We start from the raw sequence: 70,300 nt of genomic DNA, 5'->3' as shown, positions 1-70,300 counted from the left end.
GGTTTTGGAACCTGCTCAGTCTGATCCATCTGGTGCCAGCTGAATTCTAGGCATGGAAAACACTAGTTTAAGGTGGCAGAATTTTATACCCTCCCTGGGATTTTGTCCCGTAGAATCACTGGGGACATTAGGGTTTGTCCTTTTCGTTTTACCTTTTCCTCCATCCCTCCTTCCTTTCTCTTCATCTCTTACTTCTTTTGTCCTTTCTCCTGTTCCCCTCCCACCACCAGGAGGTGTGAGTGAGTGTGTGTGTTGCGTGTTGCGGGGGGTGCTCTGCATCTCCCATTGTGGGGGGTCCACCCAAGAAAGTGGGGCTGAAATAGTCCTCGGACAGTGATCCCTACTGGTGACCTGGGCCTTCCTTTGGGCTCTCTGGTGAGAACTCTCAGCCTCCCGCCCCCTCATTCTCTACCCTGATTGGTTGAGCAGGGGGTTATTGACAGGGAGGAGACTCAGGTCCTTTTTGTTCTCTTTTAAGAACAAGTAAATAAGTCATAACCAGTCATCTGTTTGACGAATTTTGCTGCTTCTCTACATGAATTGTCTCTGCGCAGTTCATGAACTGTTGTTGGTCGGGAGCTCATTTGAGAGCACTTTATTCAGGCTCTGGCTTCGGCAGGGATGGGGAGGGACCAAAAAGGCTGGTTAGTGAGAGGCTGCCTTGACCCCAGACTCACGCCTGCTCCCCGCTCGGTTCCAGGCTGTCCAGGCTCCTGAGGAGGTTCAGGAAGAAGGCTCTGCAGGTGGCCCCAGAGCCTGAGGGAAGCAGCTGCCATCTTCCCCAGGAGCAAAGCGGCTTCTCCGTCCCTGCTGGCAGGGAAGGAGCTCCCGGCCGAGCGAGGAGGTGGAAGTGCCCAGCCTTCTGGCAGAGGAAAGCCGCTCCTGGCGCAGGCGCTGAGGTGAGAGAGCCACCAGCCAGGCCGAAATGGAGCTGGCCCAGGATGCGGCTGGGCAGGCAGGACCCAGCCCAGAAGGGGAGCCGGGCAGGGTGGCTCTGGGGCTTGTTGTGTGGGAAGCACCGGCCCCAAGAGCCCAGCCCTGATTCTCAGCAGGAGGCATCGCCCTGCCTAGTCCCTGAGGACCTTCCAGCCTCCCCAGGGCAGGAGGTGGAGGATCCCTGTCGCAGCACCAGCAGCTCGGCCCACTCCCCAGGGGACAGCAGCAGCACCTGGGACTCAGGCAGCAGTGAGGCCGATGGGCGTTGCTGCTTTGTTCCAGGTGAGGAGCCAGGCTGGGCTCAGGGAGGGGTGAGGAGGGGGCTGTGAACACCCTGGGCCACGCACTCGACCAGTACTATGGGGGCGGGTCCCCAGCCCAGGTGTCTGGTCTGAGCCACGTGAACCCCACTGACACTAGATGCTGCCATCCTGTGGCTTAGCATTAGTGTCTGGGATGACTTGGGGCAAGATCTCAACCTCCCCGCAACCCACTTCACTGCTGCCAGAATCCCTCCTGCCCCCCCTGCTAGAGCCGCCTCCCTGCCCAACCTGGGTGGGGGTGGAGAAGAGGGTTCTGAGAACTTGAGCTGTGGTTTGGAGGTGGAACAGCTGTCAAGGGCACTGAGGGGGAGGTAGCAGGAGCTCACCCTACAAGGAGGGGGGTTGGCACTGGAGGTTACTAGAAAGGACAAGAAGACTCCATTCTGGGGTTCAGGAGGTGAATTCATCCCTCAGTGGTGGGCAGGTGCTGGGTGGAAATACTGCTGGTTCCAGGTGCCCTTAATTCCCCCTGATTCCTCGGGGCGTTTGAGTCTCTGACAGGTTCTCGTTCCCTTGCAGCAGGAGGACGTCACGGCCAAAGTGATGCACCAGCTCCACATCATCCGACACTTGCGCCAGGTGCCTGAGACACTGCAGGGGCTGTGCCTCTGAGGCCATCAGCAACTCCCGCTCCCTGCTGCAGGTACTGCTTTGGCTCACTGTAAATAGGGAGCTAGTGGAAGGGGAAATGGAGCCCCCTAGCACTCACTAAAAGGGAAAGTGGTGGATTCTCCATCTCTTGATGTCATTGAATGAAGACTAGATGCCTTTCTGGAATGTGTTTCCAAAAAAGTAACTGTTGTGCTATACAGGAAGCCCATGATATGCAGGGGGTTAGATGAGATGCTCTAAAGGTCTCTTCTGGCCATAAAGTCTACTAATTTTGGAAAAACTGAGTGTAGCATTGGGAGCAGCCTCTGATGTTTTACTGTCTAGCCGGCTTGCTTCCTAGAATGAACACGCATTGAGTGGGGTGATCCACAGAGAGTAGCTCAAACCTTCAAAGTGTCAGGCCAGCAGCAGGACATTAGCACTTCAGGGGATGGGTGGGTGTGGCAGTGACATCACAAAGGCCTTTTGCAGGACCTCAGCCTATTGGTCAAAGGTGTTAGGGAGGTGGTGACCTGACAGAGAGATGCTGACATCAGCCAGGCAGGACAGGGGCGCAGGGCCAGGGAAACCTCAGAGACCCCTGTGGCTTTGCTTCAGCAAGTCTCCTTCTCGAGGTCTCTCTTTGAGGACTGAGAGAGTATTAGGGTTCACGTATGTGAGTGCGAGCAGGCGCCTCTTTCGAGTTTTCTCCTTTCCTTTTACTGATTTTACTAGAAAACAGACTTCCCTGTTTAGAAGGTAAGAGCCTCCAAGAGGTTTTGGAACCTGCTCAGTCTGATCCATCTGGTGCCAGCTGAATTCTAGGCATGGAAAACACTAGTTTAAGGTGGCAGAATTTTATACCCTCCCTGGGATTTTGTCCCGTAGAATCACTGGGGACATTAGGGTTTGTCCTTTTCGTTTTACCTTTTCCTCCATCCCTCCTTCCTTTCTCTTCATCTCTTACTTCTTTTGTCCTTTCTCCTTTTCCCCTCCCACCACCAGGAGGTGTGAGTGTGTGTGTGTGAGTGTGTGTGTTGCGTGTTGCGGAGGGTGCTCTGTATCTCCCATTGTGGGGGGTCCACCCAAGAAAGTGGGGCTGAAATAGTCCTCGGACAGTGATCCCTACTGGTGACCTGGGCCTTCCTTTGGGCTCTCTGGTGAGAACTCTCAGCCTCCCGCCCCTCATTCTCTACCCTGATTGGTTGAGCAGGGGGTTATTGACAGGGAGGAGACTCAGGTCCTTTTTGTTCTCTTTTAAGAACAAGTAAATAAGTCATAACCAGTCATCTGTTTGACGAATTTTGCTGCTTCTCTACATGAATTGTCTCTGCGCAGTTCATGAACTGTTGTTGGTCTGGAGCTCATTTGAGAGCACTTTATTCAGGCTCTGGCTTCGGCAGGGATGGGGAGGGACCAAAAAGGCTGGTTAGTGAGAGGCTGCCTTGACCCCAGACTCACGCCTGCTCCCCGCTCGGTTCCAGGCTGTCCAGGCTCCTGAGGAGGTTCAGGAAGAAGGCTCTGCAGGTGGCCCCAGAGCCTGAGGGAAGCAGCTGCCATCTTCCCCAGGAGCAAAGCGGCTTCCCCGTCCCTGCTGGCAGGGAAGGAGCTCCCGGCCGAGCGAGGAGGTGGAAGTGCCCAGCCTTCTGGCAGAGGAAAGCCGCTCCTGGCGCAGGCGCTGAGGTGAGAGAGCCACCAGCCAGGCCGAAATGGAGCTGGCCCAGGATGCGGCTGGGCAGGCAGGACCCAGCCCAGAAGGGGAGCCGGGCAGGGTGGCTCTGGGGCTTGTTGTGTGGGAAGCACCGGCCCCAAGAGCCCAGCCCTGATTCTCAGCAGGAGGCATCGCCCTGCCTAGTCCCTGAGGACCTTCCAGCCTCCCCAGGGCAGGAGGTGGAGGATCCCTGTCGCAGCACCAGCAGCTCGGCCCACTCCCCAGGGGACAGCAGCAGCACCTGGGACTCAGGCAGCAGTGAGGCCGATGGGCGTTGCTGCTTTGTTCCAGGTGAGGAGCCAGGCTGGGCTCAGGGAGGGGTGAGGAGGGGGCTGTGAACACCCTGGGCCACGCACTCGACCAGTACTATGGGGGCGGGTCCCCAGCCCAGGTGTCTGGTCTGAGCCACGTGAACCCCACTGACACTAGATGCTGCCATCCTGTGGCTTAGCATTAGTGTCTGGGATGACTTGGGGCAAGATCTCAACCTCCCCGCAACCCACTTCACTGCTGCCAGAATCCCTCCTGCCCCCCCTGCTAGAGCCGCCTCCCTGCCCAACCTGGGTGGGGGTGGAGAAGAGGGTTCTGAGAACTTGAGCTGTGGTTTGGAGGTGGAACAGCTGTCAAGGGCACTGAGGGGGAGGTAGCAGGAGCTCACCCTACAAGGAGGGGGGTTGGCACTGGAGGTTACTAGAAAGGACAAGAAGACTCCATTCTGGGGTTCAGGAGGTGAATTCATCCCTCAGTGGTGGGCAGGTGCTGGGTGGAAATACTGCTGGTTCCAGGTGCCCTTAATTCCCTCTGATTCCTCGGGGCGTTTGAGTCTCTGACAGGTTCTCGTTCCCTTGCAGCAGGAGAACGTCACGGCCAAAGTGATGCACCAGCTCCACATCATCCGGCACTTGCGCCAGGTGCCTGAGACACTGCAGGGGCTGTGCCTCTGAGGCCATCAGCAACTCCCGCTCCCTGCTGCAGGTACTGCTCTGGCTCACTGTAAATGGGGAGCTAGTGGAAGGGGAAATGGAGCCCCCTGGCACTCACTGAAAGGGAAAGTGGTGGATTCTCCATCTCTTGATGTCATTTAATGAAGACTAGATGCGTTTCTGGAATGTGTTTTCCAAAAAAATAACTGTTGTGCTATACAGGAAGCCCATGATATGCAGGGGGTTAGATGAGATGCTCTAAAGGTCTCTTCTGGCCATAAAGTCTACTAATTTTGTTAAAACTGAGTGTAGCGTTGGGAGCAGCCTCTGATGTTTTACTGTCTAGCCGGCTTGCTTCCTAGAATGAACAGGCATTGAGTGGGGTGATCCACAGGGAGTAGCTCAAACCTTCAAAGTGTCAGGCCAGCAGCAGGACATTAGCACTTCAGGGGATGGGTGGGTGTGGCAGTGACATCACAAAGGCCTTTTGCAGGACCTCAGCCTATTGGTCAAAGGTGTTAGGGAGGTGGTGACCTCACAGAGAGATGCTGACATCAGCCAGGCAGGACAGGGGCGCAGGGCCAGGGAAACCTCAGAGACCCCTGTGGCTTTGCTTCAGCAAGTCTCCTTCTCGAGGTCTCTCTTTGAGGACTGAGAGAGTATTAGGGTTCACGTATGTGAGTGCGAGCAGGCGCCTCTTTCGAGTTTTCTCCTTTCCTTTTACTGATTTTACTAGAAAACAGACTTCCCTGTTTAGAAGGTAAGAGCCTCCAAGAGGTTTTGGAACCTGCTCAGTCTGATCCATCTGGTGCCAGCTGAATTCTAGGCATGGAAAACACTAGTTTAAGGTGGCAGAATTTTATTTATCCTCCCTGGGATTTTGTCCCGTAGAATCACTGGGGACATTAGGGTTTGTCCTTTTCGTTTTACCTTTTCCTCCATCCCTCCTTCCTTTCTCTTCATCTCTTACTTCTTTTGTCCTTTCTCCTGTTCCCCTCCCACCACCAGGAGGTGTGAGTGTGTGTGTGATGCTCTAAAGCAGGCCTGCACAACTCGTAAAGCGGTGAGGGCCATATTACTCCAAAGAAAACAGCTGAGGGCCGAAACCCTCTGACCGCCGACAACCCCCCCCAGCGCCACCCACCCCCCCGAAACACAACACCCCCCCCCCAGCGCCACCCGCCCCACGGAAACAACCCCCCCAGCGCCACCAAAACACCCCCCCTCCCGCGCCACCTGCCCCACGGATAAAAAGCCTCCTTCCCCAGTGCCGCCCCACCGAAACAGAAGTATTGAACCTTGGTAATATGTTATAGCGGGCCCCTAAGGTAGTATAATTAAGGTAAAAGAAAAATGTCTTTTTGCTAGAAGTAGAATAAGATCTTCCCCGGTACTTTGTAATCAATTGCCCTGTTGAATGAACGAGGTGTGAATGAGGAAGGCATGGAAAGCAGGCACCTCCAGACCGCTGCAACCCTTGGAGAGGGCAGGGCTGGCTCTAGGATTTTTGCCGCCACAAGCAAAAAAAATTTTGGCCGCCTCCCTTTTCTTTTTCATGTCCCTCTGCCCCCAGCCCCACCCCAACTCTACCCCTTCCGAACCCCTTCCCCAAATCCCCAGCACCGCCTCCGCCCCCGGCGTGCCACATTTCTCCCCCCCATTGCTTCCTGCGGGGCCCCCGTGACCTCCCGCCCTAACTCACCTTCGCTCCGCCTGCTCCCCCGGGCGTGCCGCCGCTCCGCTTCTCCCCCCTCCCTCTCAGGTGAGGGAGGGCGGAGAAGCGGAGCAGCGGCACGTTCAGGGGAGCAGGCGGAGCAGAGGTGAGCTGGGGGGGGGGACGCAGGAAGTAACGGGGGGGTAGAGGAACCGCTCTCCGCTCCAGCTCACCTCCGCTCCAGCACCACCACCTCCCCCGAGCGCCCGCCGCTCCGCTTCTCCTCCCTCCCAGCCTTGCTGCGCGAAATAGCGGTTTTGCACGTGGCAAGCCTAGGAGGGAGGGGGGAGAAGCGGAGCGGCGGCGCGTTCAGGGGCGCAGGCGGAGCAGAGGTGAGCTAGGGTGGGGGGGCGCAGGAAGTAACGGGGGGGTAGAGGAACCACTCCCTGCTCCAGCTCACCTCCACCGCCTCCCCCGAGCGCCCCGCCGCTTGGCTTCTCCTCCCTCTGGGAGGGAGGGGGGAGAAGCGGAGCGGCGGCGCGTTCAGGGGCGCAGGCGGAGCAGAGGTGAGCTAGGGTGGGGGGGCGCAGGAAGTAACGGGGGGGTAGAGGAACCACTCCCTGCTCCAGCTCACCTCCACCGCCTCCCCCGAGCGCCCCGCCGCTTGGCTTCTCCTCCCTCTGGGAGGGAGGGGGGAGAAGCGGAGCGGCGGCGGCGCACTCAGGGGAGCAGGCAGAGGCAGAGCGGAGGCGAGCTGGGGCGACGAGGGCACTTTTTCCCCATGCCCCGGAGTCGGCACCTATGATGGCCGGCACCTGAATGCCGCCCCTAGAAATGTGCCACCCCAAGCACCTGCTTGTTTTGCTGGTGCCTGGAGCCGGCCCTGGGAGAGGGGATGGGAGCCAGACCAGATCAGTAGAACAGGTCAGCCACCGATTCGCCACTCGCCTCCTCAGCCCCCGTCTCCCGGCTCGCCTACTCACCCCCTGCCACTGCCTGCTCGCTCGCCTCCTCAGCCCCCCACCCCTCCGGCTCGCTGGCTCACCTGCCCCCCCGCCACTGCCCACCCGCTTGCCGCCTCAGCCTCCCCCTCCCCCGGCTCGCCTACTTACCCCCCGCCACTGCCCGCCCACTCGCCTCCTCAGCCCCCCCTCCCCCGCCACCGGCTCACCTGCCACTGCCCGCCCACTCGCCTCCTCAGCCCTCCACCCACCCGGCTCGCCTACTCACACCCCCGCGGGCCGCACAGTGAGCCCACGCGGGCCACATGTTGTGCAGGCCTGCTCTACATAGTGCCAACCTGTGCTCAGCACCCAAAGGTCGTCAAGGCAGCACTAGCCATCTTATTAGGACAGGGGTACTCGGTGCTTTTTCCATCTTCTCTTGTCTCCTGTAACCTCACCACATATGGTACAAAACCCCTTCATAGCCTCTGCCATCTAAAAACGTCTCTCTCTGTCATTCTGCCTTCTCACGTCTACTGATCTGCTCTTCCTTGTGCCTCTCAATCCTTTGTTTAAATGGCCTTATACCTGAAAGCTATAGAGTATCCATACAATGCCTATACAACAGTGCACCAGGTACTCATCACTATCCTACATGGTTCTGAGCATGCTTTGGGATAGTTTGTCCCTTGAACAAGCCAGTGGGTGCTCATTCTGCTGAGAAAAAATTAAGTGGTTCTGTTGACTCTCCAAGGCCGGTGGCTCATTACCCCGCTTGGACATGAGAGAGGTGGGAGTGGCTCTCTTGGGGACAAAGGACCTAGGGTGTGGGCTGGGCAGTCCTAAGAGAAGAACCCTAGGAACAGACAAGCCTAGGAAGAAAATCTGAGCAGATATTATGGCTTTACTAACACAAATCAGCAACCTCCCAGGAGGGGGCAAGTTTGGACTTTACAGGCTGCTTTACATGTCTGTAGAGGAAGTTGGAAAAGATGCCTGCTCAAAGATCCCATCCCACATCAGGTTGCATTGTACTCCACACAATGAGAGAGACCAAGGCTAGCATATGAAATATTTAGTTACATTTGTAATCAGACACACACAAGTTCCCACAAGGAAAATGCTTCACACACAAAACAGATTTTTTTTTTTTTGCCATATAGCCATTAGTCATAATTAAGATAAATAATGTACAAGAGGAATTGACCTCTATCAGAAAGGCCCGTGTAGATTGATGACCACCTCTCCTCTCTCTCTCCTCCATGCTGGGGATAGGTACAAACACCCCTATGACTGAGGGCTGCATACACAAGGAAGAAACTAAGTCTTCAAGAGAGAGACAAGGCTCCTCTCGAAACCCTATGGGCCCAATCCTCCAATCAGATTGCATTTAGCAGGGAGACCCATTGAAGTCAAGGGCATTCTGCATTGGTGCATGGATTGGATTGCAAGATCGGGCCTTAAGGCGTAAGAAAAGTGATTAAAACTGGCACCTCACTTCATGTATCTGCTCCTTGGAGCTGTGCACGTGCTGGGACAAATGGACCCTCTATTCACACCCACTGCAGCCCAGCAGAAGCTGCAGCATGGAAAGAGCTCATGACTCTTAGTCTCGGATCTGAACAGCACTAGACCACAGGGCAGCAGAAGTCCTGGCTACACGGCTACTGCTACCGCTGCTGGAGTATTGCATGTACTATTTTTGCCAGAGTAGACAAGATGCAGATCTGTTGACACAGCCCAGCTTGTACTTTTTACGCTAGCTGAGCCAACGCAGCTCTGGAAGGTGGCTTCTAGTGTTAGCTAAACTCCAATTATTCACAGGGATAATGGAAGGGGGAGAAGGACTCCGCTTCATTTGCAGCTTCTGAACCAAGGGCTCAATCCTGCCTGCTGTTGCATGCCCTCCACTCCCACCAAAGCCACCAGGATACACCACCCTGTATATCGGACCTTCCCAGCACCCAGTGCCATGGCATCAGGTCAGGAGTGGGCAGCAGCTGCTAGATAAAAGCCTTTGGACTTGTAAGGTCAATTAATTGGACTGGGAGCCATTACATGAAAGGGTGAATGGAAAGGACATGCTGGGCTCCACAGCCACTTTCCAGCATACACCTCCCTACAAAGGAGGGCCCTGGCTCAGCAGATGTAGGGCGGTACAGTCTGGTTCCATCAGCAGGCAGGAGGACTTCCTGTTCCCAAGGATACAGGTAACACCAAGATTCGCCGGGAACAGGACGCCATAGCCAGGAACTGGAATTCCAACCTGGGCGAGGAAGGTGGAGTTCTCCCCTACACCAGGCTAGCCATGTGCTAACATTCATGGTAACAGACACAACCAGGCATGATGAAGGGTCCCTCCCAGTGGCATGCTGGAAAGGAGACCAGCAGCAGTCCCTCCCCAGTGGTGGGAGGAATGGCTTGCAGGGGAGATGCCTGAACATTGCCCCGGCACCCAGAGAGCAGCGAGGATTGGTCTAGCTAGCTTGGTGTCTGTACTATGCCCACCACAGGGGCATGGCTCAGCTATGCTGCGCTCTATGGTCATGTCTATCAGTCCCCAGCGGCCTCCCCAGAACACCGTTAGGGCAAAGGGGAGTTCAGTCTCCATGGCCCATTCATACAGAGCTGGGGACCCAGAGATAGGAAACCACGTGCAGCCTTGTGCTGGTTCAGTCTACTTCATCCATCTCCCACCGGTGCTCCCGACAGAGCCGAGCAGTCTGGGAATAGGGATGCACCTGGGCTAAGAGCATGGCCTCGAACTGAGAGAGAGACAGAAAAGGGGACACACTCCTCCAGGGGAGATGCAGAGACACCCCAGTGAGTCTCACTCCTGTCTGTTCGCCGACTCCTGCGCTGGAGGGGTCACTGGAGGGGAGAGATCTTCAGGGGGATCATGATCCGAGACTCCATGTTCCGAACCAGGGGGACTGCAAATCAAAAGGAACAAACATCACTGTGCATGGGAGCCCTGGGCAGAGGGGGCTGTAAACTCTGCCCCAGCTTTGGCTCCTGAGGCGCTCACAGCTACGCCACTCTACCAGCAGGAGGCACTGCAGCGCACTGATTATAGGAGAAGCAACAGAGGGTCCTGTGGCATCTTTGAGACTAACAGAAGTATTGGAGCGTAAGCTTTCGTGGGTGAATGGCCACTTCATCAGACGAAAGTAATGGAAATTTCCAGAGGCAGGTATAAGTCAGTGAGGAGATAACGAGGTTAGTTCAATCAGGGAGGGTGAGGGCTCTGCTAGCAGTTGAGGTGTGAACACCAAGGGAGGAGAAACTGCTTCTGTAGTTGGATAGCCATTCACAGTCTTTGTTTAATCCTGATCTGAGGGTGTCAAATTTGCAAATGAACTGGAGCTCAGCAGTTTCTCTTTGGAGTCTGGTCCTGAAGTTTTTTTGCTGTAAGATGGCTATCTTTACATCTGCTATTGTATGGCCAGGGAGGTTGAAGTGTTCTCCTACAGGTTTTTGTATATTGCCATTCCTGATATCTGACTTGTGTCCATTTATCCTCTTGCGTAGTGACTGTCCAGTTTGGCCAATGTACATAGCAGAGGGGCATTGCTGGCACATGATGGCATATATAACATTGGTGGACGTGCAGGTGAATGAGCCGGTGATGATGTAGCTGATCTGGTTAGGTCCTGTGATGGTGTTGCTGGTGTAGATATGTGGGCAGAGTTGGCATCGAGGTTTGTTGCATGGGTTGGTTCCTGAGTTAGAGTTGTTATGGTGCGGTGCGTGGTTGCTGGTGAGAATATGCTTAAGGTTGGCGGGTTGTCTGTGGGCGAGGACTGGCCTGCCTCCCAAGGTCTGTGAAAGTGAGGGATCATTGTCCAGGATGGGTTGTAGATCACTGATGATGCGTTGGAGAGGTTTAAGCTGAGGACTGTAGGTGATGGCCAGTGGAGTTCTGTTGGTTTCTTTTTTGGGCCTGTCTTGTAGCAGGAGGCTTCTAGGTACACGTCTGGCTCTGTTTATTTGTTTCTTTATTTCCTTGTGTGGGTATCGTAGTTTAGAGAATGCTTGGTGAAGATCTTGTAGGTGTTGGTCTCTGTCTGAGGGATTGGAGCAGATGCGGTTGTACCTCAGCGCTTGGCTGTAGACGATGGATCGTGTGGTGTGTCTGGGGTGGAAGCTGGAGGCATGAAGGTAGGCGTAGCGGTCGGTGGGTTTTCGGTATAGGGTGGTGTTAATGTGGCCATCACTTATTTGTACTGTGGTGTCTAGGAAGTGGACCTCCCGTGTAGATTGGTCCAGGCTGAGGTTGATGGTGGGGTGGAAGCTGTTGAAATCATGGTGGAATGCATGCAACAAACCTCGATGCCAACTCTGCCCACATATCTACACCAGCAACACCATCACAGGACCTAACCAGATCAGCTACATCATCACCGGCTCATTCACCTGCACGTCCACCAATGTTATATATGCCATCATGTGCCAGCAATGCCCCTCTGCTATGTACATTGGCCAAACTGGACAGTCACTACGCAAGAGGATAAATGGACACAAGTCAGATATCAGGAATGGCAATACACAAAAACCTGTAGGAGAACACTTCAACCTCCCTGGCCATACAATAGCAGATGTAAAGGTAACCATCTTACAGCAAAAAAACTTCAGGACCAGACTCCAAAGAGAAACTGCTGAGCTCCAGTTCATTTGCAAATTTGACACCCTCAGATCAGGATTAAACAAAGACTGTGAATGGCTATCCAACTACAGAAGCAGTTTCTCCTCCCTTGGTGTTCACACCTCAACTGCTAGCAGAGCACCTCACCCTCCCTGATTGAACTAACCTCGTTATCTCCTCACTGACTTATACCTGCCTCTGGAAATTTCCATTACTTTCGTCTGATGAAGTGGCCATTCACCCACGAAAGCTTACGCTCCAATACTTCTGTTAGTCTCAAAGGTGCCACAGGACCCTCTGTTGCTTTTTACAGATTCAGACTAACACGGCTACCCCTCTGATACTGATTATAGGAGAGTTCTCATTTACACTGATTCCAGCCCCTTGACTGGAGGCACACTGAAAAGGAGTAAAGGTGGAGTGCTGGCTATGGAGGATGTGCCACAACAGAACGGACATAGTCCAGCTGCTCCACTATCCTCTTTCTGGCTGTGAGCAGCCAATACTATTTCATAGGAAAGCATATAATCCCCACAATATACCTCACTGGGCAACACTGTATCATAGGGGGCTTTTCTTCCTGACCACAGCTGACAACTAGCTTCGGCCCTGGAGCATGAGGATTAGAGCTCACAGCAGCAGCCACTCCAGAGAAGCACTCACCTGTATAGTACACATTCTCATCCCAGCCTCGCTTCCTCCAGGCCGCGTTCCTTGTCTCCTCTCGGGACTGTAGGTCCTTGTAGGCTGAAAGAAGAAAATGCCAGGTGTGGAGGCGGGGGCATCCCCCCCATTTGCTGAGGTCTCTAGTGTTTGCTGCCAGCAGCAGCTTAGCTAGAAATCCAGGCAAAAGGGAGCATTGCTATGGGGGACAGCCCAGACTAAGTCTTGGTGTGTCTCCATGGTATGCTTTAATGCTGTGGGTGGGGGGCTGGGAGGAGGGTCTCTGATAGGAGGGTTGCATACACAAAAGCAGTGGAAGGTTCACTCTCCAGGACCAATTCAATCCTACCAAGGGTGCCAATGGGTGCCAGTGTTAATGGTGGGTTTTGTGATGAGGATAACTGTCCACTTCAAACTGGGCTGAGACCCACCGAACTCATTGCACATGGGTGCTCTTCCACTGGAGAAGGGATGCAGCAGTGGCAGGGCTGGCCACAGACACTTTGTAGGATGCTCAGAAGTGGTTCGTGGCCATCTCAGCTGATTGCTTTTTGCAGGAGCTAGGGGTTCTCCCCAGTGTCTTTCCATCAGATTTCAGTGCGAGTAACAACACTCTACCTCCCTAAACTTTCAACTGGATACCGAGTTATTTTCACTCCTTGTCCTAAAGTGTTGTGTATGCTGCCAAGCATCATTAAACCAAGCTACCATGTTTCACCCCAGAGTTGGCTGCATTTTGTTGGCCCTTCCTTTGGAAGCAGTTTGCAAAACACATACGGATCCTTCCTGATGACAGGCACAAAGGAAATGTACAATGTTCCTATTTTAAAAATCACATGCATCTGCCCTAGTCAATTGGGCTGTGGCTGCCAAGCAGCAGCGGTAACTAGGCCTAGTAGGAAAATTGTGGATGAAACATTTTTTCCTTAGAATCTGGACATGTTTTGCGGGACTGTGTTGATTTTGGTGGAATTCCACCAGAAACCAGCATGAACCTGATGGAACCCTGCCTGCCATTGCAAACCTGTCTGCTTTCCTGCCAGCCTGGAGGACTGATAGAAAGCCCAGAGTCTGGGGGTAGGTAGGTCTACACTGCAGTTAACAACCCCCGGGTGGCCCGTGTCAGCTGACTCAGGCTACGGGGCTGTAAAATTGCGGTGTAGCCATTCAGGCTCGAGAAGGAGCCTGGGACGAGGATCTCAGAGTCTGGGCTCCAGTCCAAGCCTGAATGTTTACACTGCAGTTTTTGCAGCCCTGCAAGTCAGCTGACACAAGCCAGCCGGAGGGGGGTGTGTGTGTGAATTGCAATGTAGACATACCCAGAGAGTTCAGATTCCCAGTCCCTGGCTCCCCATCAGCCCACCAGGTGGACTGCCCCAGAGCTGGGGCTCCCAGTAGAGCTGGGTGGAGAATTTGTCTTTTTGTTCTGCATTTGTACAATGCCTAGCACAAGGGATTCCTGCTCCTATGTGCTCCAGTAATACAATACCAGAACTGAGAAATACTGCAGGGTGTTCTGAACCGGAATAAAACCGAACTTTGAAATCTCAAACCCCGCCCTGAAATGGAATCGCTGCTCTCTGCCCAGCTCGCAGTGCCATGTACAAAATGTAACCAATGGGGCAGGAGCTGCTTTAAAGGCACTTGGTGATAATAAACCGTCTTACAATGCTTTCAGCACTGCAATAAGGACCAGCCTCTGAAAGCAGCCGAGAGCGTGAAAACAGAGGCATGAAGGTAAAGGGGAGATCATAGACTATCAGGGTTGGAAGGGACCTCAGGAGGTCATCTAGTCCAACCCCCTGCTCAAAGCAGGACCACTTCCCAACTAAATCATCCCAGCCAGGGCTTTGTCAAGCCTGACCTTAAAAACCTCTAAGGAAGGAGATTCCACCACCTCCCTAGGTAACCCATTCCAGTGCTAATGGCGTGTATGTGTTAGGAGGATGTCGGGGGAGGGGATAAGGGAACAAATGTAGGGCCCAGCAATCAAACTAAATCTCCCTTTTGGAACGGCCAGGGTCTGACATTGATTAAGTGGCGAGAGAGGGCACATGGGAGTTTCATGCTCTAGGATGCATCCTCGCAAAAGTGGGACCCTTGTGCTGCGGTGCTGGCAGAGCAAAGTTACCCACCAGCTGAAGCTCAGGCCGGACAATGGCTAATAAATACTCAAGGAAAAAGAAAGCCACCTACCCCAGAGGTGATGAACCACGTAGAGCTCTCCAATCTGGGAGAAGAACCCGCCCACAGCTTCCTGGTTTTTCTGACGGTATTTAATGGCTCGAGCCCTAGCAAAGACATAGGAGGAGAGAATCGATCAGGTGGCATTGCTCTGGGATGCAACCGGCATTGCCAGAGGCGTTTTAAAGTTTCCACAGAATCCTAATTATCCAACCTCCTGCTATGCAAGTCTCCTTTAATGACCCCAGGCTACTGGCTAGCCAAACATACCCAACATCACCCATGTGCAATAAGAAGTGGTCACATGGATATTACCATGGTCAGCAGCAGGGCTTGAACTAGGAGACGTCAGCACAAGACACACAGGCCTCGACCCTTAGAGCTACAGGGAGAAACAACATCAACAGGGAAGAAGTGGCGGGCTGTTCTTGTCGCCGACGCCAGGCACTAAAGGGCACCATTCTCACATATGTAGTGTGTTATACATGCAGTCAGAACAGGCCAGGCTTCTACCTGGTTCCTCCAGCTAAGAGGAAGAAATTAACAGCAAGAGAGTGAGAAAACAGAGCAAAGAAATCAGAGTGAAAGTTCAACTGGAGATTCGATAGTTAGCCCCTTAAAGGCGGAAGGATGGCCTAATGGACAGGGGACTTGCCTGCACTAGGTCTCAGCAGACCTGAGTTCAATGCCTGGCTCCATCATAGACTTTGGGCAAGTCACATCTTCTAGCCTGCACCTCAGATCCTGTATGTGGGGCTAATACCCCCTACCTGGGGGCGGGGATAAAATCCATTAATGATTGGGTGGTGCTCAGATGCTATAGGGATGACAAGAACAACATAAGCACCTAGCAAGAGCCTTACACATGCCATAACTTTGATACAATAGCAGCCCCCACCTTGATATAAGAGATGCTTGTATCTTATTTTGGATACATGTAACTAAGACATGGCCAACGCTGGCATGAAAAGATCAGACTACTTTTGCCCAATGCAGACCCCCTTTATACGCTACTACAGTCCATTTCTGCATTGCACAATAGTTCAGACTACAATACAGCTACTCACCTCCCACTATAGGCCCAATCCTCAGGGCTTCCCTGTTTAGAAGGTAAGAGCCTCCAAGAGGTTTTGGAACCTGCTCAGTCTGATCCATCTGGTGCCAGCTGAATTCTAGGCATGGAAAACACTAGTTTAAGGTGGCAGAATTTTATACCCTCCCTGGGATTTTGTCCCGTAGAATCACTGGGGACATTAGGGTTTGTCCTTTTCGTTTTACCTTTTCCTCCATCCCTCCTTCCTTTCTCTTCATCTCTTACTTCTTTTGTCCTTTCTCCTGTTCCCCTCCCACCACCAGGAGGTGTGAATGTGTGTGTGTGAGTGTGTGTGTTGCGTGTTGCGGGGGGTGCTCTGCATCTCCCATTGTGGGGGGTCCACCCAAGAAAGTGGGGCTGAAATAGTCCTCGGACAGTGATCCCTACTGGTGACCTGGGCCTTCCTTTGGGCTCTCTGGTGAGAACTCTCAGCCTCCCGCCCCTCATTCTCTACCCTGATTGGTTGAGCAGGGGGTTATTGACAGGGAGGAGACTCAGGTCCTTTTTGTTCTCTTTTAAGAACAAGTAAATAAGTCATAACCAGTCATCTGTTTGACGAATTTTGCTGCTTCTCTACATGAATTGTCTCTGCGCAGTTCATGAACTGTTGTTGGTCTGCAGCTCATTTGAGAGCACTTTATTCAGGCTCTGGCTTCGGCAGGGATGGGGAGGGACCAAAAAGGCTGGTTAGTGAGAGGCTGCCTTGACCCCAGACTCACGCCTGCTCCCCGCTCGGTTCCAGGCTGTCCAGGCTCCTGAGGAGGTTCAGGAAGAAGGCTCTGCAGGTGGCCCCAGAGCCTGAGGGAAGCAGCTGCCATCTTCCCCAGGAGCAAAGCGGCTTCTCCGTCCCCGCTGGCAGGGAAGGAGCTCCCGGCCGAGCGAGGAGGTGGAAGTGCCCAGCCTTCTGGCAGAGGAAAGCCGCTCCTGGCGCAGGCGCTGAGGTGAGAGAGCCACCAGCCAGGCCGAAATGGAGCTGGCCCAGGATGCGGCTGGGCAGGCAGGACCCAGCCCAGAAGGGGAGCCGGGCAGGGTGGCTCTGGGGCTTGTTGTGTGGGAAGCACCGGCCCCAAGAGCCCAGCCCTGATTCTCAGCAGGAGGCATCGCCCTGCCTAGTCCCTGAGGACCTTCCAGCCTCCCCAGGGCAGGAGGTGGAGGATCCCTGTCGCAGCACCAGCAGCTCGGCCCACTCCCCAGGGGACAGCAGCAGCACCTGGGACTCAGGCAGCAGTGAGGCCGATGGGCGTTGCTGCTTTGTTCCAGGTGAGGAGCCAGGCTGGGCTCAGGGAGGGGTGAGGAGGGGGCTGTGAACACCCTGGGCCACGCACTCGACCAGTACTATGGGGGCGGGTCCCCAGCCCAGGTGTCTGGTCTGAGCCACGTGAACCCCACTGACACTAGATGCTGCCATCCTGTGGCTTAGCATTAGTGTCTGGGATGACTTGGGGCAAGATCTCAACCTCCCCGCAACCCACTTCACTGCTGCCAGAATCCCTCCTGCCCCCCCTGCTAGAGCCGCCTCCCTGCCCAACCTGGGTGGGGGTGGAGAAGAGGGTTCTGAGAACTTGAGCTGTGGTTTGGAGGTGGAACAGCTGTCAAGGGCACTGAGGGGGAGGTAGCAGGAGCTCACCCTACAAGGAGGGGGCTTGGCACTGGAGGTTACTAGAAAGGACAAGAAGACTCCATTCTGGGGTTCAGGAGGTGAATTCATCCCTCAGTGGTGGGCAGGTGCTGGGTGGAAATACTGCTGGTTCCAGGTGCCCTTAATTCCCCCTGATTCCTCGGGGCGTTTAAGTCTCTGACAGGTTCTCGTTCCCTTGCAGCAGGAGGACGTCACGGCCAAAGTGATGCACCAGCTCCACATCATCCGGCACTTGCGCCAGGTGCCTGAGACACTGCAGGGGCTGTGCCTCTGAGGCCATCAGCAACTCCCGCTCCCTGCTGCAGGTACTGCTCTGGCTCACTGTAAATGGGGAGCTAGTGGAAGGGGAAATGGAGTCCCCTGGCACTCACTAAAAGGGAAAGTGGTGGATTCTCCATCTCTTGATGTCATTGAATGAAGACTAGATGCCTTTCTGGAATGTGTTTCCAAAAAAGTAACTGTTGTGCTATACAGGAAGCCCATGATATGCAGGGGGTTAGATGAGATGCTCTAAAGGTCTCTTCTGGCCATAAAGTCTACTAATTTTGGAAAAACTGAGTGTAGCATTGGGAGCAGCCTCTGATGTTTTACTGTCTAGCCGGCTTGCTTCCTAGAATGAACACGCATTGAGTGGGGTGATCCACAGAGAGTAGCTGAAACCTTCAAAGTGTCAGGCCAGCAGCAGGACATTAGCACTTCAGGGGATGGGTGGGTGTGGCAGTGACATCACAAAGGCCTTTTGCAGGACCTCAGCCTATTGGTCAAAGGTGTTAGGGAGGTGGTGACCTCACAGAGAGATGCTGACATCAGCCAGGCAGGACAGGGGCGCAGGGCCAGGGAAACCTCAGAGACCCCTGTGGCTTTGCTTCAGCAAGTCTCCTTCTCGAGGTCTCTCTTTGAGGACTGAGAGAGTATTAGGGTTCACGTATGTGAGTGCGAGCAGGCGCCTCTTTCGAGTTTTCTCCTTTCCTTTTACTGATTTTACTAGAAAACAGACTTCCCTGTTTAGAAGGTAAGAGCCTCCAAGAGGTTTTGGAACCTGCTCAGTCTGATCCATCTGGTGCCAGCTGAATTCTAGGCATGGAAAACACTAGTTTAAGGTGGCAGAATTTTATACCCTCCCTGGGATTTTGTCCCGTAGAATCACTGGGGACATTAGGGTTTGTCCTTTTCGTTTTACCTTTTCCTCCATCCCTCCTTCCTTTCTCTTCATCTCTTACTTCTTTTGTCCTTTCTCCTGTTCCCCTCCCACCACCAGGAGGTGTGAGTGAGTGTGTGTGTTGCGTGTTGCGGGGGGTGCTCTGCATCTCCCATTGTGGGGGGTCCACCCAAGAAAGTGGGGCTGAAATAGTCCTCGGACAGTGATCCCTACTGGTGACCTGGGCCTTCCTTTGGGCTCTCTGGTGAGAACTCTCAGCCTCCCGCCCCTCATTCTCTACCCTGATTGGTTGAGCAGGGGGTTATTGACAGGGAGGAGACTCAGGTCCTTTTTGTTCTCTTTTAAGAACAAGTAAATAAGTCATAACCAGTCATCTGTTTGACGAATTTTGCTGCTTCTCTACATGAATTGTCTCTGCGCAGTTCATGAACTGTTGTTGGTCTGGAGCTCATTTGAGAGCACTTTATTCAGGCTCTGGCTTCGGCAGGGATGGGGAGGGACCAAAAAGGCTGGTTAGTGAGAGGCTGCCTTGACCCCAGACTCACGCCTGCTCCCCGCTCGGTTCCAGGCTGTCCAGGCTCCTGAGGAGGTTCAGGAAGAAGGCTCTGCAGGTGGCCCCAGAGCCTGAGGGAAGCAGCTGCCATCTTCCCCAGGAGCAAAGCGGCTTCTCCGTCCCTGCTGGCAGGGAAGGAGCTCCCGGCCGAGCGAGGAGGTGGAAGTGCCCAGCCTTCTGGCAGAGGAAAGCCGCTCCTGGCGCAGGCGCTGAGGTGAGAGAGCCACCAGCCAGGCCGAAATGGAGCTGGCCCAGGATGCGGCTGGGCAGGCAGGACCCAGCCCAGAAGGGGAGCCGGGCAGGGTGGCTCTGGGGCTTGTTGTGTGGGAAGCACCGGCCCCAAGAGCCCAGCCCTGATTCTCAGCAGGAGGCATCGCCCTGCCTAGTCCCTGAGGACCTTCCAGCCTCCCCAGGGCAGGAGGTGGAGGATCCCTGTCGCAGCACCAGCAGCTCGGCCCACTCCCCAGGGGACAGCAGCAGCACCTGGGACTCAGGCAGCAGTGAGGCCGATGGGCGTTGCTGCTTTGTTCCAGGTGAGGAGCCAGGCTGGGCTCAGGGAGGGGTGAGGAGGGGGCTGTGAACACCCTGGGCCACGCACTCGACCAGTACTATGGGGGCGGGTCCCCAGCCCAGGTGTCTGGTCTGAGCCACGTGAACCCCACTGACACTAGATGCTGCCATCCTGTGGCTTAGCATTAGTGTCTGGGATGACTTGGGGCAAGATCTCAACCTCCCCGCAACCCACTTCACTGCTGCCAGAATCCCTCCTGCCCCCCCTGCTAGAGCCGCCTCCCTGCCCAACCTGGGTGGGGGTGGAGAAGAGGGTTCTGAGAACTTGAGCTGTGGTTTGGAGGTGGAACAGCTGTCAAGGGCACTGAGGGGGAGGTAGCAGGAGCTCACCCTACAAGGAGGGGGGTTGGCACTGGAGGTTACTAGAAAGGACAAGAAGACTCCATTCTGGGGTTCAGGAGGTGAATTCATCCCTCAGTGGTGGGCAGGTGCTGGGTGGAAATACTGCTGGTTCCAGGTGCCCTTAATTCCCCCTGATTCCTCGGGGCGTTTAAGTCTCTGACAGGTTCTCGTTCCCTTGCAGCAGGAGGACGTCACGGCCAAAGTGATGCACCAGCTCCACATCATCCGGCACTTGCGCCAGGTGCCTGAGACACTGCAGGGGCTGTGCCTCTGAGGCCATCAGCAACTCCCGCTCCCTGCTGCAGGTACTGCTCTGGCTCACTGTAAATGGGGAGCTAGTGGAAGGGGAAATGGAGCCCCCTGGCACTCACTAAAAGGGAAAGTGGTGGATTCTCCATCTCTTGATGTCATTGAATGAAGACTAGATGCCTTTCTGGAATGTGTTTCCAAAAAAGTAACTGTTGTGCTATACAGGAAGCCCATGATATGCAGGGGGTTAGATGAGATGCTCTAAAGGTCTCTTCTGGCCATAAAGTCTACTAATTTTGGAAAAACTGAGTGTAGCATTGGGAGCAGCCTCTGATGTTTTACTGTCTAGCCGGCTTGCTTCCTAGAATGAACACGCATTGAGTGGGGTGATCCACAGAGAGTAGCTGAAACCTTCAAAGTGTCAGGCCAGCAGCAGGACATTAGCACTTCAGGGGATGGGTGGGTGTGGCAGTGACATCACAAAGGCCTTTTGCAGGACCTCAGCCTATTGGTCAAAGGTGTTAGGGAGGTGGTGACCTCACAGAGAGATGCTGACATCAGCCAGGCAGGACAGGGGCGCAGGGCCAGGGAAACCTCAGAGACCCCTGTGGCTTTGCTTCAGCAAGTCTCCTTCTCGAGGTCTCTCTTTGAGGACTGAGAGAGTATTAGGGTTCACGTATGTGAGTGCGAGCAGGCGCCTCTTTCGAGTTTTCTCCTTTCCTTTTACTGATTTTACTAGAAAACAGACTTCCCTGTTTAGAAGGTAAGAGCCTCCAAGAGGTTTTGGAACCTGCTCAGTCTGATCCATCTGGTGCCAGCTGAATTCTAGGCATGGAAAACACTAGTTTAAGGTGGCAGAATTTTATACCCTCCCTGGGATTTTGTCCCGTAGAATCACTGGGGACATTAGGGTTTGTCCTTTTCGTTTTACCTTTTCCTCCATCCCTCCTTCCTTTCTCTTCATCTCTTACTTCTTTTGTCCTTTCTCCTGTTCCCCTCCCACCACCAGGAGGTGTGAGTGAGTGTGTGTGTTGCGTGTTGCGGGGGGTGCTCTGCATCTCCCATTGTGGGGGGTCCACCCAAGAAAGTGGGGCTGAAATAGTCCTCGGACAGTGATCCCTACTGGTGACCTGGGCCTTCCTTTGGGCTCTCTGGTGAGAACTCTCAGCCTCCCGCCCCTCATTCTCTACCCTGATACGTTGAGCAGGGGGTTATTGACAGGGAGGAGACTCAGGTCCTTTTTGTTCTCTTTTAAGAACAAGTAAATAAGTCATAACCAGTCATCTGTTTGACGAATTTTGCTGCTTCTCTACATGAATTGTCTCTGCGCAGTTCATGAACTGTTGTTGGTCTGGAGCTCATTTGAGAGCACTTTATTCAGGCTCTGGCTTCGGCAGGGATGGGGAGGGACCAAAAAGGCTGGTTAGTGAGAGGCTGCCTTGACCCCAGACTCACGCCTGCTCCCCGCTCGGTTCCAGGCTGTCCAGGCTCCTGAGGAGGTTCAGGAAGAAGGCTCTGCAGGTGGCCCCAGAGCCTGAGGGAAGCAGCTGCCATCTTCCCCAGGAGCAAAGCGGCTTCTCCGTCCCTGCTGGCAGGGAAGGAGCTCCCGGCCGAGCGAGGAGGTGGAAGTGCCCAGCCTTCTGGCAGAGGAAAGCCGCTCCTGGCGCAGGCGCTGAGGTGAGAGAGCCACCAGCCAGGCCGAAATGGAGCTGGCCCAGGATGCGGCTGGGCAGGCAGGACCCAGCCCAGAAGGGGAGCCGGGCAGGGTGGCTCTGGGGCTTGTTGTGTGGGAAGCACCGGCCCCAAGAGCCCAGCCCTGATTCTCAGCAGGAGGCATCGCCCTGCCTAGTCCCTGAGGACCTTCCAGCCTCCCCAGGGCAGGAGGTGGAGGATCCCTGTCGCAGCACCAGCAGCTCGGCCCACTCCCCAGGGGACAGCAGCAGCACCTGGGACTCAGGCAGCAGTGAGGCCGATGGGCGTTGCTGCTTTGTTCCAGGTGAGGAGCCAGGCTGGGCTCAGGGAGGGGTGAGGAGGGGGCTGTGAACACCCTGGGCCACGCACTCGACCAGTACTATGGGGGCGGGTCCCCAGCCCAGGTGTCTGGTCTGAGCCACGTGAACCCCACTGACACTAGATGCTGCCATCCTGTGGCTTAGCATTAGTGTCTGGGATGACTTGGGGCAAGATCTCAACCTCCCCGCAACCCACTTCACTGCTGCCAGAATCCCTCCTGCCCCCCCTGCTAGAGCCGCCTCCCTGCCCAACCTGGGTGGGGGTGGAGAAGAGGGTTCTGAGAACTTGAGCTGTGGTTTGGAGGTGGAACAGCTGTCAAGGGCACTGAGGGGGAGGTAGCAGGAGCTCACCCTACAAGGAGGGGGGTTGGCACTGGAGGTTACTAGAAAGGACAAGAAGACTCCATTCTGGGGTTCAGGAGGTGAATTCATCCCTCAGTGGTGGGCAGGTGCTGGGTGGAAATACTGCTGGTTCCAGGTGCCCTTAATTCCCCCTGATTCCTCGGGGCGTTTGAGTCTCTGACAGGTTCTCGTTCCCTTGCAGCAGGAGGACGTCACGGCCAAAGTGATGCACCAGCTCCACATCATCCGGCACTTGCGCCAGGTGCCTGAGACACTGCAGGGGCTGTGCCTCTGAGGCCATCAGCAACTCCCGCTCCCTGCTGCAGGTACTGCTCTGGCTCACTGTAAATGGGGAGCTAGTGGAAGGGGAAATGGAGCCCCCTGGCACTCACTAAAAGGGAAAGTGGTGGATTCTCCATCTCTTGATGTCATTGAATGAAGACTAGATGCCTTTCTGGAATGTGTTTCCAAAAAAGTAACTGTTGTGCTATACAGGAAGCCCATGATATGCAGGGGGTTAGATGAGATGCTCTAAAGGTCTCTTCTGGCCATAAAGTCTACTAATTTTGGAAAAACTGAGTGTAGCATTGGGAGCAGCCTCTGATGTTTTACTGTCTAGCCGGCTTGCTTCCTAGAATGAACACGCATTGAGTGGGGTGATCCACAGAGAGTAGCTGAAACCTTCAAAGTGTCAGGCCAGCAGCAGGACATTAGCACTTCAGGGGATGGGTGGGTGTGGCAGTGACATCACAAAGGCCTTTTGCAGGACCTCAGCCTATTGGTCAAAGGTGTTAGGGAGGTGGTGACCTCACAGAGAGATGCTGACATCAGCCAGGCAGGACAGGGGCGCAGGGCCAGGGAAACCTCAGAGACCCCTGTGGCTTTGCTTCAGCAAGTCTCCTTCTCGAGGTCTCTCTTTGAGGACTGAGAGAGTATTAGGGTTCACGTATGTGAGTGCGAGCAGGCGCCTCTTTCGAGTTTTCTCCTTTCCTTTTACTGATTTTACTAGAAAACAGACTTCCCTGTTTAGAAGGTAAGAGCCTCCAAGAGGTTTTGGAACCTGCTCAGTCTGATCCATCTGGTGCCAGCTGAATTCTAGGCATGGAAAACACTAGTTTAAGGTGGCAGAATTTTATACCCTCCCTGGGATTTTGTCCCGTAGAATCACTGGGGACATTAGGGTTTGTCCTTTTCGTTTTACCTTTTCCTCCATCCCTCCTTCCTTTCTCTTCATCTCTTACTTCTTTTGTCCTTTCTCCTGTTCCCCTCCCACCACCAGGAGGTGTGAGTGTGTGTGTGATGCTCTAAAGCAGGCCTGCACAACTCGTAAAGCGGTGAGGGCCATATTACTCCAAAGAAAACAGCTGAGGGCCGAAACCCTCTGACCGCCGACAACCCCCCCCAGCGCCACCCACCCCCCCGAAACACAACACCCCCCCCCCCAGCGCCACCCGCCCCACGGAAACAACCCCCCCAGCGCCACCAAAACACCCCCCCTCCCGCGCCACCTGCCCCACGGATAAAAAGCCTCCTTCCCCAGTGCCGCCCCACCGAAACAGAAGTATTGAACCTTGGTAATATGTTATAGCGGGCCCCTAAGGTAGTATAATTAAGGTAAAAGAAAAATGTCTTTTTGCTAGAAGTAGAATAAGATCTTCCCCGGCACTTTGTAATCAATTGCCCTGTTGAATGAACGAGGTGTGAATGAGGAAGGCATGGAAAGCAGGCACCTCCAGACCGCTGCAACCCTTGGAGAGGGCAGGGCTGGCTCTAGGATTTTTGCCGCCACAAGCAAAAAAATTTTTGGCCGCCTCCCCTTTCTTTTTCATGTTCCTCTGCCCCCAGCCCCACCCCAACTCTACCCCTTCCAAACCCCTTCCCCAAATCCCCAGCACCGCCTCCGCCCCCGGCGTGCCACATTTCTCCCCCCCATTGCTTCCTGCGGGGCCCCCGTGACCTCCCGCCCTAACTCACCTTCGCTCCGCCTGCTCCCCCGGGCGTGCCGCCGCTCTGCTTCTCCCCCCTCCCTCTCAGGTGAGGGAGGGCGGAGAAGCGGAGCAGCGGCACGTTCAGGGGAGCAGGCGGAGCAGAGGTGAGCTAGGGTGGGGGGACGCAGGAAGTAACGGGGGGGTAGAGGAACCGCTCTCCGCTCCAGCTCACCTCCGCTCCAGCACCACCACCTCCCCCGAGCGCCCGCCACTCCGCTTCTCCTCCCTCCCAGCCTTGCTGCGCGAAATAGCGGTTTTGCACGTGGCAAGCCTAGGAGGGAGGGGGGAGAAGCGGAGCGGCGGCGCGTTCAGGGGCGCAGGCGGAGCAGAGGTGAGCTAGGGTGGGGGGGCGCAGGAAGTAACGGGGGGGTAGAGGAACCACTCCCTGCTCCAGCTCACCTCCACCGCCTCCCCCGAGCGCGCCGCCGCTTGGCTTCTCCTCCCTCTGGGAGGGAGGGGGGAGAAGCGGAGCGGCGGCGGCGCACTCAGGGGAGCAGGCAGAGGCAGAGCGGAGGCGAGCTGGGGCGACGAGGGCACTTTTTCCCCATGCCCCGGAGTCGGCACCTATGATGGCCGGCACCTGAATGCCGCCCCTAGAAATGTGCCACCCCAAGCACCTGCTTGTTTTGCTGGTGCCTGGAGCCGGCCCTGGGAGAGGGGATGGGAGCCAGACCAGATCAGTAGAACAGGTCAGCCACCGATTCGCCACTCGCCTCCTCAGCCCCCGTCTCCCGGCTCGCCTACTCACCCCCTGCCACTGCCTGCTCGCTCGCCTCCTCAGCCCCCCACCCCTCCGGCTCGCTGGCTCACCTGCCCCCCCGCCACTGCCCACCCGCTTGCCGCCTCAGCCCCCCCCTCCCCCGGCTCGCCTACTTACCCCCCGCCACTGCCCGCCCACTCGCCTCCTCAGCCCCCCCTCCCCCGCCACCGGCTCACCTGCCACTGCCCGCCCACTCGCCTCCTCAGCCCTCCACCCACCCGGCTCGCCTACTCACACCCCCGCGGGCCGCACAGTGAGCCCACGCGGGCCACATGTTGTGCAGGCCTGCTCTACATAGTGCCAACCTGTGCTCAGCACCCAAAGGTCGTCAAGGCAGCACTAGCCATCTTATTAGGACAGGGGTACTCGGTGCTTTTTCCATCTTCTCTTGTCTCCTGTAACCTCACCACATATGGTACAAAACCCCTTCATAGCCTCTGCCATCTAAAAACGTCTCTCTCTGTCATTCTGCCTTCTCACGTCTACTGATCTGCTCTTCCTTGTGCCTCTCAATCCTTTGTTTAAATGGCCTTATACCTGAAAGCTATAGAGTATCCATACAATGCCTATACAACAGTGCACCAGGTACTCATCACTATCCTACATGGTTCTGAGCATGCTTTGGGATAGTTTGTCCCTTGAACAAGCCAGTGGGTGCTCATTCTGCTGAGAAAAAATTAAGTGGTTCTGTTGACTCTCCAAGGCCGGTGGCTCATTACCCCGCTTGGACATGAGAGAGGTGGGAGTGGCTCTCTTGGGGACAAAGGACCTAGGGTGTGGGCTGGGCAGTCCTAAGAGAAGAACCCTAGGAACAGACAAGCCTAGGAAGAAAATCTGAGCAGATATTATGGCTTTACTAACACAAATCAGCAACCTCCCAGGAGGGGGCAAGTTTGGACTTTACAGGCTGCTTTACATGTCTGTAGAGGAAGTTGGAAAAGATGCCTGCTCAAAGATCCCATCCCACATCAGGTTGCATTGTACTCCACACAATGAGAGAGACCAAGGCTAGCATATGAAATATTTAGTTACATTTGTAATCAGACACACACAAGTTCCCACAAGGAAAATGCTTCACACACAAAACAGATTTTTTTTTTTTTGCCATATAGCCATTAGTCATAATTAAGATAAATAATGTACAAGAGGAATTGACCTCTATCAGAAAGGCCCGTGTAGATTGATGACCACCTCTCCTCTCTCTCTCCTCCATGCTGGGGATAGGTACAAACACCCCTATGACTGAGGGCTGCATACACAAGGAAGAAACTAAGTCTTCAAGAGAGAGACAAGGCTCCTCTCGAAACCCTATGGGCCCAATCCTCCAATCAGATTGCATTTAGCAGGGAGACCCATTGAAGTCAAGGGCATTCTGCATTGGTGCATGGATTGGATTGCAAGATCGGGCCTTAAGGCGTAAGAAAAGTGATTAAAACTGGCACCTCACTTCATGTATCTGCTCCTTGGAGCTGTGCACGTGCTGGGACAAATGGACCCTCTATTCACACCCACTGCAGCCCAGCAGAAGCTGCAGCATGGAAAGAGCTCATGACTCTTAGTCTCGGATCTGAACAGCACTAGACCACAGGGCAGCAGAAGTCCTGGCTACACGGCTACTGCTACCGCTGCTGGAGTATTGCATGTACTATTTTTGCCAGAGTAGACAAGATGCAGATCTGTTGACACAGCCCAGCTTGTACTTTTCACGCTAGCTGAGCCAACGCAGCTCTGGAAGGTGGCTTCTAGTGTTAGCTAAACTCCAATTATTCACAGGGATAATGGAAGGGGGAGAAGGACTCCGCTTCATTTGCAGCTTCTGAACCAAGGGCTCAATCCTGCCTGCTGTTGCATGCCCTCCACTCCCACCAAAGCCACCAGGATACACCACCCTGTATATCGGACCTTCCCAGCACCCAGTGCCATGGCATCAGGTCAGGAGTGGGCAGCAGCTGCTAGATAAAAGCCTTTGGACTTGTAAGGTCAATTAATTGGACTGGGAGCCATTACATGAAAGGGTGAATGGAAAGGACATGCTGGGCTCCACAGCCACTTTCCAGCATACACCTCCCTACAAAGGAGGGCCCTGGCTCAGCAGATGTAGGGCGGTACAGTCTGGTTCCATCAGCAGGCAGGAGGACTTCCTGTTCCCAAGAATACAGGTAACACCAAGATTCGCCGGGAACAGGACGCCATAGCCAGGAACTGGAATTCCAACCTGGGCGAGGAAGGTGGAGTTCTCCCCTACACCAGGCTAGCCATGTGCTAACATTCATGGTAACAGACACAACCAGGCATGATGAAGGGTCCCTCCCAGTGGCATGCTGGAAAGGAGACCAGCAGCAGTCCCTCCCCAGTGGTGGGAGGAATGGCTTGCAGGGGAGATGCCTGAACATTGCCCCGGCACCCAGAGAGCAGCGAGGATTGGTCTAGCTAGCTTGGTGTCTGTACTATGCCCACCACAGGGGCATGGCTCAGCTATGCTGCGCTCTATGGTCATGTCTATCAGTCCCCAGCGGCCTCCCCAGAACACCGTTAGGGCAAAGGGGAGTTCAGTCTCCATGGCCCATTCATACAGAGCTGGGGACCCAGAGATAGGAAACCACGTGCAGCCTTGTGCTGGTTCAGTCTACTTCATCCATCTCCCACCGGTGCTCCCGACAGAGCCGAGCAGTCTGGGAATAGGGATGCACCTGGGCTAAGAGCATGGCCTCGAACTGAGAGAGAGACAGAAAAGGGGACACACTCCTCCAGGGGAGATGCAGAGACACCCCAGTGAGTCTCACTCCTGTCTGTTCGCCGACTCCTGCGCTGGAGGGGTCACTGGAGGGGAGAGATCTTCAGGGGGATCATGATCCGAGACTCCATGTTCCGAACCAGGGGGACTGCAAATCAAAAGGAACAAACATCACTGTGCATGGGAGCCCTGGGCAGAGGGGGCTGTAAACTCTGCCCCAGCTTTGGCTCCTGAGGCGCTCACAGCTACGCCACTCTACCAGCAGGAGGCACTGCAGCGCACTGATTATAGGAGAAGCAACAGAGGGTCCTGTGGCATCTTTGAGACTAACAGAAGTATTGGAGCGTAAGCTTTCGTGGGTGAATGGCCACTTCATCAGACGAAAGTAATGGAAATTTCCAGAGGCAGGTATAAGTCAGTGAGGAGATAACGAGGTTAGTTCAATCAGGGAGGGTGAGGGCTCTGCTAGCAGTTGAGGTGTGAACACCAAGGGAGGAGAAACTGCTTCTGTAGTTGGATAGCCATTCACAGTCTTTGTTTAATCCTGATCTGAGGGTGTCAAATTTGCAAATGAACTGGAGCTCAGCAGTTTCTCTTTGGAGTCTGGTCCTGAAGTTTTTTTGCTGTAAGATGGCTATCTTTACATCTGCTATTGTATGGCCAGGGAGGTTGAAGTGTTCTCCTACAGGTTTTTGTATATTGCCATTCCTGATATCTGACTTGTGTCCATTTATCCTCTTGCGTAGTGACTGTCCAGTTTGGCCAATGTACATAGCAGAGGGGCATTGCTGGCACATGATGGCATATATAACATTGGTGGACGTGCAGGTGAATGAGCCGGTGATGATGTAGCTGATCTGGTTAGGTCCTGTGATGGTGTTGCTGGTGTAGATATGTGGGCAGAGTTGGCATCGAGGTTTGTTGCATGGGTTGGTTCCTGAGTTAGAGTTGTTATGGTGCGGTGCGTGGTTGCTGGTGAGAATATGCTTAAGGTTGGCGGGTTGTCTGTGGGCGAGGACTGGCCTGCCTCCCAAGGTCTGTGAAAGTGAGGGATCATTGTCCAGGATGGGTTGTAGATCACTGATGATGCGTTGGAGAGGTTTAAGCTGAGGACTGTAGGTGATGGCCAGTGGAGTTCTGTTGGTTTCTTTTTTGGGCCTGTCTTGTAGCAGGAGGCTTCTAGGTACACGTCTGGCTCTGTTTATTTGTTTCTTTATTTCCTTGTGTGGGTATCGTAGTTTAGAGAATGCTTGGTGAAGATCTTGTAGGTGTTGGTCTCTGTCTGAGGGATTGGAGCAGATGCGGTTGTACCTCAGCGCTTGGCTGTAGACGATGGATCGTGTGGTGTGTCTGGGGTGGAAGCTGGAGGCATGAAGGTAGGCGTAGCGGTCGGTGGGTTTTCGGTATAGGGTGGTGTTAATGTGGCCATCACTTATTTGTACTGTGGTGTCTAGGAAGTGGACCTCCCGTGTAGATTGGTCCAGGCTGAGGTTGATGGTGGGGTGGAAGCTGTTGAAATCATGGTGGAATGCATGCAACAAACCTCGATGCCAACTCTGCCCACATATCTACACCAGCAACACCATCACAGGACCTAACCAGATCAGCTACATCATCACCGGCTCATTCACCTGCACGTCCACCAATGTTATATATGCCATCATGTGCCAGCAATGCCCCTCTGCTATGTACATTGGCCAAACTGGACAGTCACTACGCAAGAGGATAAATGGACACAAGTCAGATATCAGGAATGGCAATACACAAAAACCTGTAGGAGAACACTTCAACCTCCCTGGCCATACAATAGCAGATGTAAAGGTAACCATCTTACAGCAAAAAAACTTCAGGACCAGACTCCAAAGAGAAACTGCTGAGCTCCAGTTCATTTGCAAATTTGACACCCTCAGATCAGGATTAAACAAAGACTGTGAATGGCTATCCAACTACAGAAGCAGTTTCTCCTCCCTTGGTGTTCACACCTCAACTGCTAGCAGAGCACCTCACCCTCCCTGATTGAACTAACCTCGTTATCTCCTCACTGACTTATACCTGCCTCTGGAAATTTCCATTACTTTCGTCTGATGAAGTGGCCATTCACCCACGAAAGCTTACGCTCCAATACTTCTGTTAGTCTCAAAGGTGCCACAGGACCCTCTGTTGCTTTTTACAGATTCAGACTAACACGGCTACCCCTCTGATACTGATTATAGGAGAGTTCTCATTTACACTGATTCCAGCCCCTTGACTGGAGGCACACTGAAAAGGAGTAAAGGTGGAGTGCTGGCTATGGAGGATGTGCCACAACAGAACGGACATAGTCCAGCTGCTCCACTATCCTCTTTCTGGCTGTGAGCAGCCAATACTATTTCATAGGAAAGCATATAATCCCCACAATATACCTCACTGGGCAACACTGTATCATAGGGGGCTTTTCTTCCTGACCACAGCTGACAACTGGCTTCGGCCCTGGAGCATGAGGATTAGAGCTCACAGCAGCAGCCACTCCAGAGAAGCACTCACCTGTATAGTACACATTCTCATCCCAGCCTCGCTTCCTCCAGGCCGCATTCCTTGTCTCCTCTCGGGACTGTAGGTCCTTGTAGGCTGAAAGAAGAAAATGCCAGGTGTGGAGGCGGGGGCATCCCCCCCATTTGCTGAGGTCTCTAGTGTTTGCTGCCAGCAGCAGCTTAGCTAGAAATCCAGGCAAAAGGGAGCATTGCTATGGGGGACAGCCCAGACTAAGTCTTGGTGTGTCTCCATGGTATGCTTTAATGCTGTGGGTGGGGGGCTGGGAGGAGGGTCTCTGATAGGAGGGTTGCGTACACAAAAGCAGTGGAAGGTTCACTCTCCAGGACCAATTCAATCCTACCAAGGGTGCCAATGGGTGCCAGTGTTAATGGTGGGTTTTGTGATGAGGATAACTGTCCACTTCAAACTGGGCTGAGACCCACCGAACTCATTGCACATGGGTGCTCTTCCACTGGAGAAGGGATGCAGCAGTGGCAGGGCTGGCCACAGACACTTTGTAGGATGCTCAGAAGTGGTTCGTGGCCATCTCAGCTGATTGCTTTTTGCAGGAGCTAGGGGTTCTCCCCAGTGTCTTTCCATCAGATTTCAGTGCGAGTAACAACACTCTACCTCCCTAAACTTTCAACTGGATACCGAGTTATTTTCACTCCTTGTCCTAAAGTGTTGTGTATGCTGCCAAGCATCATTAAACCAAGCTACCATGTTTCACCCCAGAGTTGGCTGCATTTTGTTGGCCCTTCCTTTGGAAGCAGTTTGCAAAACACATACGGATCCTTCCTGATGACAGGCACAAAGGAAATGTACAATGTTCCTATTTTAAAAATCACATGCATCTGCCCTAGTCAATTGGGCTGTGGCTGCCAAGCAGCAGCGGTAACTAGGCCTAGTAGGAAAATTGTGGATGAAACATTTTTTCCTTAGAATCTGGACATGTTTTGCGGGACTGTGTTGATTTTGGTGGAATTCCACCAGAAACCAGCATGAACCTGATGGAACCCTGCCTGCCATTGCAAACCTGTCTGCTTTCCTGCCAGCCTGGAGGACTGATAGAAAGCCCAGAGTCTGGGGGTAGGTAGGTCTACACTGCAGTTAACAACCCCCGGGTGGCCCGTGTCAGCTGACTCAGGCTACGGGGCTGTAAAATTGCGGTGTAGCCATTCAGGCTCGAGAAGGAGCCTGGGACGAGGATCTCAGAGTCTGGGCTCCAGTCCAAGCCTGAATGTTTACACTGCAGTTTTTGCAGCCCTGCAAGTCAGCTGACACAAGCCAGCCGGAGGGGTGTGTGTGTGTGAATTGCAATGTAGACATACCCAGAGAGTTCAGATTCCCAGTCCCTGGCTCCCCATCAGCCCACCAGGTGGACTGCCCCAGAGCTGGGGCTCCCAGTAGAGCTGGGTGGAGAATTTGTCTTTTTGTTCTGCATTTGTACAATGCCTAGCACAAGGGATTCCTGCTCCTATGTGCTCCAGTAATACAATACCAGAACTGAGAAATACTGCAGGGTGTTCTGAACCGGAATAAAACCGAACTTTGAAATCTCAAACCCCGCCCTGAAATGGAATCGCTGCTCTCTGCCCAGCTCGCAGTGCCATGTACAAAATGTAACCAATGGGGCAGGAGCTGCTTTAAAGGCACTTGGTGATAATAAACCGTCTTACAATGCTTTCAGCACTGCAATAAGGACCAGCCTCTGAAAGCAGCCGAGAGGGTGAAAACAGAGGCATGAAGGTAAAGGGGAGATCATAGACTATCAGGGTTGGAAGGGACCTCAGGAGGTCATCTAGTCCAACCCCCTGCTCAAAGCAGGACCACTTCCCAACTAAATCATCCCAGCCAGGGCTTTGTCAAGCCTGACCTTAAAAACCTCTAAGGAAGGAGATTCCACCACCTCCCTAGGTAACCCATTCCAGTGCTAATGGCGTGTATGTGTTAGGAGGATGTCGGGGGAGGGGATAAGGGAACAAATGTAGGGCCCAGCAATCAAACTAAATCTCCCTTTTGGAACGGCCAGGGTCTGACATTGATTAAGTGGCGAGAGAGGGCACATGGGAGTTTCATGCTCTAGGATGCATCCTCGCAAAAGTGGGACCCTTGTGCTGCGGTGCTGGCAGAGCAAAGTTACCCACCAGCTGAAGCTCAGGCCGGACAATGGCTAATAAATACTCAAGGAAAAAGAAAGCCACCTACCCCAGAGGTGATGAACCACGTAGAGCTCTCCAATCTGGGAGAAGAACCCGCCCACAGCTTCCTGGTTTTTCTGACGGTATTTAATGGCTCGAGCCCTAGCAAAGACATAGGAGGAGAGAATCGATCAGGTGGCATTGCTCTGGGATGCAACCGGCATTGCCAGAGGCGTTTTAAAGTTTCCACAGAATCCTAATTATCCAACCTCCTGCTATGCAAGTCTCCTTTAATGACCCCAGGCTACTGGCTAGCCAAACATACCCAACATCACCCATGTGCAATAAGAAGTGGTCACATGGATATTACCATGGTCAGCAGCAGGGCTTGAACTAGGAGACGTCAGCACAAGACACACAGGCCTCGACCCTTAGAGCTACAGGGAGAAACAACATCAACAGGGAAGAAGTGGCGGGCTGTTCTTGTCGCCGACGCCAGGCACTAAAGGGCACCATTCTCACATATGTAGTGTGTTATACATGCAGTCAGAACAGGCCAGGCTTCTACCTGGTTCCTCCAGCTAAGAGGAAGAAATTAACAGCAAGAGAGTGAGAAAACAGAGCAAAGAAATCAGAGTGAAAGTTCAACTGGAGATTCGATAGTTAGCCCCTTAAAGGCGGAAGGATGGCCTAATGGACAGGGGACTTGCCTGCACTAGGTCTCAGCAGACCTGAGTTCAATGCCTGGCTCCATCATAGACTTTGGGCAAGTCACATCTTCTAGCCTGCACCTCAGATCCTGTATGTGGGGCTAATACCCCCTACCTGGGGGCGGGGATAAAATCCATTAATGATTGGGTGGTGCTCAGATGCTATAGGGATGACAAGAACAACATAAGCACCTAGCAAGAGCCTTACACATGCCATAACTTTGATACAATAGCAGCCCCCACCTTGATATAAGAGATGCTTGTATCTTATTTTGGATACATGTAACTAAGACATGGCCAACGCTGGCATGAAAAGATCAGACTACTTTTGCCCAATGCAGACCCCCTTTATACGCTACTACAGTCCATTTCTGCATTGCACAATAGTTCAGACTACAATACAGCTACTCACCTCCCACTATAGGCCCAATCCTCAGGGCTTCCCTGTTTAGAAGGTAAGAGCCTCCAAGAGGTTTTGGAACCTGCTCAGTCTGATCCATCTGGTGCCAGCTGAATTCTAGGCATGGAAAACACTAGTTTAAGGTGGCAGAATTTTATACCCTCCCTGGGATTTTGTCCCGTAGAATCACTGGGGACATTAGGGTTTGTCCTTTTCGTTTTACCTTTTCCTCCATCCCTCCTTCCTTTCTCTTCATCTCTTACTTCTTTTGTCCTTTCTCCTTTCCCCTCCCACCACCAGGAGGTGTGAATGTGTGTGTGTGAGTGTGTGTGTTGCGTGTTGCGGGGGGTGCTCTGCATCTCCCATTATGGGGGGTCCACCCAAGAAAGTGGGGCTGAAATAGTCCTCGGACAGTGATCCCTACTGGTGACCTGGGCCTTCCTTTGGGCTCTCTGGTGAGAACTCTCAGCCTCCCGCCCCTCATTCTCTACCCTGATTGGTTGAGCAGGGGGTTATTGACAGGGAGGAGACTCAGGTCCTTTTTGTTCTCTTTTAAGAACAAGTAAATAAGTCATAACCAGTCATCTGTTTGACGAATTTTGCTGCTTCTCTACATGAATTGTCTCTGCGCAGTTCATGAACTGTTGTTGGTCTGGAGCTCATTTGAGAGCACTTTATTCAGGCTCTGGCTTCGGCAGGGATGGGGAGGGACCAAAAAGGCTGGTTAGTGAGAGGCTGCCTTGACCCCAGACTCACGCCTGCTCCCCGCTCGGTTCCAGGCTGTCCAGGCTCCTGAGGAGGTTCAGGAAGAAGGCTCTGCAGGTGGCCCCAGAGCCTGAGGGAAGCAGCTGCCATCTTCCCCAGGAGCAAAGCGGCTTCTCCGTCCCTGCTGGCGGGGAAGGAGCTCCCGGCCGAGCGAGGAGGTGGAAGTGCCCAGCCTTCTGGCAGAGGAAAGCCGCTCCTGGCGCAGGCGCTGAGGTGAGAGAGCCACCAGCCAGGCCGAAATGGAGCTGGCCCAGGATGCGGCTGGGCAGGCAGGACCCAGCCCAGAAGGGGAGCCGGGCAGGGTGGCTCTGGGGCTTGTTGTGTGGGAAGCACCGGCCCCAAGAGCCCAGCCCTGATTCTCAGCAGGAGGCATCGCCCTGCCTAGTCCCTGAGGACCTTCCAGCCTCCCCAGGGCAGGAGGTGGAGGATCCCTGTCGCAGCACCAGCAGCTCGGCCCACTCCCCAGGGGACAGCAGCAGCACCTGGGACTCAGGCAGCAGTGAGGCCGATGGGCGTTGCTGCTTTGTTCCAGGTGAGGAGCCAGGCTGGGCTCAGGGAGGGGTGAGGAGGGGGCTGTGAACACCCTGGGCCACGCACTCGACCAGTACTATGGGGGCGGGTCCCCAGCCCAGGTGTCTGGTCTGAGCCACGTGAACCCCACTGACACTAGATGCTGCCATCCTGTGGCTTAGCATTAGTGTCTGGGATGACTTGGGGCAAGATCTCAACCTCCCCGCAACCCACTTCACTGCTGCCAGAATCCCTCCTGCCCCCCCTGCTAGAGCCGCCTCCCTGCCCAACCTGGGTGGGGGTGGAGAAGAGGGTTCTGAGAACTTGAGCTGTGGTTTGGAGGTGGAACAGCTGTCAAGGGCACTGAGGGGGAGGTAGCAGGAGCTCACCCTACAAGGAGGGGGGTTGGCACTGGAGGTTACTAGAAAGGACAAGAAGACTCCATTCTGGGGTTCAGGAGGTGAATTCATCCCTCAGTGGTGGGCAGGTGCTGGGTGGAAATACTGCTGGTTCCAGGTGCCCTTAATTCCCCCTGATTCCTCGGGGCGTTTAAGTCTCTGACAGGTTCTCGTTCCCTTGCAGCAGGAGGACGTCACGGCCAAAGTGATGCACCAGCTCCACATCATCCGACACTTGCGCCAGGTGCCTGAGACACTGCAGGGGCTGTGCCTCTGAGGCCATCAGCAACTCCCGCTCCCTGCTGCAGGTACTGCTCTGGATCACTGTAAATGGGGAGCTAGTGGAAGGGGAAATGGAGCCCCCTGGCACTCACTAAAAGGGAAAGTGGTGGATTCTCCATCTCTTGATGTCATTGAATGAAGACTAGATGCCTTTCTGGAATGTGTTTCCAAAAAAGTAACTGTTGTGCTATACAGGAAGCCCATGATATGCAGGGGGTTAGATGAGATGCTCTAAAGGTCTCTTCTGGCCATAAAGTCTACTAATTTTGGAAAAACTGAGTGTAGCATTGGGAGCAGCCTCTGATGTTTTACTGTCTAGCCGGCTTGCTTCCTAGAATGAACACGCATTGAGTGGGGTGATCCACAGAGAGTAGCTCAAACCTTCGAAGTGTCAGGCCAGCAGCAGGACATTAGCACTTCAGGGGATGGGTGGGTGTGGCAGTGACATCACAAAGGCCTTTTGCAGGACCTCAGCCTATTGGTCAAAGGTGTTAGGGAGGTGGTGACCTGACAGAGAGATGCTGACATCAGCCAGGCAGGACAGGGGCGCAGGGCCAGGGAAACCTCAGAGACCCCTGTGGCTTTGCTTCAGCAAGTCTCCTTCTCGAGGTCTCTCTTTGAGGACTGAGAGAGTATTAGGGTTCACGTATGTGAGTGCGAGCAGGCGCCTCTTTCGAGTTTTCTCCTTTCCTTTTACTGATTTTACTAGAAAACAGACTTCCCTGTTTAGAAGGTAAGAGCCTCCAAGAGGTTTTGGAACCTGCTCAGTCTGATCCATCTGGTGCCAGCTGAATTCTAGGCATGGAAAACACTAGTTTAAGGTGGCAGAATTTTATACCCTCCCTGGGATTTTGTCCCGTAGAATCACTGGGGACATTAGGGTTTGTCCTTTTCGTTTTACCTTTTCCTCCATCCCTCCTTCCTTTCTCTTCATCTCTTACTTCTTTTGTCCTTTCTCCTGTTCCCCTCCCACCACCAGGAGGTGTGAATGTGTGTGTGTGAGTGTGTGTGTTGCGTGTTGCGGGGGGGTGCTCTGCATCTCCCATTGTGGGGGGTCCACCCAAGAAAGTGGGGCTGAAATAGTCCTCGGACAGTGATCCCTACTGGTGACCTGGGCCTTCCTTTGGGCTCTCTGGTGAGAACTCTCAGCCTCCCGCCCCTCATTCTCTACCCTGATTGGTTGAGCAGGGGGTTATTGACAGGGAGGAGACTCAGGTCCTTTTTGTTCTCTTTTAAGAACAAGTAAATAAGTCATAACCAGTCATCTGTTTGACGAATTTTGCTGCTTCTCTACATGAATTGTCTCTGCGCAGTTCATGAACTGTTGTTGGTCTGGAGCTCATTTGAGAGCACTTTATTCAGGCTCTGGCTTCGGCAGGGATGGGGAGGGACCAAAAAGGCTGGTTAGTGAGAGGCTGCCTTGACCCCAGACTCACGCCTGCTCCCCGCTCGGTTCCAGGCTGTCCAGGCTCCTGAGGAGGTTCAGGAAGAAGGCTCTGCAGGTGGCCCCAGAGCCTGAGGGAAGCAGCTGCCATCTTCCCCAGGAGCAAAGCGGCTTCTCCGTCCCTGCTGGCAGGGAAGGAGCTCCCGGCCGAGCGAGGAGGTGGAAGTGCCCAGCCTTCTGGCAGAGGAAAGCCGCTCCTGGCGCAGGCGCTGAGGTGAGAGAGCCACCAGCCAGGCCGAAATGGAGCTGGCCCAGGATGCGGCTGGGCAGGCAGGACCCAGCCCAGAAGGGGAGCCGGGCAGGGTGGCTCTGGGGCTTGTTGTGTGGGAAGCACCGGCCCCAAGAGCCCAGCCCTGATTCTCAGCAGGAGGCATCGCCCTGCCTAGTCCCTGAGGACCTTCCAGCCTCCCCAGGGCAGGAGGTGGAGGATCCCTGTCGCAGCACCAGCAGCTCGGCCCACTCCCCAGGGGACAGCAGCAGCACCTGGGACTCAGGCAGCAGTGAGGCCGATGGGCGTTGCTGCTTTGTTCCAGGTGAGGAGCCAGGCTGGGCTCAGGGAGGGGTGAGGAGGGGGCTGTGAACACCCTGGGCCACGCACTCGACCAGTACTATGGGGGCGGGTCCCCAGCCCAGGTGTCTGGTCTGAGCCACGTGAACCCCACTGACACTAGATGCTGCCATCCTGTGGCTTAGCATTAGTGTCTGGGATGACTTGGGGCAAGATCTCAACCTCCCCGCAACCCACTTCACTGCTGCCAGAATCCCTCCTGCCCCCCCTGCTAGAGCCGCCTCCCTGCCCAACCTGGGTGGGGGTGGAGAAGAGGGTTCTGAGAACTTGAGCTGTGGTTTGGAGGTGGAACAGCTGTCAAGGGCACTGAGGGGGAGGTAGCAGGAGCTCACCCTACAAGGAGGGGGGTTGGCACTGGAGGTTACTAGAAAGGACAAGAAGACTCCATTCTGGGGTTCAGGAGGTGAATTCATCCCTCAGTGGTGGGCAGGTGCTGGGTGGAAATACTGCTGGTTCCAGGTACCCTTAATTCCCCCTGACTCCTCGGGGCGTTTGAGTCTCTGACAGGTTCTCGTTCCCTTGCAGCAGGAGGATGTCACGGCCAAAGTGATGCACCAGCTCCGCATCATCCGGCACTTGCGCCAGGTGCCTGAGACACTGCAGGGGCTGTGCCTCTGAGGCCATCAGCAACTCCCGCTCCCTGCTGCAGGTACTGCTCTGGCTCACTGTAAATGGGGAGCTAGTGGAAGGGGAAATGGAGCCCCCTGGCACTCACCAAAAGGGAAAGTGGTGGATTCTCCATCTCTTGATGTCATTGAATGAAGACTAGATGCCTTTCTGGAATGTGTTTCCAAAAAAGTAACTGTTGTGCTATACAGGAAGCCCATGATATGCAGGGGGTTAGATGAGATGCTCTAAAGGTCTCTTCTGGCCATAAAGTCTACTAATTTTGGAAAAACTGAGTGTAGCATTGGGAGCAGCCTCTGATGTTTTACTGTCTAGCCGGCTTGCTTCCTAGAATGAACACGCATTGAGTGGGGTGATCCACAGAGAGTAGCTCAAACCTTCAAAGTGTCAGGCCAGCAGCAGGACATTAGCACTTCAGGGGATGGGTGGGTGTGGCAGTGACATCACAAAGGCCTTTTGCAGGACCTCAGCCTATTGGTCAAAGGTGTTAGGGAGGTGGTGACCTGACAGAGAGATGCTGACATCAGCCAGGCAGGACAGGGGCGCAGGGCCAGGGAAACCTCAGAGACCCCTGTGGCTTTGCTTCAGCAAGTCTCCTTCTCGAGGTCTCTCTTTGAGGACTGAGAGAGTATTAGGGTTCACGTATGTGAGTGCGAGCAGGCGCCTCTTTCGAGTTTTCTCCTTTCCTTTTACTGATTTTACTAGAAAACAGACTTCCCTGTTTAGAAGGTAAGAGCCTCCAAGAGGTTTTGGAACCTGCTCAGTCTGATCCATCTGGTGCCAGCTGAATTCTAGGCATGGAAAACACTAGTTTAAGGTGGCAGAATTTTATACCCTCCCTGGGATTTTGTCCCGTAGAATCACTGGGGACATTAGGGTTTGTCCTTTTCGTTTTACCTTTTCCTCCATCCCTCCTTCCTTTCTCTTCATCTCTTACTTCTTTTGTCCTTTCTCCTGTTCCCCTCCCACCACCAGGAGGTGTGAGTGTGTGTGTGTGAGTGTGTGTGTTGCGTGTTGCGGAGGGTGCTCTGTATCTCCCATTGTGGGGGGTCCACCCAAGAAAGTGGGGCTGAAATAGTCCTCGGACAGTGATCCCTACTGGTGACCTGGGCCTTCCTTTGGGCTCTCTGGTGAGAACTCTCAGCCTCCCGCCCCTCATTCTCTACCCTGATTGGTTGAGCAGGGGGTTATTGACAGGGAGGAGACTCAGGTCCTTTTTGTTCTCTTTTAAGAACAAGTAAATAAGTCATAACCAGTCATCTGTTTGACGAATTTTGCTGCTTCTCTACATGAATTGTCTCTGCGCAGTTCATGAACTGTTGTTGGTCTGGAGCTCATTTGAGAGCACTTTATTCAGGCTCTGGCTTCGGCAGGGATGGGGAGGGACCAAAAAGGCTGGTTAGTGAGAGGCTGCCTTGACCCCAGACTCACGCCTGCTCCCCGCTCGGTTCCAGGCTGTCCAGGCTCCTGAGGAGGTTCAGGAAGAAGGCTCTGCAGGTGGCCCCAGAGCCTGAGGGAAGCAGCTGCCATCTTCCCCAGGAGCAAAGCGGCTTCTCCGTCCCTGCTGGCAGGGAAGGAGCTCCCGGCCGAGCGAGGAGGTGGAAGTGCCCAGCCTTCTGGCAGAGGAAAGCCGCTCCTGGCGCAGGCGCTGAGGTGAGAGAGCCACCAGCCAGGCCGAAATGGAGCTGGCCCAGGATGCGGCTGGGCAGGCAGGACCCAGCCCAGAAGGGGAGCCGGGCAGGGTGGCTCTGGGGCTTGTTGTGTGGGAAGCACCGGCCCCAAGAGCCCAGCCCTGATTCTCAGCAGGAGGCATCGCCCTGCCTAGTCCCTGAGGACCTTCCAGCCTCCCCAGGGCAGGAGGTGGAGGATCCCTGTCGCAGCACCAGCAGCTCGGCCCACTCCCCAGGGGACAGCAGCAGCACCTGGGACTCAGGCAGCAGTGAGGCCGATGGGCGTTGCTGCTTTGTTCCAGGTGAGGAGCCAGGCTGGGCTCAGGGAGGGGTGAGGAGGGGGCTGTGAACACCCTGGGCCACGCACTCGACCAGTACTATGGGGGCGGGTCCCCAGCCCAGGTGTCTGGTCTGAGCCACGTGAACCCCACTGACACTAGATGCTGCCATCCTGTGGCTTAGCATTAGTGTCTGGGATGACTTGGGGCAAGATCTCAACCTCCCCGCAACCCACTTCACTGCTGCCAGAATCCCTCCTGCCCCCCCTGCTAGAGCCGCCTCCCTGCCCAACCTGGGTGGGGGTGGAGAAGAGGGTTCTGAGAACTTGAGCTGTGGTTTGGAGGTGGAACAGCTGTCAAGGGCATTGAGGGGGAGGTAGCAGGAGCTCACCCTACAAGGAGGGGGGTTGGCACTGGAGGTTACTAGAAAGGACAAGAAGACTCCATTCTGGGGTTCAGGAGGTGAATTCATCCCTCAGTGGTGGGCAGGTGCTGGGTGGAAATACTGCTGGTTCCAGGTGCCCTTAATTCCCCCTGATTCCTCGGGGCGTTTAAGTCTCTGACAGGTTCTCGTTCCCTTGCAGCAGGAGGACGTCACGGCCAAAGTGATGCACCAGCTCCACATCATCCGGCACTTGCGCCAGGTGCCTGAGACACTGCAGGGGCTGTGCCTCTGAGGCCATCAGCAACTCCCGCTCCCTGCTGCAGGTACTGCTCTGGCTCACTGTAAATGGGGAGCTAGTGGAAGGGGAAATGGAGCCCCCTGGCACTCACTAAAAGGGAAAGTGGTGGATTCTCCATCTCTTGATGTCATTGAATGAAGACTAGATGCCTTTCTGGAATGTGTTTCCAAAAAAGTAACTGTTGTGCTATACAGGAAGCCCATGATATGCAGGGGGTTAGATGAGATGCTCTAAAGGTCTCTTCTGGCCATAAAGTCTACTAATTTTGGAAAAACTGAGTGTAGCATTGGGAGCAGCCTCTGATGTTTTACTGTCTAGCCGGCTTGCTTCCTAGAATGAACACGCATTGAGTGGGGTGATCCACAGAGAGTAGCTCAAACCTTCAAAGTGTCAGGCCAGCAGCAGGACATTAGCACTTCAGGGGATGGGTGGGTGTGGCAGTGACATCACAAAGGCCTTTTGCAGGACCTCAGCCTATTGGTCAAAGGTGTTAGGGAGGTGGTGACCTGACAGAGAGATGCTGACATCAGCCAGGCAGGACAGGGGCGCAGGGCCAGGGAAACCTCAGAGACCCCTGTGGCTTTGCTTCAGCAAGTCTCCTTCTCGAGGTCTCTCTTTGAGGACTGAGAGAGTATTAGGGTTCACGTATGTGAGTGCGAGCAGGCGCCTCTTTCGAGTTTTCTCCTTTCCTTTTACTGATTTTACTAGAAAACAGACTTCCCTGTTTAGAAGGTAAGAGCCTCCAAGAGGTTTTGGAACCTGCTCAGTCTGATCCATCTGGTGCCAGCTGAATTCTAGGCATGGAAAACACTAGTTTAAGGTGGCAGAATTTTATTTATCCTCCCTGGGATTTTGTCCCGTAGAATCACTGGGGACATTAGGGTTTGTCCTTTTCGTTTTACCTTTTCCTCCATCCCTCCTTCCTTTCTCTTCATCTCTTACTTCTTTTGTCCTTTCTCCTGTTCCCCTCCCACCACCAGGAGGTGTGAGTGTGTGTGTGATGCTCTAAAGCAGGCCTGCACAACTCGTAAAGCGGTGAGGGCCATATTACTCCAAAGAAAACAGCTGAGGGCCGAAACCCTCTGACCGCCGACAACCCCCCCCAGCGCCACCCAGCCCCCCCGAAACACAACACCCCCCCCCCAGCGCCACCCGCCCCACGGAAACAACCCCGCCAGCGCCACCAAAACACCCCCCCTCCTGCGCCACCTGCCCCATGGATAAAAAGCCTCCTTCCCCAGTGCCGCCCCACCGAAACAGAAGTATTGAACCTTGGTAATATGTTATAGCGGGCCCCTAAGGTAGTATAATTAAGGTAAAAGAAAAATGTCTTTTTGCTAGAAGTAGAATAAGATCTTCCCCGGCACTTTGTAATCAATTGCCCTGTTGAATGAACGAGGTGTGAATGAGGAAGGCATGGAAAGCAGGCACCTCCAGACCGCTGCAACCCTTGGAGAGGGCAGGGCTGGCTCTAGGATTTTTGCCGCCACAAGCAAAAAAAATTTTGGCCGCCTCCCCTTTCTTTTTCATGTCCCTCTGCCCCCAGCCCCACCCCAACTCTACCCCTTCCGAACCCCTTCCCCAAATCCCCAGCACCGCCTCCGCCCCCGGCGTGCCACATTTCTCCCCCCCATTGCTTCCTGCGGGGCCCCCGTGACCTCCCGCCCTAACTCACCTTCGCTCCGCCTGCTCCCCCGGGCGTGCCGCCGCTCCGCTTCTCCCCCCTCCCTCTCAGGTGAGGGAGGGCGGAGAAGCGGAGCAGCGGCACGTTCAGGGGAGCAGGCGGAGCAGAGGTGAGCTGGGGGGGGGGACGCAGGAAGTAACGGGGGGGTAGAGGAACCGCTCTCCGCTCCAGCTCACCTCCGCTCCAGCACCACCACCTCCCCCGAGCGCCCGCCGCTCCGCTTCTCCTCCCTCCCAGCCTTGCTGCGCGAAATAGCGGTTTTGCACGTGGCAAGCCTAGGAGGGAGGGGGGAGAAGCGGAGCGGCGGCGCGTTCAGGGGCGCAGGCGGAGCAGAGGTGAGCTAGGGTGGGGGGGCGCAGGAAGTAACGGGGGGGTAGAGGAACCACTCCCTGCTCCAGCTCACCTCCACCGCCTCCCCCGAGCGCCCCACCGCTTGGCTTCTCCTCCCTCTGGGAGGGAGGGGGGAGAAGCGGAGCGGCGGCGGCGCACTCAGGGGAGCAGGCAGAGGCAGAGCGGAGGCGAGCTGGGGCGGCGAGGGCACTTTTTCCCCATGCCCCGGAGTCGGCACCTATGATGGCCGGCACCTGAATGCCGCCCCTAGAAATGTGCCACCCCAAGCACCTGCTTGTTTTGCTGGTGCCTGGAGCCGGCCCTGGGAGAGGGGATGGGAGCCAGACCAGATCAGTAGAACAGGTCAGCCACCGATTCGCCACTCGCCTCCTCAGCCCCCGTCTCCCGGCTCGCCTACTCACCCCCTGCCACTGCCTGCTCGCTCGCCTCCTCAGCCCCCCACCCCTCCGGCTCGCTGGCTCACCTGCCCCCCCGCCACTGCCCACCCGCTTGCCGCCTCAGCCCCCCCCTCCCCCGGCTCGCCTACTTACCCCCCGCCACTGCCCGCCCACTCGCCTCCTCAGCCCCCCCTCCCCCGCCACCGGCTCACCTGCCACTGCCCGCCCACTCGCCTCCTCAGCCCTCCACCCACCCGGCTCGCCTACTCACACCCCCGCGGGCCGCACAGTGAGCCCACGCGGGCCACATGTTGTGCAGGCCTGCTCTACATAGTGCCAACCTCTGCTCAGCACCCAAAGGTCGTCAAGGCAGCACTAGCCATCTTATTAGGACAGGGGTACTCGGTGCTTTTTCCATCTTCTCTTGTCTCCTGTAACCTCACCACATATGGTACAAAACCCCTTCATAGCCTCTGCCATCTAAAAACGTCTCTCTCTGTCATTCTGCCTTCTCACGTCTACTGATCTGCTCTTCCTTGTGCCTCTCAATCCTTTGTTTAAATGGCCTTATACCTGAAAGCTATAGAGTATCCATACAATGCCTATACAACAGTGCACCAGGTACTCATCACTATCCTACATGGTTCTGAGCATGCTTTGGGATAGTTTGTCCCTTGAACAAGCCAGTGGGTGCTCATTCTGCTGAGAAAAAATTAAGTGGTTCTGTTGACTCTCCAAGGCCGGTGGCTCATTACCCCGCTTGGACATGAGAGAGGTGGGAGTGGCTCTCTTGGGGACAAAGGACCTAGGGTGTGGGCTGGGCAGTCCTAAGAGAAGAACCCTAGGAACAGACAAGCCTAGGAAGAAAATCTGAGCAGATATTATGGCTTTACTAACACAAATCAGCAACCTCCCAGGAGGGGGCAAGTTTGGACTTTACAGGCTGCTTTACATGTCTGTAGAGGAAGTTGGAAAAGATGCCTGCTCAAAGATCCCATCCCACATCAGGTTGCATTGTACTCCACACAATGAGAGAGACCAAGGCTAGCATATGAAATATTTAGTTACATTTGTAATCAGACACACACAAGTTCCCACAAGGAAAATGCTTCACACACAAAACAGATTTTTTTTTTTTTTGCCATATAGCCATTAGTCATAATTAAGATAAATAATGTACAAGAGGAATTGACCTCTATCAGAAAGGCCCGTGTAGATTGATGACCACCTCTCCTCTCTCTCTCCTCCATGCTGGGGATAGGTACAAACACCCCTATGACTGAGGGCTGCATACACAAGGAAGAAACTAAGTCTTCAAGAGAGAGACAAGGCTCCTCTCGAAACCCTATGGGCCCAATCCTCCAATCAGATTGCATTTAGCAGGGAGACCCATTGAAGTCAAGGGCATTCTGCATTGGTGCATGGATTGGATTGCAAGATCGGGCCTTAAGGCGTAAGAAAAGTGATTAAAACTGGCACCTCACTTCATGTATCTGCTCCTTGGAGCTGTGCACGTGCTGGGACAAATGGACCCTCTATTCACACCCACTGCAGCCCAGCAGAAGCTGCAGCATGGAAAGAGCTCATGACTCTTAGTCTCGGATCTGAACAGCACTAGACCACAGGGCAGCAGAAGTCCTGGCTACACGGCTACTGCTACCGCTGCTGGAGTATTGCATGTACTATTTTTGCCAGAGTAGACAAGATGCAGATCTGTTGACACAGCCCAGCTTGTACTTTTCACGCTAGCTGAGCCAACGCAGCTCTGGAAGGTGGCTTCTAGTGTTAGCTAAACTCCAATTATTCACAGGGATAATGGAAGGGGGAGAAGGACTCCGCTTCATTTGCAGCTTCTGAACCAAGGGCTCAATCCTGCCTGCTGTTGCATGCCCTCCACTCCCACCAAAGCCACCAGGATACACCACCCTGTATATCGGACCTTCCCAGCACCCAGTGCCATGGCATCAGGTCAGGAGTGGGCAGCAGCTGCTAGATAAAAGCCTTTGGACTTGTAAGGTCAATTAATTGGACTGGGAGCCATTACATGAAAGGGTGAATGGAAAGGACATGCTGGGCTCCACAGCCACTTTCCAGCATACACTCCCTACAAAGGAGGGCCCTGGCTCAGCAGATGTGGGGCGGTACAGTCTGGTTCCATCAGCAGGCAGGAGGACTTCCTGTTCCCAAGGATACAGGTAACACCAAGATTCGCCGGGAACAGGACGCCGTAGCCAGGAACTGGAATTCCAACCTGGGCGAGGAAGGTGGAGTTCTCCCCTACACCAGGCTAGCCATGTGCTAACATTCATGGTAACAGACACAACCAGGCATGATGAAGGGTCCCTCCCAGTGGCATGCTGGAAAGGAGACCAGCAGCAGTCCCTCCCCAGTGGTGGGAGGAATGGCTTGCAGGGGAGATGCCTGAACATTGCCCCGGCACCCAGAGAGCAGCGAGGATTGGTCTAGCTAGCTTGGTGTCTGTACTATGCCCACCACAGGGGCATGGCTCAGCTATGCTGCGCTCTATGGTCATGTCTATCAGTCCCCAGCGGCCTCCCCAGAACACCGTTAGGGCAAAGGGGAGTTCAGTCTCCATGGCCCATTCATACAGAGCTGGGGACCCAGAGATAGGAAACCACGTGCAGCCTTGTGCTGGTTCAGTCTACTTCATCCATCTCCCACCGGTGCTCCCGACAGAGCCGAGCAGTCTGGGAATAGGGATGCACCTGGGCTAAGAGCATGGCCTCGAACTGAGAGAGAGACAGAAAAGGGGACACACTCCTCCAGGGGAGATGCAGAGACACCCCAGTGAGTCTCACTCCTGTCTGTTCGCCGACTCCTGCGCTGGAGGGGTCACTGGAGGGGAGAGATCTTCAGGGGGATCATGATCCGAGACTCCATGTTCCGAACCAGGGGGACTGCAAATCAAAAGGAACAAACATCACTGTGCATGGGAGCCCTGGGCAGAGGGGGCTGTAAACTCTGCCCCAGCTTTGGCTCCTGAGGCGCTCACAGCTACGCCACTCTACCAGCAGGAGGCACTGCAGCGCACTGATTATAGGAGAAGCAACAGAGGGTCCTGTGGCATCTTTGAGACTAACAGAAGTATTGGAGCGTAAGCTTTCGTGGGTGAATGGCCACTTCATCAGACGAAAGTAATGGAAATTTCCAGAGGCAGGTATAAGTCAGTGAGGAGATAACGAGGTTAGTTCAATCAGGGAGGGTGAGGGCTCTGCTAGCAGTTGAGGTGTGAACACCAAGGGAGGAGAAACTGCTTCTGTAGTTGGATAGCCATTCACAGTCTTTGTTTAATCCTGATCTGAGGGTGTCAAATTTGCAAATGAACTGGAGCTCAGCAGTTTCTCTTTGGAGTCTGGTCCTGAAGTTTTTTTGCTGTAAGATGGCTATCTTTACATCTGCTATTGTATGGCCAGGGAGGTTGAAGTGTTCTCCTACAGGTTTTTGTATATTGCCATTCCTGATATCTGACTTGTGTCCATTTATCCTCTTGCGTAGTGACTGTCCAGTTTGGCCAATGTACATAGCAGAGGGGCATTGCTGGCACATGATGGCATATATAACATTGGTGGACGTGCAGGTGAATGAGCCGGTGATGATGTAGCTGATCTGGTTAGGTCCTGTGATGGTGTTGCTGGTGTAGATATGTGGGCAGAGTTGGCATCGAGGTTTGTTGCATGGGTTGGTTCCTGAGTTAGAGTTGTTATGGTGCGGTGCGTGGTTGCTGGTGAGAATATGCTTAAGGTTGGCGGGTTGTCTGTGGGCGAGGACTGGCCTGCCTCCCAAGGTCTGTGAAAGTGAGGGATCATTGTCCAGGATGGGTTGTAGATCACTGATGATGCGTTGGAGAGGTTTAAGCTGAGGACTGTAGGTGATGGCCAGTGGAGTTCTGTTGGTTTCTTTTTTGGGCCTGTCTTGTAGCAGGAGGCTTCTAGGTACACGTCTGGCTCTGTTTATTTGTTTCTTTATTTCCTTGTGTGGGTATCGTAGTTTAGAGAATGCTTGGTGAAGATCTTGTAGGTGTTGGTCTCTGTCTGAGGGATTGGAGCAGATGCGGTTTTACCTCAGCGCTTGGCTGTAGACGATGGATCGTGTGGTGTGTCTGGGGTGGAAGCTGGAGGCATGAAGGTAGGCGTAGCGGTCGGTGGGTTTTCGGTATAGGGTGGTGTTAATGTGGCCATCACTTATTTGTACTGTGGTGTCTAGGAAGTGGACCTCCCGTGTAGATTGGTCCAGGCTGAGGTTGATGGTGGGGTGGAAGCTGTTGAAATCATGGTGGAATGCATGCAACAAACCTCGATGCCAACTCTGCCCACATATCTACACCAGCAACACCATCACAGGACCTAACCAGATCAGCTACATCATCACCGGCTCATTCACCTGCACGTCCACCAATGTTATATATGCCATCATGTGCCAGCAATGCCCCTCTGCTATGTACATTGGCCAAACTGGACAGTCACTACGCAAGAGGATAAATGGACACAAGTCAGATATCAGGAATGGCAATACACAAAAACCTGTAGGAGAACACTTCAACCTCCCTGGCCATACAATAGCAGATGTAAAGGTAACCATCTTACAGCAAAAAAACTTCAGGACCAGACTCCAAAGAGAAACTGCTGAGCTCCAGTTCATTTGCAAATTTGACACCCTCAGATCAGGATTAAACAAAGACTGTGAATGGCTATCCAACTACAGAAGCAGTTTCTCCTCCCTTGGTGTTCACACCTCAACTGCTAGCAGAGCACCTCACCCTCCCTGATTGAACTAACCTCGTTATCTCCTCACTGACTTATACCTGCCTCTGGAAATTTCCATTACTTTCGTCTGATGAAGTGGCCATTCACCCACGAAAGCTTACGCTCCAATACTTCTGTTAGTCTCAAAGGTGCCACAGGACCCTCTGTTGCTTTTTACAGATTCAGACTAACACGGCTACCCCTCTGATACTGATTATAGGAGAGTTCTCATTTACACTGATTCCAGCCCCTTGACTGGAGGCACACTGAAAAGGAGTAAAGGTGGAGTGCTGGCTATGGAGGATGTGCCACAACAGAACGGACATAGTCCAGCTGCTCCACTATCCTCTTTCTGGCTGTGAGCAGCCAATACTATTTCATAGGAAAGCATATAATCCCCACAATATACCTCACTGGGCAACACTGTATCATAGGGGGCTTTTCTTCCTGACCACAGCTGACAACTGGCTTCGGCCCTGGAGCATGAGGATTAGAGCTCACAGCAGCAGCCACTCCAGAGAAGCACTCACCTGTATAGTACACATTCTCATCCCAGCCTCGCTTCCTCCAGGCCGCGTTCCTTGTCTCCTCTCGGGACTGTAGGTCCTTGTAGGCTGAAAGAAGAAAATGCCAGGTGTGGAGGCGGGGGCATCCCCCCCATTTGCTGAGGTCTCTAGTGTTTGCTGCCAGCAGCAGCTTAGCTAGAAATCCAGGCAAAAGGGAGCATTGCTATGGGGGACAGCCCAGACTAAGTCTTGGTGTGTCTCCATGGTATGCTTTAATGCTGTGGGTGGGGGGCTGGGAGGAGGGTCTCTGATAGGAGGGTTGCGTACACAAAAGCAGTGGAAGGTTCACTCTCCAGGACCAATTCAATCCTACCAAGGGTGCCAATGGGTGCCAGTGTTAATGGTGGGTTTTGTGATGAGGATAACTGTCCACTTCAAACTGGGCTGAGACCCACCGAACTCATTGCACATGGGTGCTCTTCCACTGGAGAAGGGATGCAGCAGTGGCAGGGCTGGCCACAGACACTTTGTAGGATGCTCAGAAGTGGTTCGTGGCCATCTCAGCTGATTGCTTTTTGCAGGAGCTAGGGGTTCTCCCCAGTGTCTTTCCATCAGATTTCAGTGCGAGTAACAACACTCTACCTCCCTAAACTTTCAACTGGATACCGAGTTATTTTCACTCCTTGTCCTAAAGTGTTGTGTATGCTGCCAAGCATCATTAAACCAAGCTACCATGTTTCACCCCAGAGTTGGCTGCATTTTGTTGGCCCTTCCTTTGGAAGCAGTTTGCAAAACACATACGGATCCTTCCTGATGACAGGCACAAAGGAAATGTACAATGTTCCTATTTTAAAAATCACATGCATCTGCCCTAGTCAATTGGGCTGTGGCTGCCAAGCAGCAGCGGTAACTAGGCCTAGTAGGAAAATTGTGGATGAAACATTTTTTCCTTAGAATCTGGACATGTTTTGCGGGACTGTGTTGATTTTGGTGGAATTCCACCAGAAACCAGCATGAACCTGATGGAACCCTGCCTGCCATTGCAAACCTGTCTGCTTTCCTGCCAGCCTGGAGGACTGATAGAAAGCCCAGAGTCTGGGGGTAGGTAGGTCTACACTGCAGTTAACAACCCCCGGGTGGCCCGTGTCAGCTGACTCAGGCTACGGGGCTGTAAAATTGCGGTGTAGCCATTCAGGCTCGAGAAGGAGCCTGGGACGAGGATCTCAGAGTCTGGGCTCCAGTCCAAGCCTGAATGTTTACACTGCAGTTTTTGCAGCCCTGCAAGTCAGCTGACACAAGCCAGCCGGAGGGGGGTGTGTGTGTGAATTGCAATGTAGACATACCCAGAGAGTTCAGATTCCCAGTCCCTGGCTCCCCATCAGCCCACCAGGTGGACTGCCCCAGAGCTGGGGCTCCCAGTAGAGCTGGGTGGAGAATTTGTCTTTTTGTTCTGCATTTGTACAATGCCTAGCACAAGGGATTCCTGCTCCTATGTGCTCCAGTAATACAATACCAGAACTGAGAAATACTGCAGGGTGTTCTGAACCGGAATAAAACCGAACTTTGAAATCTCAAACCCCGCCCTGAAATGGAATCGCTGCTCTCTGCCCAGCTCGCAGTGCCATGTACAAAATGTAACCAATGGGGCAGGAGCTGCTTTAAAGGCACTTGGTGATAATAAACCGTCTTACAATGCTTTCAGCACTGCAATAAGGACCAGCCTCTGAAAGCAGCCGAGAGGGTGAAAACAGAGGCATGAAGGTAAAGGGGAGATCATAGACTATCAGGGTTGGAAGGGACCTCAGGAGGTCATCTAGTCCAACCCCCTGCTCAAAGCAGGACCACTTCCCAACTAAATCATCCCAGCCAGGGCTTTGTCAAGCCTGACCTTAAAAACCTCTAAGGAAGGAGATTCCACCACCTCCCTAGGTAACCCATTCCAGTGCTAATGGCGTGTATGTGTTAGGAGGATGTCGGGGGAGGGGATAAGGGAACAAATGTAGGGCCCAGCAATCAAACTAAATCTCCCTTTTGGAACGGCCAGGGTCTGACATTGATTAAGTGGCGAGAGAGGGCACATGGGAGTTTCATGCTCTAGGATGCATCCTCGCAAAAGTGGGACCCTTGTGCTGCGGTGCTGGCAGAGCAAAGTTACCCACCAGCTGAAGCTCAGGCCGGACAATGGCTAATAAATACTCAAGGAAAAAGAAAGCCACCTACCCCAGAGGTGATGAACCACGTAGAGCTCTCCAATCTGGGAGAAGAACCCGCCCACAGCTTCCTGGTTTTTCTGACGGTATTTAATGGCTCGAGCCCTAGCAAAGACATAGGAGGAGAGAATCGATCAGGTGGCATTGCTCTGGGATGCAACCGGCATTGCCAGAGGCGTTTTAAAGTTTCCACAGAATCCTAATTATCCAACCTCCTGCTATGCAAGTCTCCTTTAATGACCCCAGGCTACTGGCTAGCCAAACATACCCAACATCACCCATGTGCAATAAGAAGTGGTCACATGGATATTACCATGGTCAGCAGCAGGGCTTGAACTAGGAGACGTCAGCACAAGACACACAGGCCTCGACCCTTAGAGCTACAGGGAGAAACAACATCAACAGGGAAGAAGTGGCGGGCTGTTCTTGTCGCCGACGCCAGGCACTAAAGGGCACCATTCTCACATATGTAGTGTGTTATACATGCAGTCAGAACAGGCCAGGCTTCTACCTGGTTCCTCCAGCTAAGAGGAAGAAATTAACAGCAAGAGAGTGAGAAAACAGAGCAAAGAAATCAGAGTGAAAGTTCAACTGGAGATTCGATAGTTAGCCCCTTAAAGGCGGAAGGATGGCCTAATGGACAGGGGACTTGCCTGCACTAGGTCTCAGCAGACCTGAGTTCAATGCCTGGCTCCATCATAGACTTTGGGCAAGTCACATCTTCTAGCCTGCACCTCAGATCCTGTATGTGGGGCTAATACCCCCTACCTGGGGGCGGGGATAAAATCCATTAATGATTGGGTGGTGCTCAGATGCTATAGGGATGACAAGAACAACATAAGCACCTAGCAAGAGCCTTACACATGCCATAACTTTGATACAATAGCAGCCCCCACCTTGATATAAGAGATGCTTGTATCTTATTTTGGATACATGTAACTAAGACATGGCCAACGCTGGCATGAAAAGATCAGACTACTTTTGCCCAATGCAGACCCCCTTTATACGCTACTACAGTCCATTTCTGCATTGCACAATAGTTCAGACTACAATACAGCTACTCACCTCCCACTATAGGCCCAATCCTGCAGCCTTCCCTTGTGTCAGCTACCCACAATGGGACCCTCACCAGAGGAGCAGGAGGCCTTGTAAGTTCTTTGTATCTATATTACAGTGGCTGCTAGAATTTCCAGCTGAGATCCAGGCCTCCGTTGGGCTAGGCACTGTATGAACACATAGTAAGAAACACTCCCTGCCCCAGAAAGGGTCTTTTCCTAATGCCCATCCGAGGTAGGGAGGAAGCATTGTCTCCACATTACAGATGGGGAAACTGAGGCCCACCGATGTTAAGTGTCTGGCCCAAGGTCATGCAGAGAGTCTGAGACAAAGGCAGGAAATGGACCCAGCTCTCCTGAGTCCCAGTGCTTTAACCACTAGGCAATCCTGAAGTCAACGGGGTTACTCGGGTGTCTAGCAGGACTGGCCTTGTGATTACACTGATCTTCAGTACTGTTTGGGTCCAAACATACAGTGGTCTGTGTTATCTGCCATGGAACAGTGAGCGGATGTTACCCATGGAAGGCCACTGCCTCAGCTGGAGCAGCATCCAGCATTGAGCAAAGAGGTGAAAGGAAAGCTTGGTGCAGGGGAAAGAAAAGCATGCACTGGGCGCTTATTGAGGGAATTTCCTTCAGTGACCTCACAGCATGTATACAAAGTGGGTACAGCTCCCAGCTGGGGAAACTGAAGCATGGAGAGATGAAGTGTCTTGTCCAAGGTCACTCAGCAGCTTATCGTGTGACCCTGAGTGAGTCACTAATGCTCCTGTGGCTTTAATCACATGCCAGACTGCGGCTTCTTGGGGCAGGGATGTTTTAGTACAATGGGGTCCTGCCAGGAGCGGCGCCAGGGTTTTTGGCGCCCTAGGCGGGGGTCCTTCCGCGCTCCCGGTCATCGTCGGCAATTCTGCGGCGGGGGGGGTCCTTCCCCCGCGCTCCCGGTCTTCGGGGCACTTCGGCGGCGGGTCCTGGAGCGAGTGAAGGACCCGCTGCAGAATTGCTGCCAAAGACCCGGAGCGCGGAAGGACCCCCCGCCGCCGAATTGCCGCCGAGGGCGGCAAAATGCCACCCCCCCCCAAATCCTTGCGCCCTAGGCGACCACCTAGGTCGCCTAAATGGAAGCGCCGGCCCTGAGTCCTGCTCCCTGTTTGGAGCTGCCTTTGGGTTCTACCACATTACAAATAACAAACAATGTACAGCATCATCAGGACTAGAACTTGGGTCTTCTGACTCTGAGCCTAGTGCTCTAACTCCCAGCATCCCGCTGCTTACAGTCTCAACACAAGTGTTTAATGTTGTCTCCTTCAGCCTACGGTGATGCAAGGTGCTGGCTGATCTGCTATGGGCCTCGCTTATGGGGCTCATGGCATTCAAGGGGCAGTTCCAGGGAGGTTAGATTTCAGTTAAAGCTGGATGGACTGGCACTACATAAGAACGGCCGTACTGGGTCAGACCAAAGGTCCATCCAGCCCAGTATCCTGTCTTCCGACAGTGACCAATGCCAGGTGCCCCAGAGGGAATGAACAGAACAGGGAATCAAATGATCCATTCCCTGTCACCCATTCCCAGCTTCTGGCAAATAGAGGCTAGGGACACCATCCCCGCCCATCCTGGACCTATCCTCCATGAATTTATCTAGTTCTTTTTTGAACCCTGTTATAGTCTTGGCTTTTACAACATCCTCTGGCAAAGAGTTCCAGAAGTTGACTGTGCGTTTTGAGAAAAAATACTTATTATAAGGAGTAAATAACACTTTCTTATTTACTTTCTCCACACCAGTCATGACTTTATAGACCTCTATCATATCTCCCCTTAGTCGTCTCTTTTCTAGGCTGAAAAGTCCCAGCCTTATTAATCTCTCCTCATATGGCAGCCGTTCCATACCCCTAATCATTTCTGTTGCCCTTTTCTGAACCTTTTACAATTCCAATATTTATTTATTTTGAGATGGGGTGACCACATCTGCAGGCAGTATTCAAGGTGTGGGTGTACCATGGATTTATATAGAGGCAATATGATATTTTCTGTCTTATTATCTATCCCTTTCTTAATGATTCCCGACATTCTGTTGGCTTGACTGATGCTGCACACTGAGTGGATGTTTTCAGAGAACTATCCACAGTGACTCCAAGATCTCTTTTTGGAGTGGTAACAGCTAATTTAGATCCCATCATTTTATATGTATAGTTGGGATTATGTTTTTCATTGTGCATTACTTTGCATCAGGGCCGCCCGGGGGGGGGTGGGGGGGGAAGAGGCAGGTGGGACAATTTGCCCCAGCCCCGGGCCCTGCAGGGGCCCCACGAGCCCTGGCCAAGAATCCCTTTCCTCACCTGGCGGCGGTCCGGGTCTTCGGTGGCAGAGGGCCTTTCAGCGCTGCCGAAGACGTGGAGCGACTGAAGGGCCCCCCGCCACCGCCGCAGACTCGGAGCGCCGCCCAGTGAGTACAAGCTCCTCCACTTTGCCCCAGGCCCCCTGAATCCTCTGGGCGGCCCTGCTTTGCATTTGTCAACACTGAATTTCATCTGCCATTTTGTTGCCCAGTCACCCAGTTTTGAGAGATCCTTTTGTAGCTCTTCACAGTCTGCTTGGGACTTAACTGCAAATTTTGCCACCTCACTGTTCACCTTTTTCCAGATCATTTATGGGTCCCTGTCCAGCCAGAGACCCCTGCAGGGCTGGGCTTTGTTCCCACTCTGCACAGCACTGGGATTGCTAGTCAGGAATACAGAGAGGCTTGAAGGTTCAATGCTTACCAGTTATTCCCCCACTCGATCATGGTCCCTGGCTGGAAAGAAAGAGAAGGAATTAAAACCATGTCACGACTGCATTTATCCTCTGTAAGCTGGGGATCAAGGTCATTCTCAGGCTCTGCTTGCCCACCTGGGCCAGAAAGGAATCCCACCCCCTCCCCCACCCTGTACAGTAGGGCAGAGCTGACTAGTGCATGAACCGAGGTGCTCACTCCCCCAAAACATCAGGCATAGGCCACTGCCAGACCAGGATAGCAGATCAAATGGTCTGAGCCAGGTGCGCCCACCTAGCTCACCCTATGCTCTAGACCAGTGGTTCTTAACCTGGGGTGCACGCACCCCCTGGGGGTGCGAGATGCCCTTTCTGGGGGTGCGGTACGGAGAAGAGAAAGAAATCTTAGAAGAATTCTTGTTCTGTGAACCATTGCAATTAACTACAAAAGGAATCAATGTGGTCAATCTCGTCAGACCTCTTTTTGAAGCACAAGATAACGCTTGACGTGTGTGTATCAATTTGCACCGATGGTGCCCCTGCCATGCTACAAAAAAATTCAGGATTTGTTGCCTATATAAAGAAAGAAGTACCTCATATCACGATCACACATTGTATGTTGCACTGTCATGCACTTGCCACAAAGACTTTGCCTACAAGATTGAAGGATACTTTGTCTACTGCAGTGAGCGCAGTAAACTTCATCAGAGGACGTGCTCTAAATCATCGCCTCTTCCATGCTTTTTGTGAAGAAATTGGTGCCGAGCACACTGTCCTTCTTTTCCATACAGAAGTGAGGTGGCTTTCCCGTGGCTGAATGCTTACTCGTATTTTTGAAATGCGCGAAGAAGTAAGTCAGTTTCTTTGCAACCAAAGCACTAATTTAGTTGATGACTTCAAAAATAGAGAGTTTATCCTTTGCCTAGCGTACATGGCAGATGTATTCACACACCTAAATGAACTCAACACATCTGGTGTGCTCAACTAGCACTGTTTCCACAACTGGCGAAGACAGCGCTGGAGATCCCTGTGCCATTTGCGACTACACACTTGTGTGAGATAGGATTTTCATCACTTTTACACATCAAAACAAAGGCCAGAAACCACCTAAATGCGAGTGATGACATGCATGTGGCTATTTCAAAAAACGTTCCTCGTTTCTCGAACATCACTGAACAAAAGCAACAGCAGAAGAGTCACTGAGCCGGTAAACTTAAAAAAAGTGTCTAATTTTTCATGTATTCTTAATTTTACTGCAAAATTAAAATATATATATATAATTCTCTCTCTTTCATTCTATAGTTATGATCTATCTAGGTTTAAAGAACTGACCTACTTAAACAATTTTTGATAAGGGGTGCGAGAACATATTTTGAGAACCAAAGGGGTGCAGGCTGCAGTAAAGGTTAAGAACCACTGCTCTAGACTATTGCTGTTGCATATGTGGGGGTTCTTGAGACTTAATAAAGAAGGCGCTTTGAGTGAAAACATTCTTGTTTGTACCAGTCATTTATCAGATGGAGGAGCAGTGTCCCCCATTGATTTAGTTCCTGAAACTGTCTGGAAGACAAAGATTAGTTACCAGGGTTTTGGGTTCACATAACCCTGGGTAATAAGGCCTGGTCTGAGCAAGGAGACCTGCCTGTGTACAGGTCTAAAGGCTGTGCTGCTTCATTGCTCTACTGTCCTTAGCCCAGCAAGCAGCCCTGGTCGCTGCTCCCCCACGTGGCTCAGGAAGGAGCGATTCACCTTTAGTTTGTACGTTCTCAGCTCGTAGATGTTGGGCCCGACCCGGGGCAAAGGCTCATTCCAGAAACTGAATTCCAGGAGTAACTGGTTCCTGCGAGACAGCAGCATTTTACTCCTCTCCTTGCGGAACTCCAGGTACTCCTGCAAAGAACAACAGCTGAGGGAAGCCGCTGCCCCCAGGGGCTGGGATCATGAATCCCAGCGATGCATACCAGAGTTCCACTGTGCCCAGCGGCTTGGCGGCCACATTGCCTGGAGCCCCTGCATGGGGAAGAAGGGGAGGCAGGGGGCTGCCAGCTGGGGAAGGGGCATGATGCACGTGGCAGGGAGACTGCAATCACCTGGCATGGGGTCAGTGCATATGCAGCGCCATGGGGAGCGTATGGCAGAGCTGAGGTGGAATTATGGTTAGGATGAGTTGCGGTGAGGTGTGCCATACCTTGTTCTGTTTCAGTTTGTTCATACAGTCCATGAGGGCCGGGTACCCGCCGGAGAAACGCCACAGGTGCACTGAAACGAGAGAGTCAGGACTGTCTGGGAGCCCTTGTGAGGCGAACACAAGTGGTCAGCAACTGTCCAGGGACTCAGGCACTCCACCCAAGCTGCCTCATGCTCCAGGGCTAATTCCACCCTCTCTCTCGGCCAAGGGCAGAGCTGCCAGGCGACCTGCTCAGCAGGATCGGAGGAAGTCAGTACATACACACCACAACCCATGGCTCTCTCTCCAAAGCTAGGCCTCCTTTCTGGGCTAGTCTGGAGTAGTGCTGCAGCACTACTGACCTTCGCTGCCAATTTCACCCTCCTTGGCCCATCACTGATTCGCTACCCCACGCTAGGCAAGGAGGATTTTCTGCATGACTTTGCTTTGTTGCTTCTGATTTCATCTGTGCTATCGACCCTAAGCACAGAAGTGGCTGATGGGACCCGTGGAGAGGGGGTGCTGGGTTAGCTTCTCCTTCTTTACAGCCAGAGACCTAGGTTCAAGTCCCAAGTGACAATGAGTGAGCTGGACCAAAATCTGAGTTTGCCCGCATCAGAAAACCACCCATATGATTTGACATGACTGACAGCGTCTGCTCAAGATAGAGCCTGGCAGTAAAAGAGCACTAATGACATACATATTTAGATAGAACAGTGACTTTCAGCAGATCATAACCTTTCTCCTGATACCTCACCTGGCCTGCTTTATATGCAATATCACAATTATATATAAATAAGGAATATGGGGGTTACAGGGTGAGGTGCTCCCCCAAGGTACAGAATGTCACACTGACCACGTGGATCTGTGCAGGACTGGGGCCAAGGGTATGTTTGACCATCTTCAAGTGCGGCTTTACTCTCACTAGGTAAGTACACGGGAGGGGGTGTGTGGGGAGGGGGTTGGGGTGCAGCGCTTATCTGGGGCTCCAAGGCGGGGCGGGCCGGGGGGGGGGGCAGCACGTGGAGGCACAGCCCCGTCCCTGGGCCGCAGGGAGGGGCCGGCAGCCACTGGAGCGAGCAGGCAGAAGCCGCTCAGCTCTGCTGCGCTGCTGGTGGTGGGCGGGGCCCTGGGCCATTGTAAATTGCCCGGGGGACGTGTGTGGCAGGGGAGTGCCCCGGGGCAGCAGGCGGGGCCAAGGGAGAGACCCCGCCCCAAAACTGCTGGAGCCCCATGGGCCACATTGGGGAGGTTCTCGGGCTGCAGATGGCCCGCAGGCTGGGAGTTTGAGACCCCTGGTTTAATTTGAACCCCCCTCTCACCTGCATTTCAGTCTGTTTCCACCAGAAGGCAGGAGAGCCACAGAGAGTAGTACAGGCTGTGCATCTGAGGCCAGCTCTGGGCAATGAATAATTCAGGTCTTCATCCCACACCCCAAGTCAATGTGCCCAGCCCTTGGTAGGGCAGGGAACATGTCTCCTGAGCTGCCTGCTTCCTGGGCCACCAAAGCTGCGCAATGCCCACCCCGTGAGCCCACGAGTCCTGCCCAGCGGCCACCTGCTCACCTGCCTGGTCCTGCTCTCCGTACCACGTGTTCCAGTTCCCAACCAGGTCGCAAGGGTAATCAGTGTCTGAGTGCAGCTTGGGCAGCACCTCCTCCCTGCAGAGGATGCAGAAGGGTGACAGGGGCAATGCCCATGGGTGGCTCGGACTGCCCTGCAGAAGAGCTGCATTTAAGGTCCTTCCTCCCGCTGCCCAGGCTACGAGGTATCGGGCAGATGGGGAAGCAAGAGGCAGAGGCCTGAAGCTGGCAGAGGGAAGGGTTGGTATCTCTCCTCACCCCTCCAGCTAATGGGGGGCTGCACCAGCTGCCACTCCAAGGCAGAGATATCAGTGCATGCTGGGGCCTGGGGTCAGTGTGAGAGAACACAGGGCTCTGGCAGTGACCAAACACTCCCCTCCCTTTACAGAGGGTAATGGGCTGGTCCCGGCCAAGACTCCACCCATGCCCCCCCCACTCACCCTTCCAACCCAGCAGGGAATGTCTTGGGCATGAACTGGAGGAAAGTGCTGGTTGCTAGTGAGCCAACTCTAGGTGACACACTCATGCTTCCTTGGGCAATACTGAAAGCCAAGGCCCTGGAGACAGCGAGAGGGATGAGGGATGCACTGGCCTCATAGGATATAAGAACGGCCAGACTGGGTCAGACTGAAAGGTTCTTCTAGCCCAGGATCCTGTCTTCTGACAGTGGCCAATGCCAGGTGCCCCAGAGGGAATGAACAGAAACGGTAATCATCAAGTGATCCATTCCAAAGAGAGGCTAGGGACAATTCAGAGTCCGTGAACCTGGGGAAGATGAGATAGAAGGGGGAGCAGGAGCAGTGGCTGGGGAATGAACATGGACCTGCAGCTTAGAGGCAGAGCTGGGGCTCTCACATCAGCCTGCTGAGGATCTCAAAGCACTTTGGAAACACACAGGAGTGAGACCCCACAGCCCAGCGAGGGGTGAGTCAGAATCCCCTCCCCTATTTTACAGACAGGTAAATTGAGGCACAGAAAGGGGAAGTGATTTGCCTAAGGTCACACAGAACCCAGGAATCCTGACTCCCAGTCCTGTGCCTTACCCACAAGGCCCTTCTCCTCCCTACACAGGGGCCCGTACAAGGAACAGCTCCATCAGTCAACCCCGCTAGAACCTATTACACCACAGGCTCCTGCCACTGCAGAGGTGGGGGTGGGGGCGACACTCACGTCAGGCTGTTGTAAGCGTCCAGGCATTCGGGCTTCACATTGTGAACTGCAGCAGGGAAACAGACCGAAAAAGTCACGTCAGCAGGGCAGAAATTCAGCCCCAAGCCCCAGGGAACACAAGGGCAGGGCTAAGAGCAGCCAGCCATCTTCCTGGGCTGCGCAAAGCGATAGGAGGGCATCTGGCCTCCATGCAGCTCTCACTCTCCGAGCAGTAACACTGCTTTCGCATACCCACCTCCCCCCCCATGCACACACACCATGATTCTCTGCACAACCCTGGTTCTAATGCACAGCGGGGTCAGGCACTGGAGACCAGGAACCAGCCTCTGACTTGGCTGGTTCCTGCCAGTCTCAGCTTCAAGAACACCAGGAAGTGAACAGCAGGGGGCGCAGCAGGGCAGGACTAAGGCGAGATGGGCAGGACTGGACAGCAGGGGCATGCAGGGCAGTGAGGTGCGCGAGCAGAGCCCTGTCTGCGCGCGCATACAGGTGCCGTATCCCTGAGAAGGTTTATTAACCTCTTGGAAGGCCCTTCCCTGGCCAGCTGGGTGATTTGCCAGTCAGATTCCCCTCCCCCACTGCCCCCAGCTCAGAGGGCAGATGAGCCCCCACACCCCCGCTAGCGTCACCCACTCAGGGCCAGCTTTAAGCACACAGAAGGTGAACATCTGCTTGGGGCCCTGCTACCCTGCAGCTCACTGCCTGGCTCATCTCTCCTGCAACCGGGGAGGGGCGGGGGGAGGAGTGGAGATGGAGACACTCCCCCAGCAGGATTGGCATGTGGGGGGCCCTCCAGATCCACCGCCAGCAGGTAGGAGCCCCACAAATGACAAGGCTATCCCTGAACACTGTCCACCCTCCCTGATGCTGGCGTGTAGATTGCAGTGGCCTGGAAAGGAACACAGGAGCCAAGGGAAGGATAAGGAGAGGGGCAGCTCACACTGGATCTTGTACAGGTTGCTGGTTTCTTTCTTCGACAAGAGTGTGGAATGAGCGTCCGTTCGGGGATCCACTTTGTGGACAAAGAGTGAGCGGAACCAGCTGCCCTCGCTGTCCCTGGAGTATCCCCTGGAAGAAGGCGCAGAGGTCAGCAAAGGCAGAGATGGGCCGAGGCGTAGGAGGGAGTGAATACAGGGCTGCAGTCAGGCCCTCTCTCTCTGGCACCCACAGGCTGTCAACAGCAACAGGAGGCATCTGCCATGCACTGCTGGGTTCCCTGGCGCTCTAAAGTCCCTGCCCAGAAAGAGGCCCTGGAGGACTAACCTACACCCTGCCAGGAGCATTGTCCCAGCAGCCAGGAGCAGGTAACTGAACAAGGCCAGATGAGGAAGCAAATCCGTAACACAGCCACCTAACTGAACTAGTCTTGTTACCTATGTAAGGAACCGGCCCTCTGAAAACACCTAAATCCTCAGGGGATCAGAGCGCAGGGCATCGGCAGCGAGCAACACGTGCCCCTCCTCCAAACTGCTCTCCCCCAGGCGTTCAGGAATTCGAATCCCCCACCCCCACTGGATCAGGCTGTTTCGCTGGCCTATTTGTCGACACAGGGTTTTGCCAGAGGGGGGCAGGGTTCAAGGCTCTGTTCAAGGGGAGATGTGCCGAATCCGCTAGCTGCCACTGAGGCAGCTTGCTGCATTAGTCCGGGGGGGGGGTTAATTGGGTCCACTTGCTTAGAGAGGAGGACAAGCGCATTTTATCAACCAAAGATAGACAGACCTTGATTGCCACAGGCTCAAAAATACTTACATGTAAAACACAGGAAGCAACATTTCTTCAAGGAACCCTTGGTAATTAACAATTGAGGTCCTAATACCAAAGAACTGGGATTAGAAAATACCACAGGGTTTCAGAACTCCACTCCCCAGAGCCAGTAGGAAGGGCGGCATTGCAGGCGAGGAGAATGTGAAGCACTAGAGTGCATGGGCTTGGCTGCGCAGCTCCTTTTCAGAGTCTGGCAGCAGAGGCCCTGCAGACCAGGTTTGCGTGCCTGTCTAATCTGTGGCTCTTCAGGAAAAGGAGCACTGCTGAAATGTGGTACAGCGTAGAGAAACCTGTGCCAGAGACTCTTATCAGGCTGCCTCCTGTTCAGGCCCCACTAACGCAGGATGCGCCACCTTCAGTCCAAGACTTTGTCTAATAAGCAACTGGAGGTGGCCTCTCCAAACTTTTCACCTGCACGTGCAAAGTAAGAGGCTGTCTCCGGGGCGGACACAAGGGGGTGAAAGGTGCACACAGGTGGGATATCGGCACTCCTCTCAAAGTCTGCCCCTAATCCCAGCAATTCATCATTGGTAAAACAAATCAACAGTGCGGTAGTGACAGCGACATTTATAGTGCTGTTGGGCTTCAGTGCTAACGACCAAGGAAGCACCTTTCTCTCAGAGCTATTGTTGCAGGCTGGCTGCAGACTCAGGAAGACAGTGCTGCATCAGGACATCTTTAGAAAGTCATCTTCACAACCATAAGGGCTGGAAACTTCCTGGAGGTGCCAGAGTAGTGTTGCCATGGTGTACTGATGCAGATACAGATCCATCTCCCCACCTCTGTCCCTCCCATGAAAATCAGCAGAGATACAACATCCACAATTTGTGCCTGGCAAGACCTTTGCCCCAATGCTACAACCTCTAGTAACACATTAACAACAGAGAGAAAGATAAACAACCCTTCTCCTGGCTTCAAACAAACCTGCCAGATGCTTCCTGAACATTTCAAACCTCCACTGGGCCCCCTCCTCCATCCTTCCACCCTCCGAATCCTAATGATCCAGAGCAGCCGGGAGTGACCCCCCTGGGGGCCTGAGCTGCCCATCAGTCCCTTGCCACATAATTGTTACAAAGAGCTTTGAAATCTAGCTGGATGGGCAGGATTGTTTGCCATTAACCTGGGGGCTCTATTCTGCTACAGATCTGTTACGCCCAGGTTAGGGGGCATAACAGCTCAAGTGGCTCTTGGGGCTACAGGTCTTTCTCCTCTGACTCCTTTGATTTCAATGCAATTACTCCAGACTTGGAGGGCAGAATCAGGCCCCTTGGTTTAAGTGTAAATGACCCCTCGTGATTGCAAGTCAGCTCCTAGGGGTGCCCCCATCTCTCCTGCTCCCCTCAATTGTATAAAACTCATGGAAATTGATTCATTCTCTCTCCTAACACTACAGTACCCTGGGACAGGAGCGCGTGGCGTGGCGTGGCATGGCATGGCATGGCATGTCCTGCCCTCTGGGCCTGACCGGGGCTGCCTGGGCATTGGAGAAGGGGCCACTTGCAGCTAATTGTTGGCCTTTCAAGCATGCAGGGTTCAGTCCGAGCTTGGGGCTGCCCTTCCCCAGCCATTCAAACAGCTGCCCCGACCCCCCAATTCCCTTGCCAAACTTAGGGTGGGGATTTTGCAAACTCAGATACTAAAGTGCCTATGGTAACCAGAGGATAAGGCTCCCAAGCCAAGAGCAAAAGGTCACAGTGATGGAGGGGAGAGACAATGGGGGTGCAGAGGTCCAGGCTAGGAGGGGGGAACGGGGAGGGAGATGATGACACAGGGGCAGGGGGAGAGGTGACAAAGGGCCCACAGTGGCCCTAATGAAGGGAGGAGTGCGGGGATGATAGGGAGCACATGGTATCCCAGATGTGGGGAGGCCCTTGGGAGCGGTGATGGACGGAAAGGGACACAGATGGGGGGCACTGGAAGGGGTGGCACAGGGGCCAGAAGCAATGGGGGTATGAGGGGCAGGGATGCAGAGGAAGGACACTTTGGGGGGCAGGGGACAAACATAATGGGGTATGGTGGAACAGGGGATGGACGCTTTGAGGGCAAGGGCCTGGGGTAATGGGGGTATGAGGGTGCATGGGATGGACACTTTGGGGCACAGGGGCCTGAGATAATAGGGGTACGGGGGCACCGGGGATGGTTGGGGCACAGGGACTGGAGGTGATGGGGGCACGGGGCACAGGGGATAGACACGTTGGAGGACGGGCCTGGGGTAAGGGAGGTACGGGGGGGATGGACACATTGGGTGACAGGGGCCGGAGGAGACGGGGGCCCCGGGGACGGACACGTCGGGGCGCAGGGGCCGGAGGAGACAGGGGCCCCGGGGACGGACACGTCGGGGCGCAGGGGTGATGGGGAACGGGAATCCAGGGATGGACACGTTGGGGCGCAGGGGCCGGAGGTGACGGGGGCTCCGGGGACGGACACGTCGGGGCACAGGGGTGATGGGGTACGGGACTCCGGGGACGGACACATCGGGGCGCAGGGGCCGGAGGAGACGGGGGCCCCGGGGACGGACACGTTGGGGCGCAGGGACCGGAGGTGACGGGGGCTCGGGGGATGGACACGTCGGGGCTCTGGGGTGATGGGGTACGGGACTCCGGGGACGGACACATCGGGGCGCAGGGCCCGGAGGAGACGGGGGCCCCGGGGACGGACACATCGGGGCGCAGGGGCCGGAGGAGACGGGGGCCCCGGGGACGGACACGTTGGGGCGCAGGGGCCGGAGGTGACGGGGGCTCGGGGGATGGACACGTCGGGGCTCCGGGGTGATGGGGTACGGGACTCCGGGGACGGACACGTCGGGGGGCGCCGGGGACCGGGTTCACAGGGGCGACGCCGGAGCCGGGGGCGCGGCGGGAGGTGACCCGGGGCTCACCGGGCTCCGCTCAGGGCCAGGCAGGGTCCCCGCAGCAGCCGCCGCAGCGCCGGGCTCTCGCACACCCGCGTCGCCATCTTCGCGCTGCGGAGGCTCCGCCGCAGCCCGGCGGTGCGCGGGGGCGGGCCGGGGAGGCGGGGCCCGGCCGGGCAGGGGCAGGCTCAGCCCGCGGCGTCCAGCGCTGCCGGGGCCGCCTCCCACGCGCCCTAGTCCGCTGCAGCCGGCAGGAGGAGCCCATAGAGGCCGAGCCCCACAAATACCCCCTGAAACCTTCCCCGCCCCATCCCTTCCCTGGTCTATCCCCAAGCCCGCCACCAATCCCACAAACCCAAATATCCTAGCCCCACCCCTTCCCTAGGCCCCGCCCCTTCCCTAGGCCCCGCCCCCGCTCACTGCATTCCCCCTCCCTGGGTGGTTCACTCATTTTCACTGGGCTGGGGTAGGGGGTTGGGGCTCCAGGTTGGGGAGCAGGCTTACCTGGTGTGTCCCCCAGCCAGCGGCCCAGCAGGACTACGGCAGGGTCCCTGCCTGCTCTGGCACCACGCTGCGCCCTGGAAGTGGCCAGCAGCTCTGGCTCCTATGCGGAGCCATGGCAGGCGGCTCTGCACGCTGCTCTAGCCCGCAGGCACCACCCCTGCAGCTCCCATTGGCCAATGGGAGTGGGGAGCCAGTGCTCAGGGCTGGGGCAGCACGCAGATCTGCTGGCCATTTCCAGGGCACAGCACGGTGCCAGGACAGGTAGGGACTAGCCTGCCTTAGCACCACTGCACTGCCGACTGGACTTCTAATGGCCCAGTCGGCGGTGCTGACTGGAGCCGCCAGGGCATAGGCGCCGACTCCGTGGGTGCTCTGGGGCTGGAGCACCCACGAAAAAAAATTGGTGGGTGCTCAGCAGCCACCGGCAGCTCCCCGTGGCCCCGCCCCACCCCCCGCTCCACCTCACCTCCGCCTCCGTGTCCGCCTCCTCCGTGGACGCGCCGCCGCGTCCTGCTTCTCCCACCCACCCAGCGCTTGCGCTGCGAAACAGCTGATCCGTGGGGCAGGGAGGGAGGGGGATGGGGTGGGGATTTGGGGAAGGGATCCAATAGGGGCAGGGAGGGGGCAGAGTTAGGGCGGGGACTTTGGGGATGGGGTTGGAATGGGGGTGGGGCCAGGGGCGGGGATGGGGTGGAGTTGGGACGGGTCCAAGGGCAGGGAAAGGGGCGGGGGGGGGGACGCGGGCACCCATTGGCGCTGGAGAAAGTTAGCGCCTATGCACCAGGGTCCCTTTTCGACCAGGTGTTCCAGTCGAAAACTGGACACCTGGCAACCCTACCCCCCACCGCCCCATTCCCCTCCCAGACACTCCCTGTCCCTAGCAGCCTTCTGCCCCCACCTCTCCCCTCCCTGCCCAGGTAATACGAACCCATGGCTCACCGGGGCTTTCTTATCCTGCCCCAAAGCACCAGGCCTGGCTCCGCTCCCCCTGCTCAGTCCCGCCTGCCTTAGGCTGTTCCATTCCCTACTCTGCCCACCTGTGACCTTGCAGCTCCTAATCCCCAGAGCCACAGTGCAGCAAAGGGGTCAGGGTGACCAGATACAAGTGTGAGCAATCGGGACAGGGGGTGGGGGTAATAGGCACGTATATAAGAAAAAGCCCTGAATATATTGGGACTGTCCCTATAAAATCAGGACATTGGGTCGCCGTAGCAGGAACAAAGCAGCCTGGTGAGTTTGTTATTGTGGGCACAAAATCCACCAAAAACCAGCCCCCCGCAGTACCAGGAGAATGGAAATGCTCAGAAAGCTTCTCCAGGCCCCATTCCATCCTGCATTCCAGGTGTGCAACCGCATGGAGCCCAGCAGGGTTACTCGGGTCCTCATTTCGAATTCAGCCTTGCCGCTGGACTTCTGTTCAGTGTGGCTGGTGATGCATGAGCCAGAATAGCCTCCAGCTCCCTCTGCTGGAGCTGAGCTGGCTGCAGGGCTCACACGTCAAAAAGGAATGAACCCTTACACTTGTACCGCCCATGGATGCAGATTTTTTTGAATATGAACCAGGCAGATCTGCTGAGTTAGAAGGTGCCAGTGTACTTACCTAGTGAGAGTAAAGCCGCACTTGAAGATGGTCAAACATACCCTAGGCCCCAGTCCTGCACAGATCCACGTGGTCAGTGTGACATTCTGTACCTTGGGGGAGCACCTCACCCTGTAACCCCCATATTCCTTATTTATATATAATTGTGATATTGCATATAAAGCAGGCCAGGTGAGGTATCAGGAGAAAGGTTATGATCTGCTGAAAGTCACTGTTCTATCTAAATATGTATGTCATTAGTGCATATGAAGTTATGAGATTGTGTTGTATGGCTGTCACTAAAACATGCTGTAAGTTGGGGAATCGGCCAGATGTTCGCTCCCCAGAGACAACAGCAAGGAAAGTAAACAATGCCCAGGAGGGTGTTGAACAACCATCACCAGCCCTTGTCCAGCAAGGGAGCTACAGTGCAATGACTCACCTGCATAAGGCCACACCGGGGGAATTGCTCAGCCTTGCCTGGAGACTCAGCAATGCCCAGCAGACATGCAGGGCCATCCCTACATTTCCTGGTGCCCTGTGCAGCTGCGTGCTGCTCCAGCCCCTGGCCCCCACCACTGCTCAGCCCCAACCCCGCCCCCACTCCATCCCTTTCCCAAAGCCCCCGCCCCTGCTCTGCCCCCCGCCACACACATTCCAATTCTGGCACTAGACTACCTAGCCACTGAGTACATTAATCGCACGGGGTATTTCTCAATGGTTCTCCAGGTGCTTGTGGATCACTGTGGGCGTTTCAGGACATTAACGCAGGCTGGTCCGGAACGGTGCATGACGCCCGCATCTTTCAGAACACTGGCCTGTTCAAGAAGCTGCAAGCTGGGACTTTCTTCCCTGACCAGAAGATCACCACGGGGAAGTCGAAATGCCCATTGTGATCCTGGGAGACCTGCCTACCCCTTAATGCCGTGGCTCATGAAGCCATACACGGGGCAACTTGACAGCAGCAAGGAGCAGTTCAACAACAGGCTGAGCAAGTGCAGCACGACTGTTGAGCGTGCTTTTGGCCATTTAAAAGCCTGCTGGCGATGCCTGTATGGGAAGCTGGACATAGCTGATGACAATATTCCTATGCTTTTAGCCGCGTGCTGTACACTCCATAATATTTGTGAGGGGAAGGGTGAAAGCTTCACTCAGGGCTGGACCTCAGAGGTTCAACGCCTGGAGGCTGAGTTTGAACAGCCAGAGACCAGGGCTATTAGAGGGGCACAGCATGGGGCCATAAGTATCAGGGATGCCTTGAGGCAGCAATTTGAAGCTGAAAGCCACTAATATTTGTTGCTATGCTCGGGAGTGCTGTGCTTGTAATGCTAGGAGGTGATTGGTGCACATGATGCAAGAAGAGGGCTTAACATTATTGTATGTTGCTTTGCAGTGCTCTTTTTGCAAAGAGTCCTGTGGCACCTTATAGACTAACAGACATATAGGCGCATGAGCTTTCGTGGGTGAATACATGCATCCGAAGAAGTGGGTATTCACCCACGAAAGCTCATGCTCCTATACGTCTGTTAGTCTATAAGGTGCCACAGGACTCTTTCCTGCTTCAACTGGAGGAGAGAGTCAAATGAAAACATTCATCAGCAGCAAGGGGGATAAGGGGGGAAGGGACGGTCTCAAGAGGAGGGGGTCCCAGGACAGATAAAGATTTGTGTTTGTCCAGGGATCATATCCAACCTTCTCCTTTGCAATACAATTCAGAGAGTGCTGTACTTCAGCAGGGCCAAGCTGCAGAGGGATGGTTGTTGAGTGCAGTGGGTAGTAGGAGTCCGCAGTGCTGGCCTGTGAAGGGGGAGGAGTGGAATGTCACGGGTACAGACTGGAGCCAGGAGGTTGATAACAGTGTGTTGGCGGTGTCTGGGGGGTGCATAGGAAAAAGTTTTGCGACAGCGGCTGCAGGCAAGGGCGAGCATGGAGCTGCTCAGTTTGAAGAGCTAGTATCGCCTGGAGCATGTCCGCTTGGCACGCCATAATGTTTAAGAACCGCTCTCCTTTCGGTCCCTCTTCTCGCTGTCCCACCACTCCTTCAGTTCCTGTTTCTTAGCGGGGGAGTGCATCATAACCTCACGCATAAAATCCTCCTTAGTTCTTCTTGGCCGCTTTCTAATTCTGCACAGCCATTCAGCCGCCGATAACAAAGAGGGGGGCTGGGCTCCCAAGGTCATCTCTGTTAAGCAAAAATGCAACATTTTACAGAAGCAGTATTGTTTGTTTGCAACACAGACAACACTGATTCAGTGCTTTAAAACACAGCCAGTACTCACACACCTGTCACTAACTGGCTGGCCCTAGGCAAGTACACATGAGACACAAGACCCCCAAAATGGTGAGTAGCCTCAGGGACAGGGGAAATCACTCTTCCCGGACCCTGCTGTACACTGGACACGTGGCTCTTGGGGAGAGCCAGCACTGTCGGGGGGCCTGATAATCATTCCTGTCCCCACACTTTCCACAGGCTGTGTTCATTATGGAAGATATCTCGCTGCTGAGGGTGAGCAGGGAATCAAGGGAGGGTCTTCTCCATGACTGCAGCTTCCACCCTGGCCCCTATGCGGCTCGCCTTTGTGCAGCAATGGTCTCCCCCCCTGCCCTCCATGACAGCACAGTGGCACGGGAAAGTTACCATTAATGGGGCAAGAAACAAAGCAGCTCTGCCGAGGAACCTGTGGCAGCAGATTGCCCAGTATCTCCACGAGAGTTTCCTGGGGATCTCTGAGGGAGATTCCCATGAAGTGAGGGAGTCAATCAACAGTCTGTTCTGCCGCTCAGACTAGGCATGTGGTGGGAGACAAGCCTGCTTTCTGCAACCCTCCTGCCCCCAACAACTCGCTTCAGCAATTCCCAAAATCAGATCCATTTACCAGGGGCCTCCTCTCCTGTTTGCGCTTCGCCAAAATCCAACTGCTGTGACTGGCTAGCCTCCTCCGGGGTAGAAAAGAGCTCCTGTCTGCATTCATCTCTGACCTCCGAGTCATCCTCTGACTCTGGGTCCCCCTCCTCCTCTTCGTCCAAGATTTCCTCCTCCTGGCTCGGTCCACTCTCGACTGTCACGTGAGCCACTGAAGTATCCACAGGGGTCTTCGCAGTGGAGGTGGGGTCACCACCGAGTATCACGTCCAGCTCTTTGTAGAACCGGCAGCTCGTGAGCGCAGCACCGGAGCGGCGGTTTGCCTCCCGCGCCTTGTGGTAGGTGTTTCGCAGCTCCTTCACTTTGACCCTGCACTGCAGTGTGTCCCAGTCATGGCCCCTTTCTGTCATGCATCGTGAAATCTGTCTGTAGGTGTCATAATTCCTACGGCTGGAGCGCAGCTGGGACTGGACAGCCTCCTCTCCCCAAATGCTGATGAGGTCCAGCAGCTCAGCATTGCTCCGAGCAGTGGATCGCTTGGTGCGTGGAGCAGGCATGGCCACTTGGAAAGATGCGCTGAGACCACTGCATGCGTCACTGAGCAAACAGGAAGGGGACTTTCAAATTTGCAAAGGAATGGACGGGGTGGGGATGACAATTGGTCACCTGAAGGCAGGGAAGTAGAGGTCAAACAGATGACCAGAGAGGTAAGAACAGGCATTGTGGGACACCTCCCGGAGGCCAATCTCTTCGGCGCCCCCCTCTATTCGTTAAACTCGGAATATCTTATTTTTTATTGCATTTGCAGCCCATTTCACCACTTTGATGCACGATTTGCATGCATAATTTATCCCTGTCATATAAGATGATAAAGTTGCACGCTAGGATCTGTAAATCTGTATTTATTCATGCCATATATATATAAGCAAACATTTTTTTTTCCTTTAAGAATTTTTTTAATTTTAAGAATAATTGAAATGTACTAACATCAAGACATTGACCTGTGCACCAACATAGGGTGGGCCAGTATTAAATAGTGCTACAGTAGGTGACTGCCTTAGAACGTTAGCCCTAGTTCTTTAGTTCCAAGGGTCGCTTTTCTTGCCCTTGCCCTCGCGAACTGA

General features: G+C 54.3%; 1 protein-coding gene across 2 annotated transcripts; it reads right to left on the bottom strand.

Annotated features, from left to right (window-relative positions):
- Positions 1-46,267: 46,267 nt before the first annotated feature.
- Positions 46,268-64,334, bottom strand: NIPSNAP1 (nipsnap homolog 1). Of its 2 annotated transcripts, XM_065417853.1 has the most exons (11): positions 64,258-64,334; positions 60,967-60,975; positions 60,556-60,683; positions 59,616-59,661; positions 58,429-58,523; positions 56,885-56,955; positions 56,446-56,586; positions 54,708-54,739; positions 50,904-50,998; positions 48,708-48,791; positions 46,268-46,332 (listed from the first exon to the last, which is right to left on the bottom strand). In XM_065417853.1, the coding sequence occupies exons 1-11, from the start codon at positions 64,332-64,334 to the stop codon at positions 46,268-46,270; spliced, it is 843 nt and encodes a 280-aa protein (XP_065273925.1). The 2 variants fall into 2 exon arrangements, with proteins under 2 accessions (XP_065273925.1, XP_065273927.1); XM_065417855.1 differs by lacking the exon at positions 60,967-60,975.
- Between the last annotated feature and the right edge of the window lie 5,966 nt (positions 64,335-70,300).

This window comes from Emys orbicularis, chromosome 16 (genome assembly GCF_028017835.1).
Source record: "Emys orbicularis isolate rEmyOrb1 chromosome 16, rEmyOrb1.hap1, whole genome shotgun sequence".
In the NCBI taxonomy this organism is placed as follows: domain Eukaryota; kingdom Metazoa; phylum Chordata; order Testudines; family Emydidae; genus Emys; species Emys orbicularis.
The sequence above is the reverse complement of the archived record's forward strand: the minus strand, read 5'-3'. Positions and strand labels throughout refer to the sequence as shown.

Excerpts from the sequence above, each read along its gene's own strand:
- NIPSNAP1 (XM_065417853.1), bottom strand. The coding sequence starts at position 64,334 with ATGGCGACGCGGGTGTGCGAGAGCCCGGCGCTGCGGCGGCTGCTGCGG. Across the intron at positions 59,662-60,555 it reads CAACCTGTACAAGATCCAGT|TTCACAATGTGAAGCCCGAA; the intron begins GTGAGCTGCCCC and ends TCCCTGCTGCAG. Across the intron at positions 48,792-50,903 it reads CGTGGTTCATCACCTCTGGG|CCTACAAGGACCTACAGTCC; the intron begins GTAGGTGGCTTT and ends TTCTTCTTTCAG.